The following is a 72089-nucleotide window of genomic DNA, read 5'->3' on the forward strand; positions in this document are numbered from 1 at the left end:
ATATATATATATATATATATATATATATATGTTATCACCCTTTGCAATGCTGCTATTCCGTTTTTTTTTTCTTTTTTTGTTGGAAGTGATAAAAAATTAAAAGGAAATATTCATTAAGCATTTTGAAGTTAATCATGCTGCGTTTTTTTTTTTTTTTTTTTTTTTTTTTTATATATATATATATTCATTACTCTTACCATGTCAGAGATATGAGTTATTTGGGGTTTTTTTTGTGCAGAAGTGACTGTATTAAAAAGGGAACACTGTTGGATTTTTTTTTTCTTTTTTTTTAAATTAACATCACAAAAACTGGTTCATCCTTTCATTATTTCATCTGTGCGCTGTATTTTGTTCTTAAGCAAGAATGAAAAAAAAAAGCGGTAAGAATGTAAAATTGCGGCTGTCAGGGTAGAGGCAGGGCTTGATTTGTGGTGAAAAGTAAAACAAAGGAGTTCAGTAATGGCCAAGCTCGGGGCGGCTGATTATCCGCTGTCTTGTCAAGATAATACCATAGATCAGAGATATTTCTTTATTCAAATGATATGTCTGCATCTGCTCTCAATTGGAGGCCATCAACTCGTGTTGAGGCGGCAGACGACATTGAACGCCCCTCCCCTGGGTCACACAAGCTGCCTCCAGTACCCCGCCAGTGCGGAGGGGAGCTAAAGTAAAGTTGATATCGCAATAATGCCCTGTCTGTGTCCTCCATGTCACTCCTAACTACCGCCTCGCCCCAATCTGACAGAGTGCCCAAACCGGAGAGCGCGGCAGTGCCACTGAAGCTATCCAACCCAATCAGCGTCACACATTTTATCTCCTCTCTCTCTCCGTACTCTTTTCTCTCTTTTCCTTTTTGTTTTTTTCTTTTTCTTCCTCCAAATAAAAAAAAAGCTCCACTGTTTAAGCACATGGCATCAGATGAAACACTGACATTCAAAAAAAAAAAAAAAAAAAAACGAAACATATGGCAAGGTGTACTGATCACTGATGTGCGTGTGAGTGTGTGCGTGTGCGCACGTGTGTGTGTGTGTATGTGTGTGCGTGTTGCCTGCTGACGCATATCACATTTCCTTTTTTTTTACCCATATGTTAATGCTGCCTTTATGTACAGAACTGATTTAAATGATTTTTTTTTTTTTTTTTTATTAATTCAATATCGCAGAATAACACTTGATTCATTAAAAAAAAACGCTCTGTTATAGATTATTCCACACAGCTGCCGTACACGATTAAACCTAAACACATCAAGAATTTCAGTGTATATATATATATATATATATATATATATATATATATATATATATATATATATATATATATATATATATATATATATACATATATATGTATATATGTATATATATATATATATATATATACATATATACATACATATATACACTAGGGGACACACTTTCCCAGATAGAGAAAGAGAGAGAGAGAGATTAAAACTACAGTCTTGGAACACACAGCATTTATTTAATATAGACTTTGCATAAAAAAAAAAAGGCAAATAAAGTCTATAGTCCTATCCAGACAGGATTAGTTTCTCAGGGGGAGGTCTGTGAAAAATATTTACCACTTCTACTCTAGTGATTTTTTTAGCTTTCTTGGTCACATGACGTTGGGTTCAGTAGCTCCTCCATTTCCACTTTGCTAGCTAACAAATACAGGGGTTTGGACGTTGAAACAGAAACACCTGTCATTTTAGTGCGGGAGGTTTCATGGCTAAAATGACTCAGGCTGGAGGTCAATCTTCATTAATTGCACATTGCACCAGTAAGAGCAGAGTGTGAAGGTTCAATTAGCAGGGTAAGAGCACAGTTTTGCTCAAAATATTGCAATGCACACAACATTATGGGTGACATACCAGAGTGCAAAAGAGGACAAATTGTTGGTGCACGTCTTGCCGGCGCATCTGTGACCAAGACAGCAAGTTTTTGTGATGTATCAAGAGCCACGGTATCCAGGGTAATGTCAGCATACCAACAAGAAGGACGAACCACATCCAACAGGATTAACTGTGGACGCTGTAAGAGGAAGCTGTCTGAAAGGGATGTTCGGGTGCTAACCCAGATTGTATCCAAAAAAAACATAAAACCACTGCTGCCCAAATCACAGCAGAATTCAATGTGCACCTCAACTCTCCTGTTTCCACCAGAACTGTCCGTCAGGAGAATAAATTATTGTGGTCTAAAACCAGATGTTTTAGTTTCATTGTCCAACCCCTGTCATAATTTTATAAAACGTGAGGTGATGATACTCAGAGATGTGTTTCCAGACGGGAATAAAATTACCGGAGGACCTCCGAGTTTAGTGAAAAACAGTAGATAATTCAGCCTGTAATTTTCTCAGAGGACGTCTGAGTAAAAACACGTAAATCGTCATCTGAGACGGGAATAAAATCACAGACGACCCCCCATAAATCCAAATGTTAATGAGCGCATTTTTCTACTTTAAGTTGCACCTGTATCTGACAGTGATTGTCAATTGCATTTTATTTTAATGATGGTGCGCCATCCAGTCTTTCTTTTAATTGAATTGATTATGAGGTGGGGTAGTGCTGATAATCCAACATCCTGAAATCACTCATAATCTTGTGATGCTGAAAGTAATCAGATTCTGTTGATTAGTGATGTCCGTCGATTCAAAAACATAAACAGATCAATCGTAACAAAATATTCTGTGATTAACTGCAATTAATCACACGTGTTTTTCATAAGACACAAGTTTTTATAGTGGATATTTTAATGTAAATAAAAGAATGAATGTAAGAAATGTAAAGAGCAATTATATTTATATTAGTGGTGTTCATTAAAATACATTGTTGCATGGGTATACAGCATGGAGCAGCTGCACCTTATCAGCAGTTTAGCTCAGTTGAAAAGAAGTATATTTGATAGCTGGCTCGGATTGAGGCCAGATCACATTCTGGAGATTTCAGCAGAAGTTGGCATCAAACCTGCTGGTGTAATTAATTTGCTTTAAAAAAATAATAACAAGTTACTGGAATAGTTTTCTCAACGTCTTGAAGAAGGAGTTTCTGGAGGTGCTGAACAAAAGTTGCTGCTTTTTGTTCACGCTGTGAACAAGCTCCAGCTCACCCCAAATCACCTCAAATCACCATCTCAGTTGATCAGGTTTAGATCAGGGGATTGTGGAGGACAAACTTTTTTTTTTTTTTTTTACTGTGTAATTCAATATGTATCTCTTAATGATTTAAATGAATTTAACATAATTAAATTACCATAATAAATTAAATGAAGAAATACAGAAAAACATTGTGAAAACAACGTGAAGGTGCGTCCAAACGTTTGACTGACACTGTATATATTTTTTTAACCCTTGTGTGGTGTTCATATTTTTGTTACTCGTTTACTTTGTTACTTGTATTTAATTCAGCAAAATTAAGCAATTTTACATTAAAATGCTTTTTTTTTTACACATGCTCGCTTCACCTAAATTGAAAGCAATATAAACAGCTTACATGGTTAATATTTGCCCTTTACCTTTCTTATGTTACATTTCTTTCAAAAAGTGCTCCTCTTTTTTTATTAGTTTTTTAATAAAATGTAAAAGAAAATGAATTAAACTCAAGATATGAGTAGAAAATGTGTTTAGTTTTAAATTTACAAATGAAGCAATGTTTATTAGCCCTTGGCCAAACATACTATATGTAATATAAATGTGGGGGGGGGGGGGGTGTACAGTGTGTGTTTATCGAAAATGTATTTTGATATATGTTTTTCACAAAAAATGAGCCAATGCCAATGAGTTTGAGTTAGAAAAAATATTTTTTTAGGATCATTTGATGAAAAATGAAAACGTGTCCCACAGTCCCGAACACCACACAAGGGTTAATAAAGAATTTCACCAAATTTCTACATCTCAAACCAAATAAGCGTGGAACAGAGAGCTTTCTGGAAGATCCTCTGCAACTTTGCGTTTTTCTAACGCTTGATTTTTCTCTTGAAACGACTGTCAGTTTAAAATAGAAACAAAACACTTTCGTCATATGTTAATGCCTGGCTTTTAAGGTATAATGTCTGGCTTTTAAGGCGAGAGACCTCAGTGTAAATATACGTTACAGGCCTGTATTATCAATAGGTTACATCAATCAGGATGGTCCATATGTCACACATTAGGCGACCCCTCCGCTTCTGTCCATTAGGAATTAATGCAGAGGAGAGAAAGACAAACTTGGATGAAAATGCCTGTAGTACCAGAGGTTTTTTTTATTTTTTCTTTCTTTTATTTTTTCATAACAGAAGCTTGCTCACAACACAGACACAGTCTAAAAAAAAAAAAAAAAAAAAAAAAACATTACAGTGTCTGTTAGAAGGAGTGGATCTGCGGAGATCTGTGCTGTGATGTAAAAAGTGCTCTTTATTCAGTGCCAGCTCCTGTCCCTTCAGGGATTTCCGACCATTTACTCAGACGAGTCCGGTAATGCCATGCAAATATAATTTAATTCAAAGTTAATTCTGCTGCATTACATTTTAATAAAGAAATGATAAATTATCATCTTCTGTGCAATTTAATATGCTGCCACTGTTTGGTGCCTTGCTATGAAATGCAGGAGGAATTGTGAAGATGTGAAGATATTGTGTAGCCTAGCTGCCTAGCTGATACCTTTTACTGTGGAGGATCAGTAGATGTGAACAGAAGAGAAGTGAACTGAATTTTGAACAGATTTTTAATTTTTTTTATTTTTTTTATCTCCCATGTAATAAAGTATGTGTGTTACAGTGTTAAGCACTGCGTGGGTTCCTCTGTAGGTAATACATCAATTTCTTTTCTTATCAGAAGTGTGAACGCCTATTGTTCACGTAGGGTAAAGCACATTGTTATTAAACTAAATTAAAATCTGTGGAACAGTGGATGATTTCTACTGCAGTGCTCTATGTATAAGCTACTGTATAAGCTATAAACTATTATATATAACATTATGGATATTATAATGAGGTGTAGAACTGTGTTTTTGTGTTTTAATGGCTTCTGCTTCTGTCTTTCCTCCTTTCTCCTTGTCTAATAATAATAATAATAATAATAATAATAATAATAATAATAATTTAAAAAGCATGCCCCGAACAACAGTCTGCCGTATGTATATGCAGCGAGCCCGTAGCGCACAGCCTAACTGTGTTACAAATGCAAATACGGGTTTGAGCTCACCCTTTTTTTATTTGCATGATCATATGCAAATGTACTAATTAGCACATTGTCTGGTTTGCCTTAATAGTCAGCATTTTTGACAGTGTTTAACGAGGGTGTTTATTCTGCTCAGGGTCTGAATACTGGCAGAAAGAGACGGCAGTGCCAATTTTCTCTCCGCCGCCAATATGCTGGGCACCACAGCTTCTTTCAAAATGCATTAAATTGCATATATTACATGTATTTAATACAGAAATATATATGAAAAGGGAAATCTGTATTACACAAATAAATATATATGTATATATATATTTGTCCCAAATAAAAGTTTGGTGGCAGTCTTTCTCCTTAATGGTTTGAATACATCAATCTTAATTGTTAAATATCCCGTTTTTTTTACGTGAAACATTCGGCGCACGAGCTTGACCCCATTTTAAGTTTTTAAACAATGGATCCTAAAGAGATATCAGCGATGACGGCACCTTAAGCAAGGACAAAGGATCAAAATGATAATGCTCCAAGGCTCATTTCTCAAGCATATGCACTGATTGGTTGATTATACAGTTTGTCCCCCTCAGAGATTCTACTTTAATAGCCTCGTAACGTTGTCGTACAGCACGATGGGTAAAACTCAACCAATTAGAATAGTAATAGGGCTAATTAACAAAAAATTATTTTGAAAAAAAAAAGGGAGATGACAAACTTCATAATTTGGGTGTTCATTAACATTTTTAGTCTAGTACAAAAAAAGCGTATCCGCTGTATATCTCAGAGGCATCACACACACTTTCTCCGCGTGGTCTTCCTGCGGGACTCGACAAGGCCACAGGATTCCAGACAGTATAGGAGAGCTTTTGATGTTTATTTAACATTAAGTTCAGATCAAATACTGTTAATTTTATTCATGTGTTTTTGTTTGTTTGTTTCTTTAAAGCTCTCTAAAGCATATTAAACCTGATCCATATACAACAAAATAATATATTTGGGAAATTTAAATTGATTTTAATATAGACTGCAATAGAACATACAGGGGTTGGACAATGAAACTGAAACACCTGGTTTTAGACCACAATAATTTATTGTCTCGACGGACAGTTCTGGTGAAAACAGGAGAGTCGAGGTGCACATTGAATTCTGCCGTGATTTGAGCAGCCGTGGTTTTATGCATTTGGATACAATGCGGGTTAGCACCCGAACATCCCTTTCAGACAGCTTCCTCTTGCATCCACAGTTAATCCTGTTGGATGTGGTTTGTCCTTATTGGTGGTATGCTGACATTACCACTCTCACGACAGCAAGACGTGCACCAACAATTTGTCCTCTTTTGAACTCTGATATGTTACCCATAATGTTGTGTGCATTGCAATATTTTGAGCAAAACCGTGCTCTTACCCTGCTAATTGAACCTTCATACTCTGCTCTCACTGGTGCAATGTGTAATTAATGAAGATTGGCCACCAGGCTGCTCCAATTTAGCCAAGAAACCTCCCACACTAAAATGACAGGTGTTTCAGTTTCACTGCCCAACCCCTGTAGAATATTAGTGTAACCAGCAATCCCAGGGGGCTTATATTATGGTGCAATCCTTTCTCTGGTCACTGTCTGGGACGATATGATTTTGGCTCTTGATCATGAATATTCGTACATGCAAACATATCGTGTCTGACACGTGTATGGACAGTTACAAATGTTTTAAAATAAAATTATATCTTTTACACTAATAACAGTCTTTGCAATGTCATATGTTACAATATGTATAATGCCCTGCTAAATGCAGTTCACGAGCCAAGGGATGAGGCCATGAATACTAATTCACAAGCTGACGTAGACATGGGAGCTTTTCTTGATCGACTCGTTTGTCTGAACATTTTCTTTTACTAGCTGCTGCAGACAATGGAGAATGAGGAACAGTTGCATGTGCAACATGTATATACAACTCAAAGAGACTTACTGTATTTTACTAAGAACAAGAACATTTGGATTTTACCGAAAGAACAACCTTTAGAATAGATGAATTATAAATCTGATGAATTAGCAGCAGGAATTGGTGCCTTAAGTTCAGTAATTACAGATAAGCTCTGGACCCACAGCCCTGATCAGAAAAGAAGATTAATGAATCAAAAAAAGAGTCTAAACCAACCAAGAGTCTGAACTAACTACACCTATAGCATTTTTCCAAGCTAACTACGCTTATGCTAAAACAGTGTGAGACCTCACGACTCTTAAAAGTATGTTTTCCACTTATATACTACTACATATATATGAGTATAGAAGACCTATTGGTACTTTTGGCAGTGTAGGAGGTGTGCCAAATCCTGCTGGAAAATGAAAACTGCATCTCCATAAAAGTTGTCAGCAAAAAGATTTTGTGGAAAAACAAACACTGCACTGACTTTGGACTTGATAAAACACAGTGGATCAACACCAGCAGATAACATGTCTCTCCAATCCATCACTGACCATCAGTAAATTTTGCATTTTATTTGGAAATCAAGGGAGCACAGTCTGAAGAAAGAGTGGAGAGACACACAGTGTAAGCTGCTTGAGGTCTAGTATGAAGTTTCCACCAATCAGTGATGTTTTGGAGAGACGTATTACAGACTGAGTGATCTATTTTAAGTGGTTTAAGTCTTTTATTGTTGATGATTGTGGCTTACAGCCAATGAAAACCCAAAAATCTGTGTCTCCGGCAGTGTGGGCAGTGTTTTGGAAGTCCTGCTGGAAAATGAAATCCATATCTCCATAAAAGTTGCCAGCAGAGGGAAGCATAAAGTGCTGTAAGACTTTCCGGGAAACTAAACACTTCACTGACTTTGGACTTGATAAAACAGTTTGGACTGTGTGCCTCTCGACTCTTCCTCCAGACTCTGATCCTTTGATGTGATGGTTTGATGTAAGCTAATATCATCAGCGATAAAATAAATACAGTAAATGCTTAAAATATATCACTCTGTGTTTAATACATCTATATAATATACGAGTTTCACATTTTGAACTGAATTACTGAAATAAAGAACAACAATAAAACTTTTTAATGATATTCTATTTTTTTTTAGGTGCACTAGGACAGTGTTATAACAAGCTTAAGACAAAGCCCTAATCATTATATACACTGGTGATAAAATGTAAGCTGCGTAAATGTAGAATACAGCAAAATGTAGCAGAGAAAAAGTCCTTTTCGGATGAGCAGGTTGCAGTAAAGACAGGAATATCTGTAGGTCCAGTTTCTTATTTTTCGGTGGCATTTAACATCAATTCATCAATAATTTGCAGCCATGGTTTTAGAGTGCCGTCCAGTCCCTCGGTGCAGTGGCTGCTCCGCTCATAGCCTCAGGTCACTTGAGCGATTTCACTTAAGGACTGCTGCACACAGCCCCAACACCATATGGCTGACAACACAGTGGGAATGCTTTCTCTCCACCTCTCTCACCCACTCACCCCCTTCATAGATTCACTGTCCTGCTCTCCTTCTCTCTCTCTCTCCTTCCTTCTCTCTCTCTCTCTCTCTCTCTCTCTCTCTCTCTCACACACACACACACAGACAAAATCCGTGGATGTGTGTGTGGTGGTAGTGCAGGCTGTTCTTTTTTTTTTTTTTTTTTTTTTTAAGCTGACATCCCATTGCTCTTAGCCAAGGCCTGTCACAGTTTGAGAGACGCCAGCGAAAACAAAACCGAACAAAAAGGACAGCAGGTAGCAAAACATCCCCCTGCAAGCGGAGCCGGAGCCACCGGGTCGCCGTGTCGGAGCCGCTGCCATATGGTAACCTGGGGCGAAGCAGCTTTTCTGTTTACCTGCTTTACTCAGGGTCATGTCAGCTTAATTTCTGCTTAACCACAACATGCTTCTGGTGCCAGCCTCTCCACATCATCCCTAACCCCCCCCCCCCCTCTCAACCCCCGCTACCCCCTTTCTCGCTGTGTCCATCCTATTGCAGGCTGGATCTTTCCTCGGCTGTGATCTGAACCGACCCTGATCCAAAGGTCATGCCAGTTAGATAATATTAAATCATAGCTGTAAGAGCAAAGCTAGGGAAGCTTGTTTCTCCTAAAACAAACAAAAACTATAAATATCAGTCAATATATACAATATATAAGCAAAAGTATCAGGATACCTGCTCATTCATTGTTTTTTGTTTTTTTTTTATAAGATCCTAAGCACCAAAAAAGCAGAGAACATATATACATATGGACAGTTCCACTGCTATTCAGTTCAGTTGTGATTCTTAAAAAAAACAAAACAAAAAAACGAGCACTGCATGTTAATCTACACAGATTTCTCTCCTGAAAACTGTTTGTTTAAGTGAGTAAAAAGCGCTTCCATTTATTTACAGTGAGCTTAGATGTCTAGATTTCCACTAAGGCTGGGTGCAGCAGCAATAGCATTAGCATTAGCGACTAACCGCTAGTAAATGCCATCCGACAGTGTGACACTAAGGAACCCTGAACACTGAGAGTTCCGGTAAGCCAGGACGATATTAGCTAACGGTTTGTCCCACGTAGCTTGTTTTAACATGATAAACATTCAGGCTACAGTTTGATATACTTGCCTCTGGTCGGCAAAAGAGCTAGCGCTTCGAGCAGTTAATGGCTAATGCTAATGCTGCTAAAGCAATGCTAGCCGGGGTTAGCAGCAGGCCACAGGCCGATAATACTCAACTCTGAACAGCATAAGAGCTAGCGCTTAGCACAGTTAGTGGCTAATGCTAATGCTGCTAAAGCAATGCTAGCCAGGGTTAGCAGCAGGCCACAGGCCGATAATACTCACTTCTGAGCAGCGAAAGAGCTAGCGCTTAGCACAGTTAGTGGCTAATGCTAATACTGTTCCAGCCTCTGTACTGGAAAAAAAAGTCCTCAATACAATCACCAGATTCATGTTTTAAGCATGAAGCAAGTACTTTTTTTTTAGCATGCTTAGTGAAATTACACATTCTCTTCAACCGTGAAACATTGTGGTGGCAGCTGTATATCGTCGGACTTCTTGTCCATAGTAGGGAATGACGTGGTTCTGCAGCTTGAGAGCAGGATAATGACCTCAAACAAAGTCCAGGCAAAACAGGAAGGGTTATTTTATTTTTATTTATAAATTTACTTACTTTTTCCTGTACACACATGAGACTGTGGATCGAGGACTGATAAATGCTGACACTTACCAAACTTCGGAAATGGAATGTCCCATGTCCCATCCATCTGGTCCCCACTATCATACCTTGCTCTAACAACTCTAATAATTTACTTTGCCTTGGCATGAATGAGTATTCTGGAGTATGTGATGTGTTTAACCTTACCCATAAGATAATACCTCACAACTTATACAGGTGTGGGCGTTCTTAGGCTATCAGTCTTAGTAAAACTTTATGAGAAATGTGTATAATGCTATCCTGCTAGATGTTATAGGCAGCAAAATGCTAAATGAATGCATTTGCAGACTACTACAAGCTTTATTGAGCAGTATGGCGCACCAATACCAGCAGATATCACAGCTGTAGAGCTAATATTTGATAGAATTAGGCATTTTAATGCAGACACGGATAACAGCAGTCCATTTGAGATGGTATCAAAGCAGATTTTTTGTTCCAAAATCAGAGCACAACAATCTATCTAGTCCTCAGCATCATATAGATCAGCATTTACAGGAAAGAATAAATAAATTAAAAAAAAATTCTTTCGTTTTTCTGAGTCTTCTGGGTGTAAAGCGCACCGGTTCATCCGCTCATCTCCCTCAGCCGCAGCAGAGTCCCCTCCCTTGTCCTGCTTCAGTGAGTCTTAATAAAGTTATCTCCATCTTGGAGTCCAGAGGGTAAGCAATCGTATTGGATGTTGTATTTCTAATTGTGCTGTCAGCTCATAAGCTTAATTATGTCCAATCTAGCTCCAAGGGGAAGATGGCCAGCCATGCTGGTGTATGAGTGTGTGTGTGTGTGCGCCCGTATATGAGAGAGAGCATGTGTGTGTGTTTGTGTGTGTGTGCGTCTGTTTAGACATATCTGCCAAGTGTCACATCAGGGGAGCATTTGGAGGCTGAAGAGTCCTCTTATTAGGTCACAAATGATCACAAGTGACCTTTCCTTCTTCCCCCGATGCCCATGGCTCAACATAATAACATCAATTCACATCAGTCACCAGTCCCATGGTGTGAAAAATCATATGCTATCTGACATGGCGTGCTCTCATCGGTGGCCAAACACGGCCCGTGGTGTCCTGCAGTCGGGGTGGCGGGAGATTTTTGAGCGGGGCCTTGCCGGGCTCTGGCTGCAATTAGAGCTTTTTGGCTGCAGTTCTGATGAACTGATGTCCATTCCAAATGTTGCTGCATTTGGAGTTAGCTTTGAAAAAGCTTGGAGAGCAGATAGCACGCTTGATGAGTTTTACAGTCACACACACACACATGCAGACCCACACAGAGCAGTAACAGGTGTTTACATGTGCTCGCTGGCACCGAGCCACGCCACCCGCCATCTTGGCAGCCGCTGCCACTGAACCTCCCGTCCCATAATCGCTGGCTCTCAGCACCTCTAATTGATTTACTCAGCTCTACAAAGTGCCGGGATGCTAGTCAGCCTCCTTCGTCTGATATCTAATGAGCCTGATTTCTTTTTACAGCCCTGTATTTATTCAACCATCCCGACGTATTATCTTTACGCATGTCCTGCTCCATCTTCTAAGCGTCCTCGCGCACCTACAGCGCTTCTACAGCACCACCACGTCGTCCTCTGTTTGATGGAGGTGGCCCTGTAGAGACGACACCAGCCCTGCCATGTGCGGAAGGGAGATATGGTCAGAGGCCAGTTGATGTTCAATCTTGCATGGTCTCTCTCTCTCTCTATGTGTGTGTGTATGTGTGTGAGTGCTAGAGCTGCTCCCAGTGAAAGGGTGGAGGACCATATCCCTTTAGCGTCAGAGACGACAGCCTGACACCCCACCCGCCCACCCTTTTTCCATTTCAGATGCAAAGCCAGCGAGCGGCGCATGCATATAGTCACAGCGGCAATCTCATCTATGTCCAATCTGTCATGCCACTGCTTTTCATTATTCTTATTTGGAGATAGGGAGTCATATTTTATAGACACTTGAGCTGCAGAGCGCGGCCGGCCGCTCTCTCTGGCCAGGCAGACATGTCACTCTCTCTCTCTCTCCGCATGAATCTAGGTCAAGGCGAGAGAAAGAGAGAGAGAGAGAGACAGAGAGAGAGAAGGAGGAAGATGGAAAAAAGCTTTGGGCATATCTGAGAGGCAAATGAACTGATGAAATTTTTCAAATTCTGTCCTGCTGAACCCTTTTGGTCAGTTTTCTCACCACTGCCCCATTTCATCTCCCACACCTCCCCTACCCTCTGTCTTTCTCACTCTCTTTTAAACCTTTTTAAACTCTTCTCCCTTCCCTCTCTTTCTCTCCTGTCTCTTTGCTCCCTCCCTTTCTGTGTTTTCTTTCTTTTTTGTCTCATTTCTTTCTCTTTTTGACTTTCTTTCTCCTTTTTTCTCCATTATTTTTCACGTTTCATCCCATTTTTAGCTTCTCTCACTCCATTCTTTGTACTCCTTTACTCTTTACATTTCTTTCTTTCTCTCCTTTTTCCTCCCTCTGACAGTCTCATTCTCTCTTTCTCATTTCTCTCTCACTTATTTCTCCCTCGAATCATCGCTTTACGCTCTCTCACTCCCATTTCTCTCCTCCGTCTCCCTCTCTGGTTCTTTCTATTCTTATCTTACTTTCTTTGACTCTCCTTCTATCTGCCTTTCTCTTTCCTTAACCATTTTCTCTCTCTTGCTCTTTCTTCTCTCTTCATTTCTTCTTTTATTTTTACCTTTCGTCTTCTTCTAATAACAGCTCTCTCCCCTTTTTTTCTTATGCTACCATTTCTTTGTCTTGCTCTCTGTGCTCATTTTTTCTTACTCTTTCTTATCTCACTCTCTTTATGTCTGTCTCTTTTATTTCTCTGTACCTCTTTCCTCTCCTTTCTTCTTCTTCTTTTCTCTACACGTGTCAATCTGTATATGTCTTTGTCTATCTTTCTCCTTCCCTCAACATTTCTCTCTCTCTTTCTCTTTTATATACATCTGTCTTTTGTTCTTTTCTTTTTTCATTTTCTCTCCTTCTCATAACATCTGTCTTCTCTTTTTTCTTTTACTTCTATTATTCTTCTCCCTCTCTTTACTCTACATGTCTGTCTTCTTTCTTTTTCTGTCTCTCTCTCTCTCTCTTGTCTCACTCATTTTATCTTTCTCTTTTGCTCTTCTTTTTTTCCTCTTATTTCTCGCTACCTCTTTCCTGTCTTCTTCTCCTTCTCTCTACACCTCTTAGTCTATATATGTCTGTCTCTCTCTCTCTCTCTCTCTGCCTTTATCCTTCTCTCAGCATTTCTCTCTCATGTACCCCTTTTATTTCTCTCTCTCCATTTTTTGTATACATCTCTCTGTCTTCTTTCATTTTTTCCTTTTTTCTCCTTTTAATAACATCTCTCTCCTCTTTTTTCCTTTCTCTCTCTTGTCTCATTCTCTTTATGTCTTTCTCTTCTGCTTTTCTCTTTTTTCTTTCCTCTCTTCTTCTCTCCACACCTCTCAATCTGTATCTGTCTCTCTCTCTCTTTCCCTTCTTCTCTGTACTCTTCTCTCTGTTTCTCATTCTCCATCTCCTTACCTCTATCTCTGCCTCTCCCCTTTCTCTCTCTCTCTCTCTCTCTCTCTCTAATAACATGGAGTGAGGCAGCAGCAGTGTACACTGATCTGCATGCAGAATTTGAATGTTTGCCATATAAGATGCTAAACATGCAGGAGTCCAAAGCCGTGTGTGTAGAACACAATGAAGGCTCGCGCCGGGCTCTGCTGTCACCTTTGTTGGCTGACTGCGTCCCCGGCTCCTCGGTGCTGCCGGAGCGATTCTGCCGCGGCTGCAGAGAGCGTGTGCACTTTACATATATACATACATCATCCACACATACGCTCCTCAGCTCTCTGTCAGCAACAGCAATGTGTGTGTGTGTGCGTGTGAGTGTGAGTGTGTGCAGCATCCAGATGTCACTGCAGTCTCTCATTCTGTGCCTGTCATTGAGGCAGCAGCGGGGGTAGGGTTAAGGTGACCTGCTTTAAATATAGACATGGTCATGACAACATGCCGCGCTCGACTTATAAAGCACATTTGCATAGCAGCCCCTTTTACCTTTTTTTTTTCTTTTCTTTTTTTTTTCTCGTCCTATTGCCCACCCCTCCACCTCCCCCCCTTTTCACTTCTTTGGCCGGGGAGACAGGACGGGCTCTCTCGCTCCCCTGGCTCTGTGCCGGCGCACCCCCACTGATTAGCTGGACACAAAAATGCAACATCTCCAATTTTACCGAACAAAAAGCTTTAAAAACGAATCGTCCCTAATCTGGGAAGAAAGGTTCTTGAGGTAATTTGTGGGCTAATGTTTAGCAAAATGGACAAGACAGTATGGATTCATCAAAATAAAATAAATAAATTAATTAAAAAAAACAGTACCATAATTGTACCAAAATATACAGTACCAAAATATACAGTACCATATTGCCTTGATTAAAAAGCTTATTTTGTTATTGCTGCGCATATTTTGATGGCTCGGAATCCTTTTAGAGATGCGCTGACATAAATCCTTCATTCAGACCACAAGGACTGTGCTGCGATTCAAGTATTAAGTCATTGAAATATTAATTACAGATTTATTCATTTTATTTCATTTTATTCATTCACTTGCGAGGCGCCGCCATGCAGTTAAAGCAGTGAAAGCACTGATGATGATAAAAATAATAATAATAATAATAATAATACAGTGTCTTTAGATGAGGATGTGAGGATGTTGAAGTGATGTTGATGGAACCGTCTGAGTGAAATCCTGCTCATTAAGAGGCCGATTCGAAATGTTAGTGTTAGTGCGGCCCTCCCGCAAGAAAGACGCACCCTCTCCCTGTCCACCAGCACAACACATCCTATTCATTTCAATGGAGAGAGCCGCTGCATGCCGCGGTGCATGCTGGGTTGCGTTGAACGCAGCTTCGCCATCCGGCAAAAAAGTTCAGCAGAGCTCAAATTCCAGCCAATCAGGGAACATCAGGCTGTGACTTCACACACATACAAGCTTTACACACACACACACACACACACACACACACACACACACACACACACAGAACAGGTGCCTTTGAATCGCAGAAAAGAAGCTTAAAAAACGGCAAATAAGGATTTTTATAACTATAGAACCCAGTGAGTTTGATTAAAACTTATGATTGACTACTGACATCTGTTGCTTCCTTTGAATAAAAACTATATTTTTTCAAGATTGTGACTGTTTACAGTATATCACAGTATTTTATTTTATTTTATTTTATTATTTTTATTATTTTTTTGTGATTCTACTGTTGGGAGTACATATAATATAAAACACTACTATTGGGCTTACCTTGTCCCACAAAATTGCACAATATATGAAGAAATCTGATTTTATTAGCAGAAAAAAACAGAAGAAGAACGTAAACAATAGACTTAATAGACCTTAAAATCTAAATATTTTATGTAGTTCCATAAACACTATAAATGGTCCTAAAGTGCTCAATGTTTAAGTATTTAAAAGAAATATGTCTTAAAATCCCTATTTCAACAGTAGTTGAGGGTGGGACTAGACAAAGTCAAAGTTTGAAACTGGGGGTTCAAACTTAGAGGAAGAACCAATGAGAATCTGCACTTCATCATGGGTTGGGACATCAGATTACCAAACTGTGAGTCAGGACTAATCAGAATCTCTATTTTAGCTGCAGGTGGGACAACAGGCAGAACCAATGAGGGGATAGTGAGTCAAACTTAGAGGTAAAATCATTTAGAATCCTTATTTTATTGTGGGGTGGGACAGCAGAATATCAAATTAAATGGCAGAACCAATGAGAATCTCTTTCATCTGGATGTGGGACAACAAATTGTCAAACGGTGATGCGGGACCAATCAAAATCTCTTCAAATTTTTTGCTGTGGGCGGAGCTTCGATTGATCGCTTCTCTTACATCCTACGTCATGCGAGTGGCGAGAGTTCCTGGAGTGTCACAGAAGCGTACATCGACCACCAGCCATGTTTGTGCACATCACAAGCCCAGCAGCTGTCAGCTTCCCTTCATTTATCTCTCAGGACGTTTGACACATTACAGTAATTAAGCCGAATAATAATCCTGAAAAGATCGTGTGCATTAGTGCTAGTGCAGTGCACTCTCTGGGGCAACGGCATTGCAGGACTAGTCTGTAGCATTTAGCACTGTTTCAGAGAGAGAAAAAGAAAAAAAAAGAGATGGGGAAGAGAGATTCACACACACACACACACACACACACTCACCAGATATGGGATACTGGATACTGACAGGCTGCTTTCTCCGGGTGACTTTGGGCGCCATGTTTGCAGTGAGTGACGTGCCAGCGCCCCCCACTCCAGCACTGCTTGCTCTTCCTGCTAGAAGGACCGTTGTTCTGGACTAGCATTAGCACTCCCCTAATGAGGCCAGATCACATTGCTAGCTGATTAGGACCACAGCGAGAAGCTGCAGCATCACTCTCAGCAGGCTTGACTCAGATTAGGAGATGGTGATTGGGTTTTAATGCCTCATTTTGGTCCACTAGGCATTTTATTTTGTTGTGGGGGTAAGCAAGAAAGTGCTGAGTTGCATTCACCTTCTGCTGCTGCCATTTCTGGCTGGTCTTTTTTTCTTTTTTCTCTCTTTTTTTTTTTTTTTAATAATCTACGTCTCCCGCAAGAGCCTTCTATTATTATTATTACCTTCAGCGAAAAGAGTAGACCAGGAACCAGAATGTTTTGACTACTTGAATATTGAAATATGCAGGAGGCATAGATTTATGAGATATGCATCCTCTTGACTCCGATTCCATTAACTCGTTAACAAAGGACACAAAGTAGCGAGCGCTCCACCTCGTTAGCCAAGCGCGGAGAATTAATACGGGCCCTGGGTCAGTGTCCACTTAAACTATTTCTGCATGCGTTACCGTGACACAAAGTGAATCAGCGCACTGATGGCCATAAACCGGGGCCCTTTTTTCATATTTATATGAAAGAAATAATTCCTGTTCAGTGGCTCTGTTCAGTGACACTGCTAATGGGACTAGTAGTGAAACTGAGGCTGCAAATATTGTTGCAATATACGATGTGTGGGGGCAGAAGTATTGGGACGCCTGCACATGATGAAAATTTAAGGGCATTGAAAAAATGGAGTAACTGTATCTACTGTTAGAGAAGGCTTTTTACCAGGTTTTGAATTTGCGTTGCTGTGAGGATTTGATTCAGAGACATTTAGATATGAAACAGTTGGTGAAGTTAGTTAATTTAAGGATGTTGGATGGATGATCACCATCATCCCACCTTATCCCAAACTCCCAAACCACCATTATTCATATCATACCCAACGCTCAATGCTGTTGGCTTTATACCCCTCTAGCCCACTTTATTACCCTTGATGTAGTGCTGGGCGGTATGACCAAAAATGTACAGTATATCACTGTATTTTCAAGACTGTGACGGTTCACAGCATATCACAGTATTTTTTCAATTATTATTTGTATTATTTTTGCATTTTATATAGATTTGTGACTCTACCATCAGGAGTACATACATACATAAAACACTTTAGGCTTTAAATTAAGGCTTTAAATACTATTGGGCTTACTTTGTTCCAAAAACATTGCGTAATATATGAAGAAATCTGATTTTATTAACAGAAAAAAACTGTGGAAGAACCAATGAGAATCTCCACTTCATCATGGGGGTGGGACAACAGATTTATCAAACTGTGAGTCAGGACTAATCAGAATCTTTATTTTAGCTGCAAGTGGGAAAACAGGCAGAGCCAATGAGGATCTCTGTTTTAGCTGGGGGAGGGACAATACAGTGTCAAACCTAGAGGTAGAATCAATCGCAATCTTTGTTTGGAGTGTGGTGGGACAACTGAAAGTCAAGTTAAAAGGCAGAACCAATGAGGATCTGTGTTTTAGATGAGGTGGGACAACAGAATGTCAAACTGTGAGCCAGGACTAATCAGATTCTTTGTTTCAGCTGGGGGTGGGACAGCAGAACGTCAAATTAAAAGGCAAAGCCAATGAGAATCTCTACTCTGGGTAGAGGACAACAAATTGGACAACAAATTTCATGATGCCAATGGATTTAGCCAATTCTGTTAGCAGTACATCTGTACAGAGGCTAAACAAGCTAAGAGTGTGTGTTTATGAGTGTGTGTGTGTGTGTGTGTGTGTGTGTGTGTGTGTGTGTGTGTGTGTTTTGGGAGCAGCTTAAGTAGCTAAATGCATACAATAGTATAGCAAAGGTGTCCACAAACATTTGCACACCTAATATCATTTATTTCATGTTTATTAAGTTGCAGTTGATTAAATGTAAAGCTGCATGTCTTTTTAAAGCATCATCTCTGTCTTCCCCTCATCCCGCGTTCCTCACAGGACAATTCCATGCCTACGGCCCTAGACTGGCACTGCCACCGTGCGCCCCTGCAACCCTCCTCCGTTCGTGTTGCTTTCATCCCTCTCTCCTCCTTCCTCCGCATCCCTCGCTCCCTCCTTCCTTCCTCTCCATTCCCTGGCCTGTCATCAATCTTGCTAAAATGACAGCCGACAGATGTTAGCCTTTGCAAAGATCAGATCCGTGGCTGGAGGGCTGCTCACTGTGGAGTATGCTAGTCGCCGTGAGACGCAGGGCCACAGCAGTGGTGCATGGGCGCGCACACACACACACACCCACACACATCTTCCCTCTTGGTTGAGTCTTCCCTATGCCCCTTCCTCCTGTACACACACACACACACACACACATACACATTTAACACAAGCTAGCCCCCTCCATGCCCCCTCCCTCCAGTGGTGACACACTGTACTGTGCTGATGGCCAAATGTGTTGTGACAGCAGTCCAACCAAGGTTCGGGGCGGGGGGGTGGCGGATGTCAGGGTGAGAGGACAGTCAGAATGGAAGGGGGGGGGGGGGTCTGGTTGACAGTCTGCCCAATCAGAATCCATCCTCAAAACTTCTCACTACAAAGGCTGCTGATTTAGTCTGATTCCATCACTGCTATTCTAAACTGACATGCCACCAAAAGTCATGGGACTGCAGTATGTATGTAAATTGATCATAAAGTAATAACTAAAAGGACAGGGTTTTGGGAAAACGTGCAGTTGTATAAATTGTGAGGTGCTATCTTGTTTAAGTGACAAGGCGATCTGAATTATCAGTGTGAGATCAACTGAGATCTGGTAGTGGATGCCAGGTGGATGGTACCTCCCATTTGCATACAAGTTTTGCAGTCATTTAACATTACTCGATGCACAGTAGGGCTGCTCGATATTTGCGCATGCGCAATACTCACATTGCAGGACGTGCAATGTCACTTGAGGCAATTAAATGAAACACGTCATGTCGCAATGTTTTAATGCTTGACACAAGAAGTACAGTAGATACACAGCGCTTTCTCTGTGTCTGTGTGAGTGAAAGGCTGCTGCTGCCTGAGAAGCGCAAAGAGGGGAGGTGTTAGGAGTAAACATGAGGTAACCGCATGTCCTCCATCCACATGGCTGGGCACGTGCTTGTAAACGCACATGTCCAAATTTGTGCACCTCAGTCCAGCACAGCTTTGCACAGATATTTTAAGTTACAGCTGAATTCACACTTTTAATCCCAGAAAATGCTTTTATTTACCTTTTAAAAGCCATTTAAATGCCTGGTTAAAGGGTCGATTACTGTTGTTTTTCTGTTTTTCTCGGGTTTTGAGTGTTCGTCGCTAACTGGGCTCTTGATTGGTCCGGACGCAAGACAGCACGCGGGAGGGGGCGGGGCTGGTGATGTCATGGGCCCTGCATTGTTTAATATTGTGATATATATTGTCGAAAAAACAACATATGAAAATTTGTAAATTTTTTCCAATATCTTGCAGCCCTAATCCACAGTGTCATGAGTGAATTGGGAAAATTCGTTGTAGAAGGCACTACCACCCATAGCGTACAGTGCAGCGGGTGGTAATAATTGTGAATAATTGTGGTTTCTGTCTAGAATTGCCCATTTGAACAGACAGAAAACTTTTGCAGAAATCACATCCACATTTAATGCAGGAAGCAATATAAGTAATGATACTAGTCTTATGTCTGGTTTTCATTATGTCAGTATATTCTAGCATATCATCAGAGTCATGCAAAAATCTTGTATCTACAACATGGCCGCTTTACAGGATGAGTATATATGTATAAAAAAAGGTCTTAACTTTAATTGGAAGTCAATGTTACAATTATTTTATTCAAAGTCATTTTGGAGCATTTCTATTTGTCCATTCATTAGGATGAATTCTGGCACAATTTTCAGAATCTAAATGACTACTTCCTGCTTATTTGCATTTTGTTAAATAGTGAAAACGAGCCAAAATGGACACACAATGCGTTTTTGCATAACAGCAGTTACATGTGTTTTTTCCAGACATATTTAGACATTTTCAATAGAGAAAAGACTGGACTTTGTAGTCAAATCAAAAGGGATAACTTTCCCCAGACCAATAAATAGGATTTGAGTTTAAAAAGAGCTTTTTTCTCATTTTATTTTTTTTTTAGATATACAGAAAGGACAGCTAGATCTTAAGGTTAGGGTTATGTTTCAGGTTGGGCATAGCAAATTCATTATTATTGGTCAGAGAATTTTGTCCTTGCCATTTCATAGCATGGTTCAAATGGTTTTAATTGACGTGAAAGCCGTGTACAGTTTTCTTTTTCAAGGGTTCTCTAGGAAAGGTCCTGTAAAGAGCTTTGGCAGTTCAAAGAACTCTTTTAATAACTGGTTAAGTCTATGATAAATCAGTCAAACGTACATAGAGTGCATAGAGTGGTTTATCACTACTTTAAAGTTAAAAATAACGAGATATGTCCATTGATGTCCAAGTGTCCAGTCCTTGACTTGTTTTGTTGGTCGTCTCTGAAGCTGAAAAGAAAAGATTTCTTACAGCACAAGGTCTATACAATACAGTACATGCAAGTGTGTTTGAGTGTGTATGTGTGTAGATGTGTAGCAGTGAATTTACTATATATGTGCGTCCATATATTGTACTGGGCTGTATTTGTGTGGCAGCTTTAGGCTACTCTGTATGTTTATATGCATAGGGCTCTTCGTCACAATCCCAATTTAAACTATAATGAGTCACGAAGCAAGAGGGGAGAAGTGATGGTCGTGTCCCTCCCGGCCACTGTCCCTTAGCTCAACCTGCACCAGTCACACACAACCACATAGAATACACACACACACACACACACACACACACACCTGCTGACCACAAAGCATCAAAAGATACAAAACCCCATGTCTACAGAATAGAAACTCTACAACTGTTCTCAGTTCCGTAATCCTCTTCTCTCACAGTCAATGCAATCCTTTAACCAGGTACTCAAGACTCTCATTTAATTTAATACCATTATCTGTAAATCTACAGCTTGACTTGGCCATGGTCTTGAGACTGTTATTGCATCAAAACTCGATACTGTTATTTACTGTTATAAACGTGTTTATTAACGTCATTTCATAATTTTGCATAACTTTGACTCCGTCAGGAGACCACTGAACAACAGTGGTCTGTATGGCAGGGCTGCAATAAGAAAGTCAGTTTGGAGAAAGGAAAATATTGCATTCCATTGCATAAAAAAAATAATAATAATACAAAAAAAAAACGTATACCATCTGTGAAACATGGTGGTGGTAGTGCCACGGATACTTTGGACATGTTTTGCTGTATACATGCTGGAGCTTAGATTCTCTGCAGGAATCCAAACCCGACCCGAGGCCAGACGCTAACTTGGCTGGGTCGGGTAGGGCTGAATAAAATAATCTGTGACGTAGGGATCTGTTTTTAATGCTAATTTTATTTGATACAATGTTATGGAGTGATAATCACAATGTAGTAAAGTAATAAATCAAACTGTGTTTTAAAAAAGTTGCACAAGTGTTTTTAATGCTATTTTTATTTTATATAAAGCTATGGCATGATAATCACAATAAAGCAAAGTAATAATTCAAACTGTGTTTTAAAAAAAAGTTGCACGAGTTCTTTTAATGCTATTTTTATTTTGTATAAAGCTATGGCATGATAATCACAATAAAGCAAAGTAATAATTCAAACTGTGTTTTAAAAAAAAGTTGCACGAGTTCTTTTAATGCTATTTTTATTTTGTATAAAGCTATGGCATGATAATCACAATATAGCAAAGTAATAATTCAAACTGTGTTTAAAAAAAAGCTGCACAAGTATAATAAATCAAACTATGTTTTAGAAAAAGTTGCACAAGTGTAACAAATCAAACTGTGTTTAAAAAAAAAGTTGCACAAGCGTTTTTAATGCTATTTTTATTTTTGTATAAAGCTATGGTGTGATAATCACAGTATAGCAAAGTAAAAAAAAAATAATTGTGTTTTAAAAAAGTTGCACAAGTTTTGGCACATAGACTATAAGCTCATATATATATATATATATATATATATATATATATATATATATATATATATATATATATATATATATATATTCTATTCTTAAACCATGTTAAATTACATTAGATAAGTCATTCACACATTATTCTTGTGGCGTAATTTACCGATATTTAGAGCTGTGGATCATTGTTCACATTGTTCATGTTTTAATCTTTCGGAGATCTGTTCTTAATAATTTTTATTTTTTTTAAATAATAAGTCTATGCTTCTTCGGTGTTGCAATGTTAATTAACATAATTCTTAAAGGATTTTGTTCATTTAAACATTCCGAAAATGTTTTTTTAAAAGCTCAGTTTTAAAGCTTTATGGGTCAGGGTGGATAATTTGGGCTCGATTTAAGCTCTAATATAGGCCTGGTTGTCATTATTAATGGAACAATGAATTCTGAATTATAACAACAGATTCTAAAGAAAACTGTCAGGACATTTGTGTGTGATCTGAAGAGAATGTGGGCCATGCAGCAGGACAATGACCCTAAGCACACAAGTTAAAGTTTTCAAGTTTGCAGTGGCCAAGTGCAAGTCCTGACCTTGTGAGATGTTAGATGTTGTGAAAGGACCAAATCTAAGCAGTTGATTGGAGGAATCCACCAATATTACAAGTTGAGTTGAAGCTGGTTTGTTCCGGAAACATTTAAATGCAGTTATTCATGCACAAAGGGGGCACATCTTATACTGAAGACAAAGGTTTATGTATATGCAACTCACAGATGTGTTATTTTGGATCATTTTTTATTTTAAATGTTTTTTTTATTTTAACTACTATTAAAATAAAACTTTTTTTATCTATTTCTACTTTTTTTATCTACTATTTGCTAGGTATTAGATACAATTCATTCAGAAATATAAAAAAATAAATAAAATAAAAAATCTAATGGGTTCACAAACTTTCAAGCACCACACAGACACACACACACGTACGCATACACACAAGAAAGTTGCCCGCTTATGAGGTGACAGATTGTATACATCTACACACATTTGGAGGAATAAACCTCATCACTTAAGAGAGTGAGAGAACCCTGTGTATTAACCAGCCCTGCTTCTTAACACACACACACACATACACACACACACACACACACACACACACACTAACACGCTCACACATACACTTTGTGGTTTTGTTAGTGAGTCTCGACAAAAACAGAAAGGAGAAGTGGTGGAAATGTGGAAAGCCACAGCCCTTCACTGCTTCTGAATGCAGACAGAACAAGGTTTCAGCAAAGTGGAATTCAATGTTGGGCTGCAGAAGTGTGTGTGTGTGTGTGTGTGTGTGTATCAGTTGTGTATCACTTTCCTTTACCCTAATCTACTGTAGAGTTACGTGTGAGTGATTGAGGGGTTAGATGAGGTGGCCGGGGTGAAAAGGGAAGGGCTGTTTTCCCAGCAGATGTCACTAACAGGCAGGGGTGGTGTGTCTCAAGTCCAGACCAGTAGGAGGGTCACACACACACACACACAGGTTTGTTTTTATGCAGTATAAGGACATTTGACCCATATTTGACACATATGACCTATTCTCACTCTCTCGTCTCTGCACAATGGCAACTTTTTAAGCCAGTAAAACATTTCAAGTGAAATTAAAGATTATATTTTCACCTATTTTTTATTTATTTATTTTTTTTTTAACAAAATAAAATAAAAGAAGGGGACCAAAACAAAAAGCAAAACTCCAGCACGGTCAAAGTGTATACCTGGTCATTTCATGCATCTTGAGTATCAGGATAATATCTGAAGCAAAGCCATATAAAAAGACATGTTTAAACACAATCAAGACACATTTAATACATTTGATACAAATCTGATAACTCAATCCATTTAGAAGCTGGTCTGAGATGCATTTGAGCCACAGTAAGAGATATTTTGAGATATTCATATTTAGCTTGTTTGTTGATGTTGAGATGTTAATATAAAACATTTGATGACTTTGGCAGTAAAGTTTTTCTTGTATGACTCCTATATGAAGGTCATATTTGTGCAGGTGTTGCTGCACAGTAGAACAGTGCACCAACCCTCCAGAGTCCCTTTTTTCCCCACTCTATACCTCTTTTTCTAACTCTGTGACTCTTTCTGTCTCTTTCGTATGTGTGTTTGTGTGTGTATATGTGTATATGGTTGTGTGTGTGTGTGTGTGCTCATGCTACATTTACCATTAAGTGAGAGCAGTACAGTTCCTTTATGTGCAGTTTAAAAAGTCTAAAACTTTAAAACCTTTTATAGAAATGTAAAAAAACAGCCAGTACATTGTGAAAGAGTTTTGATAAGAAACTAATGCTTAATAGACTTGTTAGCCTAAAGCTTTTTACTTTCATAACTACAAAACAGCAATAAAGCATATAACAACAGTTTCATAGGTCCTAGAATGAAACCCTGTGGGACTCCACAAGACATGCTAAATTGAACTGTTTGCAAACTAATCTGCATAGGGATTAATAACTAAATAATAAACATAGAGATCAAGTGATTAATGTCTGGTGTAATCCGGCCCTGAACTATTTTTGATCAGTTCTTCTTATTCATACTTAGTGGTGTCCTTCCACTAAAATAGGATAGCAGTTTGTTCCTGTGTTATTTGTGCAAATATCACAACAGTGTTTTATGCTTTGCCCAGTAATTCAGAGCTAAGGAACAAATGGTTAGAATTTGTCTATGGAACACCACCAGCGGTAGGTGTATTTTTACAACAGTTCGGTTTACACTAGTTAAAAGTAAAAATCTACCCCAGGTTGGATTTTTACTTTCTGGACCTGGACTACCCACCTCTGTGTGTTTACATAGGTTTAAATAGGATCTCCGGTGGATTTTGCGTTTTACAGAGACTCTAAGAGACTAAGTCAGTGGCTGAACTGCACTTAGCAGGGCATTACACATGCTGTAAAGTTATGTATGACAATCCAAAGACTGTTATTAGTGTAAAATGTCTTTATTTATTTTCATTCATACTAGAGACCACAACTAGACATTTTAAAATTAATGAAAGAACAATGAAATGAGACCTTAAACTATCTAATTTGAAACCCTTTGTTCCCAAACCATAACCAGCTACTGCACACAGTTTTTAAAATGTTCTTAAAATTAAAATATAGCTTTTGTTAAATAGAAAAAAAATGTGATTCACAGTATCAGGACCATTTTATTCATTCATCTTTAAGTTGAAGGAGACCCGTGCTCATCTCTGGCTGATACATTCTTTTTTTTTTTTTTTCATCCAAAAGTACAAAAACAAACATACAGGACACTTATTGCTCACAGTGGGTAAACACTGGTGACTTCGGAGAGCAGCAGTAATACAACCATCCAATTCCACGCTTCCATCTCTGATACACTTCATGTTGACCCAGCACATCTAAATATCCAGTGTGCAGTATGTCCACACCAAAACAAACACTGTGCTGTGCGCGCGCATGTGTATATATATATATATACATATATATATATATATATATATATATATGTATATATATATATTTTTTTTTTTCTCAACTCCACCCACAGATCACAGATCATCACTCTTCACGAAAACCTGCCTTACTGCACACACTCTTTCACCACACACACACACACACACACACAGTCACCTGCAACACTGTATACACACAGTCACAAGCCTGATCATGAGATGCCTAAAGAAAATAAGCGCTCCTTCCTGATCCTCTAAACTTCTCCATAGACACGTCTCACCTTCACATATTTCTGTACCTGCTCACTTTGCAGGTTTGCTGGTGCTCCTCCAGCTCTCATTGTCTTCCTCACCTTTTTAAATAAACTGTAGATGAGCTAATGGCCCCATATTGCCCATATTGCACGCTCCTGACTGTTTTTTTTTTTTTGCTGGTGAATATTGACCCACATGTGAAAGTCCTGGTGATGCGGGAGCGGGGAAGGAAGGTTAGGCCAAGTGCAGGAGAGGAAAGGAGAAACACATGGGACTAAATATTGATTGAGCTCTGACATTGATTAAGCTCCCCTTGATTCACAATGCCAGGCCACTACATGCATGCATATAGATCCTCATGCGTCCGTCCCACAAGAGAGCCTGTCTTTTTTGTCTCTCTCTCTCTCTCTCTCTCTCTCTCTCTCTCTCTCTCTCTTTCTCTTTCTTTCTATCTTTCTCTCTTTTTCTATTTTGCTCTCTGTCTCTATTTCTCTTTTTATTTTTTTCTCTTGTTCTTGACTTCTATTTCTGTTGGTGTCTCCCTCTTTCTCTCCCACTATGTCTGTATTTATCTGTCTGTCTGTCTGTCTGTCTGTCTGTCTCTCTCATTGTCTCTCTCATTATCCCTCTTGTCCTTCTCTGCCTCTTTTTCTATTTTCAGGACAAGAGTGAATAAAGATCTCAGTAATTACAATAAAACAATTTTTTGGCTAATTTACACAGTATATATTTTGAAAATAGGGTAAATTAAGGGGGGGGGGGGGTTGGACATGAAGTTAAGCAGTAAAAAGTTTATATTTCATATGTTTTTACAGGGCCCTAGCTATGACACCACAACATAAAAAAATGAAAATTTTAGTAGTACAGAAATACATCATTGGCTTGGCTAAAAAAAAAACTGTGACAATCATCTTTATTTCTCAATAATAAATATTTAACATTTAACCCTCCTGTTATATTACAGGTCAAATTGACTCGTTTTAAAGTTTGAAGATCTAGGAAAAATAGTTAAAAGTATTTTTTCAGCATGAAACTTCTTCTGCTTGCCTTAATTAGTGTAATCAACATGTAATAAGAAAATGGTTCATCTCACATATTTGCAACAACCCCCTGCAAAAACTAAACTAAAACAAAATTGCAATGTTATGTTTTAATGTTATGTAAAACTTTGAACATGAAAAACGAGTGAATTATCTAAATTGAACCATTACCTGTTAGAGTTAAGGAATATTATTGCACTAAATATTGAATTATATTGATAATAATTAGCAATGGGGTTGGTGATAAAATATTCACACTGATTGTTAAGATAATTAAATATGCAAGGGGTCAATATGACCCTGGAACACCACTGCTGGTTCTGACAAATGAACATAATAGGAGGGTTAATATATAAAATGTTTACATATGATTTACATCATGTCATATGCTTTACATGGAACATATATATATATATTTTGCTGGCTTTGTCATATATGGCCTTGTCACTCAATACAGCTCAATTTAGAACAGCTCTAACTGTGTTAAATACCCCTTTACTCTTCACTTATCAACCCTACCCTTATCAAAGTCTCTTTCTCTGTTCTGCCCCCCTCCTCTCTCTCTTCTCTCTCTACCTCTTTGTCTCTTTCTTTCTCTTTCTGTCTCTTTTTGTCTCTCTCTGTCTCTTTCTTTCATTCCTTCCTCCTGTCCCTTTATCATTCTCTTGATCTCTCTGTCTCTTCTCAGTGACCCGACGACGGGTGTCTGTGTGTGTGTGTGTGTGTGTGTCTGTGTGTGTGTGTGTTTGTGGTGGGTTAATGGGTGTCCGTGCGGGGGGTGGTTCAGGGGGAGGAGGGGGGGAAGTGGTTTGGGAGGGGTGAAAGGGAAGAGCAAGTTCAAGGTTAGCGGCTGGAACACAGACACATAAACAAGGCCGCTGGTATGTGAGCAATAAAGACATAAAGGTTAGGATGGGGGCGCGCTGTACAATAAACAGCCCCCATTACCTGCTTTGTTTATACAGATAAAGAATCCACTGTAAAATCTCCCCGTGGCGGATGTAATGCTTAACCTCGCAGAGGACAGCTGACGGGAACACTGGGGGCCTGAGAGGTGAGCGAGGCCAACCTTTTACAGCACTCTCTCTAACAGACAAAAAGCCCAAGACCAACTGCAGACAAAACAAAAAGGTGCAGCTAATGACATTTACCATCTGCGGGATGAGCACACGCGCTCGCTCACGCACACAATTTACATGATTTCTCTTTTAGTAAATGGAGAGAAAAGGAGAAGAAGTGAAATACTAAAGGCTATGTTGGGGGTGGGTGAAGTGTTCCTGTCAGGCAGGAGTTTCTGTGTTTCTTTCAGTGAGAAAGTGTATGACTTTACATGCAACTAGTGTTTCACACACACACACGTCCTCTTTTGTCTCTCCATGTGCCTTGCTTTGTCTCTCTCTCTCTCTCTCTCTCACATTCGTGAACAATTAAAATAAACTGCTAAAAAGACAGTTTAGTGTGAAATACAGGTCTAGAAAAAATAAAGAGACCACTTCTGAATCAGTTTCTCTGATTTTGCTATTTATAGGTACATGTTTGAGTAAAATGAACAAGAGAATATGAGAAATGGCTGAAATAAAAAAATACTGAGCTTTCAGGCCTTAAATAAAGAAAAGATAACAAGTTCATATTCATAAAGTTTTAAGAGTTCAGAAATCAATATTTGGTGGAATAACCCTGGTTTTTAATCACACTTTTCATGCATCTTGGCATGTTCTCCTCCACCAGTCTTACACACTGCTTTTGGATAACTTTATGCCTTTACTGCTGGTGCAAAAAATTCAAGCAGTTCAGCTTGCTTTGATGGCTTGTGATCCTCCATCTTTCTCTTGATTATATTCCAGAGGTTTACAATTTGGTGAAATCAAAGAAACATATATTTTTTAACTGGTCTCATTTTTACTAGAGCTGTGTAAAGCTTTATTTGTTTTTTTGTATTTGTTTTTTTGGCCCAGGCTTATGTAAGGGCAAGAAATGTCAGACCTTTCCTTTTGTGTCTCTCTTTCTCATTCTTTCTCTCTCTCTCTCTCTCTCTCTCTCTCTCTCTCTCTCTCTCTCTCTCTCTCTCTCTCTCTGTGTTAAAGATGAAAGACCCCCTGCTGACACCTCTTTAATTCCTCGTGGTCCAGCCCTGAGAGAGAGAGAGAGAGAGAGAGAGAGAGAGAGAGTGAAAAAGAGAGAGAGAAAAAGAGAGAGACAGTGAAAGAGTGAGATTCTCCTTAATTTCCTTAATTCTCACAGTGTTCTCATGCTCTCGTGTGGACAGTCAGTTTTAGAGATCCTGCATTAAAACATCTACATTCAGCGCTGAATTCCGCGCTGTGCCTGGGCTATAACGTAGCCGAATGGGCCTCTTTTCCGCGGCGCGCTGGTTCCCGGAAAGTCACAGCCGCCTCTATATCACATGCAAATTAAACGATCGGTTTTGAAAATGACTCCATCTTCCATGATTGCGGTTTTCTGAGCGGCCTATGCGACTGATAATGATAGCCGCGGCCCGAAGCTGCAGCGACGCTTAAGAGTTCACTTATGCGAATATTAATAGTGATTACTTTTGCAAACCTGTGTTATTACCATCACCGTAGCTGTGATGTAAATGCAGAGTATGAATTCGGAGTTGCGGGGTCAGGTCTGTTTTTCTTCTCCGGTGTGAGTTAATAAGTGTCCAGTGTGTACACTAATAAGGTGTCAGGGTTCATTATGGCTCTCTGCTCCCTCACGCTCTCGCTCCCAGCTGCCCTTTCTTCACATATGGAGCACCCCAACCCCCCCACCCTCCACCCCTCCAAACACACACCCCAAACCAACCCACCTCCCCAGCCCCCATCAAGATGGTTGCCATGCCAGCCAGGGAGATTTGCATGTGTGTTATCTATTTAAATAAATTCTCATGGTTTATAACCACTATAATGCGTCTTGGCCAGGCCCAGCTCATTGCTAATTTATAGCCAGTCTAGTGTGTCTGCGGCTGATGACACCATCTGAAGCATGGAGTCTAGACGACATTGAACCCACTGTCCGTGGGGTAATTGTTTTATGCAAATGAAAAAATCCAAGGGTGACATGTTCATTGCGCATCCGTGTAATTTGATTGAGGTGCGCTGTGACTTCTGTCGGCCGATTCCGCCCTCCTTTTTTTGATTATTGCTATTGTTGATTATTGGCTGCGGCGCGCGGGACTGAAGAGTGTTTTCCTGCAGGGTGGTGTCAGGTCTGAGAGGTGTCACGCGCTTTCTATACATGCGCGCGCTGCCTCCTCATACCGTATTCATAGCGTGGACGCATTTATTCAGCGTCGCGTGTTTTGGTTCACGTTGCCAGATATCCTCCGGTGTCTCGACATGCACATTTTACGTATTGAACTGAACCGTATTGTAATAGCCGCGCTGCTTTCTGCACGAGGGGACGGCGGGCAGGCCGCGCTCTGTAAACCTCGTAGCCTGGATGCCCTCGGGGCAGAACCGAAGCGGGGTGTCATGTGACGCGGTGGCGGAGGCAGAGAGGTGCGCAGAGCGAGGACAATAACAGCGGCCCGGTGCATTGTGGGAGTGCTGTATGCAGAGTGTTGGGTGACAAAAAGAGAGCATGAGCTCTATTGTTCTCCGGCGCCTCCAGTCAACACGAATGTTGTCGGCGGGTCAGCCGCTCGCTCCGTCCGCCCCTCTGACCCGATCCCCAGCGCTGAAAACTGTACGCCAACAAAACACTTTTCATTCAAGTGTTTTTTCCTTTCTGTTTTCATCAAGGATGTTTCAATTCCATTCAGGACTTGAATGGCTGTTAAGGCATATTTAAAAATGCTTAGTACATAATGTATAGAGCCCTAAGCTTTATAACTGTATATATTGCATATGATATATAATGTTTGGACTCTTGCCCAAGGTCGTGGTACAGTACAGTGTGGTGTTCCAGTCTTGGGTAGAGAATTGAACCCTACAATTTTTTAACCACTGCATAATAGTTTTTTTAATGGCAGTTGCTGAACAATACGTCTCAATATGAGGGTCCATGTATTTAGTGTCCAATTCACACCTGATTCTTGTACAGTTGTTGGTTGGATATTTTATTGGACCAAAGGATCTGGAAGATTCATAGTTCATATGAGGCACTAGCAGTGTTAGACCTCCAAGACCTCACTTTGTGGATCAGCAGCAAAAAACTTTGTGATGATTACATCATGGTGCATTTCACTCACTGGTTCAGGGATGCCAGATTTACAGGTTTGCTGGATTAATTTGTAGGTACTTGCTAAATTTTCTAAACTTTAAAAGTGAATATTGATTCTGGGGTTGAATAGCTAACAACCTAAGGACAGAGGCACTTTATGCCCCATCTCAGCCCAGAAGTATTAGACAGAGCATTCATTCCAGAAAACACACTTCAACTGCTTTATAGAATTATACCTCATGCCTGGCATTATGCAGGGTCCCAGTAGGGTTATGTTTACCATATTTTTCAGACTATAAGGTGCATTTAAAATCCTTAAATTTTATAGTCCAGTCAGGTGTTAAGGAGCAGTAAAGCCACTCCAGCTAAACTACAGCGTTATTAGTTTTTTTCAGTGAAGTTTCTCCAGCACTAAGGCTGGGTGCACCAAAATTAGCATTAGCCGCTAACTGCAGTGCTAGCTCTTTCACTGTTCATAGGTAAGTATATTGGATTGTAGTCTGCCTGTTTGCCATGTTGAAACAAGCTATGTGGGAAGAACTGCTAGCTGATAGTGCCCTGGTTTACAGGAACCAGGAACAATCAGGGTTCCACAGTGAAGCGATTTCGGGTGGCATTTACCTTCCGCTAGTGCTGCGGTCAGTGGCTAATGCTAATGCTGCTGCACCCAGCCTTAGTGCTGGAAAAACTTCACTGAAAACTCACCCTTAGACAACATATTGGAAATCTAAGCTTACTGAGAATAAACGAAAACGCTTTACTCACACAAATAAATTGTTTTCAGGAGAGAAATCTGTGTGGATTAACATACAACACCTTCCTCTAGCTTCCCTATTTGAAGGAAAACATGATGACACCCTTGCTCACTTCAAATTAGGCACCCTTACTAGTGTTTCTAAAAAAAATGTTTTAGAGTCCTATTCTATTGGCAATACTTCTCAGCATAAACTAAACCAGCACAATTTAGAGTAGCTAAATGCATTCACACAAACATATAGTATAAATGAGTACAGTGACAGATCAGTATTTACCTATAATATAGTATTTTGCATTTTGTGAGGGAAAGCATATACATATAAACGTATGTAGAAGATGCATATTCAAAGCAGTGTAAACTGCTTATTTAAGAAAAAAATTAGGTCATACTTAATTTTACCTCTAATCCTGAAAGCAGGCCAGTATATCAATATATGCATATGCTATTTGCAGTAAATTAGCTCATAAGTACCAGACCGGTGAAACCTGGCTAATGCTTTCCCTACCTAAGCCGAGAGTAGAGCAGGGGCTGATGGGAGGGGTGACCCCGTTTCTGCTGGGATAGGTTGAGGAACGACAGGCCCGCTCGGAGCCTCGCCCTGACCTTTCCTGCTGCCCTGCTCTGCATATGCAGCACACTAATAATGGTCCCTTTAATTATCAGGGCCACCATCAGGCCACAGCAGGCCAGGCCGTCATAAATCTTAGCAAAGAGCACACAGCTCTAGTGGCGAGGAGTGATACCAGACGCTCCTCTCTCTCTCTCTCTCCCTCTCTCTTTTTTTCTCCCATTTCCCTCTCTGATGATGACCCCATGCCTGATCTTATGATCAAAAACCCTGATGGCTACTTTGAGGAAAATACTTACATTATACATTCTCTCTCTCTCTCCCTCTTTCTCGCTCTATCTCTCTCTCTCTCTCTCTCTCACTCAAAGACACAAAATATAGAAGTTCTATAACTGACATAAAAATCACAGCTCAAATACTAAACCCATACTTAAGCAATAATGCACTCGAGGTTCTGTGGCCTTTGTCCTTCTGCCTACAACCGCATCACAGCAGTGCAAATATTACATGTTATAGCACAAACCTCGAGTGTATTATTACGATTATACCAGAGTTCCATTACTGCTGTTTACTGAAAGATTTTGAGTTAAACAGGATGAGAAATTGCTATCGGTTTGGTTATAAACACTCCACGTGTTAAAATAGTTCCATAGCTGCTCTGTTTGTAGCTGCGCTGTAAGCTCTGCATTATCGGTCATTTCAGTAAAAATTGTGGAAATCTAAACGTACTGTAAATAAACATAAGAGCTTTACGTTTTTCGAGAGAGAAATCTATCTAGATTAAAGTCCAGCGCTCTTTTGACTGAAAGAAAATGTTTTTTTTAAGAATTTTTAAGATTTTTTAAAGAATTTTTCAAGACCTGCGGAATTACAGTCCAGTCCACCTTATATTCAGCTTAAAATACCCTATATTAACTAGAATATGTATACTTTTAAGCTTTTATTTTAATAACACCAAATCAACCTTAACCTGATATTGGTGGCTGATGGGTATAATCAAAATATCAAATATCAAAGTATCAAATAATGGGTATTTGAATCACCGGGCTTATTTATTTGTGGGGCTGCGTTTTTCCTTGTGCCGCCTATTGGAGAAATGGCATTTCTGCACTGTGCCTATGGTATCTAGTTGCTCTCTGTGGTGTATAATGACATCGCATTTGGTTTGTGTTTGGCTTGAAAGCGCTGCATCGTTGCTAGGATACCTCTATGTGGTGGAGCAATACATGGAGAGCTTCGGTTACAGTGCATTATCGGCTAATAATGTCACTTATAAAATGCCTCTCAGCCAATCATATTGCTGCTTGAGGTCTAGTGTGAAGTTTTCACAATCAGTGATGGTGATGGTTTGGAGATCCATGTGATCTGCAGGTGTTCTATCAAGTCCAAAATCAGTGCAGTGCAGTTTTTTCCTGGAAAGTCTTACAGCACTTCATGCTTCCCTCTGCTGACAAATTTTATGGAGATGCAGATTACATTTTCCAGCAGGACTTGGCACACTGCCCACACTACCAAAAGTACCAATTGGTCTTATATAATATTTACATTTTCGGAAACACTGATTTCTGGGTTTTCATTGGTTTTAAGCCATAATCATCAACAATAAAATAAATAAACACTTAAAATAGATCACTCTGTGTGCAATACATCTATATTATTATTATTATTATTATTATTATTATTATTATTATTATTATTATTATTATTATTATTATTATTTGCTATATTGATTGAAGGTGGTGTAAACCCATTCTGTTTTTTCCAGAAATATGACGACACACAGGTGCACAGGTGCACACACACACACACACCAAACACACACACACACACACACACACACACACACACCAAACACACACACACAGCCCAGAGACAAGTTTAAAAGTGATACTAAACATGGTACACTACTGTTGACCCTCACTCTGGTGTCTCTGAAGTAGCATTTTACCTCTGTGGCCTCTCAACAATTGCTTCCAGCACAAACATATTGTGCTCACACACACACACTCCCAGACACACACACACGCACACAAGCACACACACACACAGCACTTCCGACAGCGTTATCTGGCAAAAAATCAGAGGGGAGAGAAATGTTGCGGTCCAAGTTTTAAATTTAATTTCATGCTGGATTTGCGGTGCTCATCTGAATTGCATGTGAGCTGATTGTAATGGGGTTCACTCCGCGGCCCCTGGAGAGACACAGCGCAGCTCTGCCACCCATGACAGCATCTCTGCAGCTTCTGCAGCACCTGGGGGGAGGGGCCGCGCTTCTCACAAGGTCACGGTCAGGCCTGCCCTGTCCTGCTGACCCACAGAGCACACCCCACTCAGCCCGAAGTTCAGAGCCACTGGAGCTGTCAGTCCAGCGAGGAGAGGGCAGGGGGACACGCCCCCCCCACCCCTCACCCACACAACAAAACACATACCCTCACACCCTCATACCCACACACACTCACACACACACAGTCTGATCAAACTTTCAGCACCACCCTGTTTACTTGATACGACTGAAATTAGACCTCAGTTTTTGAGAACATATATATGATATACATATATTTATATATATGTGCAAATGTTTTAGGCACCTGTGGGAATTTCAGTAAAGAAAAAGCTTCTTATCTGTGTTTGTAAGTGTTTATTAGCTCAGTAAAACATTAACATTAACAGCAATTTTTACAGCACAATTTTTCTTAAAACATCTCCTAATCTCTCCTCATTTAATAGAGTTATTTCTAGTTCTCATCATATCAACAACTAGTTTGGTAAATTGGTAAATTTGGTAAATCAGGTGAGCTGCTGACGGAACTGAACATATAGTTACATATGCTGGCTGAGGAGCATCCAGGAGAAATATCTGGCTCACAGGATATAACATACTTAGTTAAAAATGAGAATTCTTCATGTTTTACTGTATATAAATGTTTATTTGCATCTGTTCAAATTCTATGTGGTGCTTTTTTCAGGTAAAACACAGGTAAAAAGATAAATGGATCAGTGTAATTTGCTTTGGTGCCTAAAACTTTTGCACAGTACTGTATATATTGTATTTTTCGGACTATAAAGTGCACCAGATTATAAGGCACACTATCGATCAACGTTTATTTTCTGGTCTATTTTAGCACATAAGGCTCAACAGATTCACAGTATAAGGCGATTAGCATTAAGAGACATGTTTCTTTTCTAATTCAGCAGGTCTCGATGCTGGGGGGAGGGGACATCTAAGAAAACAAAACTGTAATTCTTTAAAAAAAAAGTTTTCTTTCAAAGTTAAACAAGCTCTTCATGTTAATCATAATCTACACAGATGTATCTCCTGAAAACTGTTTATTTGGGTGAGTAAAGAGCTGGGTGAGTGCTAGCCACAGTTAGCAAGCGCTTAGCCAGTCACGGTTACCGCAGTAAATGGCACCCAATAGCAGTAGACTCAGGAGCCCTGAGTGTTCACGTAACCCAGGGCACTATAAGCTAGCAGTTTCTTCTATGTAGCTTGTTTTAACAGGGTTAAAATTTAGAAAACAGTCTAATATACTCACCTCTATACGGTGAAAGAGCTAGCACTGTGGTTAGCGGCTAATGCTAATACTGCTCCAGCCTCAGCACTGGAGAAACTTCACTGAAACTCCTTTATAACACTGTACTTCATAATTTATGCAGAAGGTGCACTGAATAATAAGGCGCAGTGTCAATTTTTGGGGAAATTACCGGATTTAAGTGTACCTTATACTGCGAAAAATACAGTACATGTATTATAACCATTTTTATATACCATTTTATAATAGAACCACATGAGAAGGAGATTAATTTACCAAAAAAAATGGTTCACTACAATATATTAAGAGGAGTAACATTGCATTTAAAACACAGAAAAAATAAAATAAAGAACTTATGTAAGCCATGTCCAGAAGTAGCGTCGCCTTTCTGGGCTTAAGGGAAATCGGGGTAGGAACATCAAACAGTAGAAATGTTCAAAACGTAAAATATCTTGGGCTCTTACTGTCTGCAATACAATAAAAGTATAAAAATAAATATAAGAAGCACTTTTCTGATTTGGAATTTGTGTTGTCCCTTTGTTGTTGTAATTTAAAAACTGTGATTTTTATTTCTCATGTCTGTTGTTACATTTATCATGAAATGATAATTTTTTAAACAGTACCAAAAAGGAGATAATAGCACTTCTAAGTGGTGTAAAAAAAATATTGGCTTTTCTTATGACAGTGACAATGTGCAACTAAAACTGTCAGGAACACTGAATGCAAGTGTGTATTGTGTTATAAGTCTGCTGAACAAATTGATAAATATTCATGATTTCACGAGCTCCTGCAGACATTGCCGCAAAATCCCGGCAAGAACGTAAAAGAGCTCGAGAACAAAGAGCGTGAAGGAGAGATAGACACTTTAACAGACAGAGACAGAAAGACAATAAACAGAGATGGCTTTGGCCAGAGAGAGAGAGAGAGAGAGAAAGAGAGAGAGAAGCAGGAGAGTGCAAAGGGGACGGAGGGGAGTGGGGGTCCGGCCGGCCGGGCGGTGGGGCGGCGGGCCGGCTGCTGAGTGACAGGGATGAATAGCAGGACTGAGGGGCGGAGCCTGGCCTGGCCTGCTGCTGACCCTGCTCTGGCCAGTGTGGGGATTCAACAGCGCAGAGTAAACACACTGCTGGCCTTGTCAAAGCCGAGGCCCCGGGGCTGGCTTATATCACACACACATTAAACCCAGAGGAGAAACCCAGACCCACAAGCAGAAACATCAGGGGAATGCCACTGAACTCTAATAGACTACTTTTAAAAGGCATGTGATTCTGGTTGTGAGTCTGCAAAAAATACTCCTATGAAGATATGAAACATACTGCTACTCGGTTATTGTTGGTGTATTCTTTAGTTAAATTAGCTGTAGTCAATATAAATGTGTTAATAAATGTTTACCATTGCTTTCTTAATTTTCTAATACTTGGCAAAAGTCATGGGATATAAGTATCCAAATTAAAGTAATATTAAAGTGATACTTCTGAGGAACTCTGGCCAGTGTGCTCAAAGCAAAGCAGTGTAAATTTTTGAGTTAGATCAATTTCGATCAAGGCTTAATTTTGTGTGCTAGAGGGATGGACTCTTCCATTTCTGATGGTCGTGACTGGTCGTGTCTGGCTAGAATTGTCTGTGTGTGACTCAAGTGGCAAAAACCACATCCACATTTAGTTCAGTAGACCTCACACTCACGTCCTGCAGGTCAGTGCAGCATTCTTAAGCTTTCATGGAATGTTATGGCAAAAGTTAAGACTTTAATACATACAGCTCTGGAAAAAAATAAGAGACCACTTCAGTTTCTGAATCAGTTTTTCTGTATTTATAGGTGCACTTTTGAGTATAATGAAGATTGTTGTAGATTATTGTCATTTAGAGCATTTATTTGCAGAAAATAAGAAATTAATGAAGTTACAATAAAGATGCAGAACTTTCAGACTTCAAATAATGCAAAAAAACAAGTTCATATTATTAAAAAAAAGTTTTAGGATTTCTGAAATCAATATTTGGTGGAATAACCCTGATTTTTAATCACAGTTTTCATGCAGCATCTTGGCATGTTCTCCTCCACCAGTCTCACACACTGCTTTTGGATAACTTTATGCCACTCCTGGTGCAAAAAATCATGCAGTTTAGCTTGTTTTGTCCATCTTCCTCTTGATTATATTCCAGAGGTTTTCAATTTGGTAAAATCAAAGAAATTCATCGTTTTTAAGTGGTCTCTTATTTTTATCCAGAGCTGTATATTTAGGAGATAGAGATGGCTTGTGTATCTAGATGAGATATTACTTGATTGGTAAATTTTGAACCCTATGAGGGGATACATTTGGTCAGTGAAATGACAGAACTACTGCCACTCACTTTTTTTTCTTTTTTCTCACCTACAGTATAGAGACTGTTGGGCCATGCTCAAAATCCCTGAGATCGCAGTTTACAGTTCTTTCTAGTGGTAGATGTGAAGATTACCTAAAGCTCCTGATCAGAATCTGCATGATTTTATGAATTGCACTAAATTGGCTGAATAGATCAATATTTGAAGGAATACTCAAACAGTGTATATGACCCATTCTAAAATTGTGGGTAAGAGTGTGAAAAAAATGGAAAATTAGACATAAATATTCAATGTTCAATTCAGGTTAAATGTATATATCAGTACTACTAAATAAATATGTATTATTTCTTTAAACTATTGTTCTCATTAATATTTTTAGCTTTTTATTTTCATTAATTTAGACACAAAAATAATGTCATTAGTATTATTACTCAAAACTGATATACAAAACAATAAATATTGTTTTGGGAAAAATAACAAGAGGTTTATTCTGTAGTTTTGAAAAATGTACCTTAAATTCTAGGATGAAATTCTGTGATTTGCACAAATAAAATACTTGTAACCATTTGCAAAAGATGATGCATTAATATTTATGGGAACTTGTGATGTTTTAGGTGTTTTGTGATGTTTTAGGTGTTTGTTTATATATTTTTTAACATAGCTATTTGTGCAGACAGTCTATTTGCTCTCTGTGTGAACTCTTTGTTTTGTGCCTTTGTGTGCAGACTTTCTGTTCAGGCATCCTCCAGCCTGTTTTTGGTTTGCTTTTGCTGCTCAGATGGCTTTTATTTCTTTATTTCTATATTTTTACACAGTGCAGGCCAAACTGCCTGGAGCTGCTGTCTCACAGCACTGACGGACAGTTTTAGCAGTTTAGCAGTGATCTTCAGCACCGCTGCAGTTCAGCCGTGTGTTGTGCTGAGGGGATCTGGGAGGCAGCGCTGTGGTGGAACTACGACCCACACACACACACACACACACACACACACACACACAAATCTAACCTAGACCCTCTCAGTCGTTTCCAGCTCCACTGACCAATCAGAGATGTCATAGACCATCAAGCTGTCAACAGCCCAACGTAATCTGATAGGAGGAGCCACACTAACTAAAACTCCCAGCCAACACTGCAAAAAATCCATTGGCAAAAACTAGACAACATATATGCAAATTAAGACAAATACGTATATTAAGCAAAAAAATCTGCCAATGGGGTAAGCAAAATTTTCTTAGTAAGATTTCTTACAAAAAGCAATGGCAAAGTATCAAAATGAGTGAAGTAACACCTAAATCAAGCAAAGAAGTCACTGTTTTGGACACAAGAATCAGAATAACTTGATTGCTGATAGATTGTGCTTATTTTGACTTCAAATTATTTAAAATAAGGTACAAATTCTAAGTAAGAATGATTAAGATAATACTCCCTAAAATAAGCAAAATAATCTAACGCTTACACAATGCTTAGTAAGACAAAAAAGTCTTATCAGAGAAGAAAATAAGATTTATTGCCTGACAATTTCACTTGCTAAGATGTAGTTTTTTGCAGTGAAAGTCTCGCCTCTTCTCTCTTCTCTTTTTTTAAAATGAGATTTTATGAATTAAAAGATATCAATCAAAATCCCAGTAACAGATCTGCTGAATAATTAATTTTACACAAAATAACGAGAGGAAATGTTGGACATCTGTCACTGCTGTCCACCAAAAGAAGTAACATTGGAACATACATAAAATATACATTTTAATTACTTCAATTACATATATAATATAGAATATATTGTAGAATATAATATAGAAAAGTGTTAATAGAGTACAAACACAAGAAATCAAAATAAGACATAATTATTTCATGTACAATTCAGGTTGCATGTATTAATTGTTATTATTATTATTATTATTATTATTATTATTATTATTATTATTATTATTATTATTATTATTATTATTATTATTATTATTATTATTATCAGAGATGTCATAGACCATCAAGCTGTCAACAGCCCAAAGTAATCTGATAGGAGGAGCCACACAAGAATACTAACTAAAACTCTCTGCCAAAGTCTCGCCTCTACTCTCTTCTCTTTTTTGTTCTCCCTCCTTTGCCTGTTCATGTCTTCTCCAGCCTTTTTTTTCACACTTCTCACTGTCTAGACATCTCTACAGTAAAGCAAGACAGAGAAGTGGCCAATTACAGAGGTTACAAGCGGCGGCGCAATTAAGGAAATGTACAGATCAGCAGAGTTCAGGGTTTAAAAAAGGCAGTCAAAAACGGAAAGCCCTATAAAAGCATGAGTCATAATTTTTCAACAGTAAAGTTGGCGCAAATGGCCATGTCAGTGATAAGGCGGCTTTTTATGTGTGGATTGGGCCGCGGCCTGTGTGAAATAATTTACTTGTGCTGGCGGTAAACAGCATTACATTAAGGTGATTGTTTAACCCTTTCTCGCTGCATTTATGACTTACTGACAGTGGCAGGTGTGAGGAAGGCCAAAAAAAAAAAAAAAACACACCTCTCATAATGCGAGCCCTTTCAAAGGTGGCACCACAAACAGACTCCTCTCTCTGCTCCCGTTCACCCGGAAAGCCACACGTGTCATTTAGATACAGAACCGTAAGTGGAGCTGAACTCTGTGGCTCTGTGAGAGAGGAAGCTGAGCACTGCTGTTAACTGTCCTTAACCTTTCAGACCCAAGATGCTCATTAACCCTTTAGACTACAGGCTTATTATTTATTTATTACCCTGGTAAAAAAAAAAAGAAATATATGATTAATTGTACTTAAAACATATTGAGAAATGTCTGTATGCTGTAAATATACTAACAGATTTATGTACGTATTTAAAATATATTGGTTGCAACCATTTTCTTACCAAGTAATCCCAAACACATCCATCCAAACAGATTTAGTTGGTGTCACTAAATCATTTTGAACTTTAACTTGTCTTTTAACTTGTTATTTATTTTAATTATTTTGTCTTTTTATTCATCCAGTTTTATGTTTTACATTCAAGCCCTTTTATTTTATTTAATTTATTCATTTCTTTCTTTTATTAGTTTTATTACTGCTTTTACTTTTGGCCTTTTACCTTTTTATTTTGTTTATTTCATTCTTTATTTTTTATAATTTGTATTTATTTATTTTATTTATTATTTTAGTTCCATTATTTGCTTTTTTTCAGTAATTTTAGTCCATTATTTTTTTAATTGTGTTTATATTTTCTTATTCTACATATTTATCACTTTGTTTTATTGCTCTACATTTTAGCCTGTCTGCATATCTTTTTTTTTTTTTTTTCTCTCAATTAAATCTTACAATTTTCGTTTGTTTTTATCATTTAAACTTAATTTTCAATTAGTTTAAATTTAATTTTGTGTATACACTGCTGCATTGAAAATGAGGGTTACCCTCAATGTATTTACCGAGTGGAAATAAAGGTTGGTTGATTGATTGATTGATTGATTGATTGATTGATTGATAAGGTCTGGATTCTGAGGTGGCCATCATCATCATCAGTGTCTTTCGCTAAGTGGATTAGTTTATACCTAACCACCTTAAATGGATAAATAATGTTGTTTTAAATAGTGTTTAAATCTTGTGTAGTGTTTAATACTGTTTTATAACCGTGCACAGATTTCAGATTTCAGATTTTCGTGTCTTTCTTCACGGATGAGCATGCCTAGGTTGTGGGAAAGGGATGGGTGGGTTAAAGCTTCAGTCATTTGGGTTTTAATTAGGTCAAAAGGAAAGAAAAAAGAAGAGAGAGAGAAAAAAAAAGACGGGTTCATTTTGAAATGATTATTTTTGCACATTAGGGTCGCTATTAGGGTCTTCGGGGCCTCAAACAATGAGACGGTACAGGCAATCTTAACGAAAAATATGTGAGTTGAAGCCTGGGGGCAGCTCAGGGGGCCGCGAGGTTGGGATCTTAATTTCAGGCCGTCCTTTAAATGGTTTTGCAGCCGTGGAGGAGGCTGCCTCGGCGCTCGGCTGACTCGGCTCCCGTAGCGACGGCGGTGGAACGGAGACTTCCAGTGGAAGTGCTTTCAGCTCCTCTCTGGAAGAGCTCTGTTAGATCCATTGACCTCTGCTGGACAAGGACTCTCTGTCTACACGTCCGCCCCCCCGCCTCGACCCGCTCTCGGAGAGGGAGGGGGCCGGGAGGGGGACAGTGAGGTGTCCAGGGAGAGGCAGGAGGACAGGATGATGTATCTGGGAGAGTGGAGCAGCTGTCCTGTTGGGTTGGAGAGCAGCGGAGCTGGCCTCATAAAGAGAAAAGACTGGCCCCTGACACCAGTGCCTCGCTCAGATAGAGAGCAGAGACCAAACACTCTCTCTCACACACACACTCACACACACACATGCACAGAGCCCCTGGCTCCGGCCCTGTCCTAGCTTGATTAAGTTACAGTAGAGGAAAGAAGGGGGCGGTAGGGATGTGTGTTTATATTGTATGAGTGTGTTCCTGCGCTTGCCAGCAGACACTCTCCTCTTCTCGCTCGCCACGTCGTTGCACACTGTTTAATCTATCACCCTGCTCCGGCTCCAAGGTCAAAGGTCACGGAGCTCCATGGGTGGCGTGGCGGATGAGGACTGGCAGTGAGCCTTACTGTATCCAGGAAAGGCCATGCTGCTGTGCGTACTCTCGCTTTAGGCATGCGGAACGTTTACGCTTACAGTGGCGGCCAACACTAATATAAAACGAGTTACATCCAATCTGAATTCAGGACACACAACGACACATACACTATAAACAATGCACCAGCAATTATCACCTGTTCACACTCAACGCAACTAAGGGTTTTTTCACACCAGCGCAATTTGATCCAGTTTAAACAGACTCTGGTTTGTTTTTACCCTTAAAGCGGTTTCAATTAAACAGGTATGAAAACAATACTCGCACTCAGGCTCGGACCAAACCAACCGCACAAAGACCCGCGAGAGGATTTAGTCTCAGTCCTGGTCTTGGCTCCAAACTAACTCTGGAGCTTATGGTTACCTCAGAAATGAGATGTTGGAACTGAGAATGGCGTCATGTCCTAGTTTTAAACAAACAAAAAATGTACTGGTGTTTTATTGCAAATCCAATCAAAATACAGTATGTCGCAGTTTCGAATCCCTGCTCATGCAGCTTTGCCATCAAGCTGCCGGCACTCAGAGGGATCAAAATTGGCCCTGCTCCCTCCGGGTGGATAGATGGGGCTCTCTCTCCACATCACTAAAGGGTGATGTCCGCAGCACGGGGCACCTGTGAGCTGATGTATCAGAACCGAGTCGCTGCACTTTCCTCCCAGCACACTGTGATGCTACTTGGCAATGCTGCATCAGCAGCAGCTCAAAAAGAAGTGGTGGCTGAATTCACATGTATTGAAGGAAGCATGTGTTAGTCTTCACCCTCCTGGTGTGTTGGGGCATCACTAGTGATAGGGAGTCCTAATGAGTGGGTTGGGTAATTGGCTGTGCAAAATTGGGAAATAACAAAAAAAATAAAATAAAATACAGTATGTCCCAGGTTAACATCACTGTTAGCATTGTCTCAGGTTAGCATTGCTAGCAATAGCATTACAGCAAATGCGTTACAGATAGTTTGTCTCTGTTTGGCTCATTCTTCAACACTGTGGAACTGCAGGACAGCACTGAAATTTTCTCTTACATTTTTGTGAGCTACTACCAAACGGCAGACTCCAAATATAGTGCACTATATGGTGAATAGGGCATAGTTTCATACATAGCCTATTCAGGTGTGTGTGTCAGAGTGTGTGTGTGTGTGAGTGAGTGAGTGAGTGAGTGAGTGAGAGATGCACCAGCTCTCTCACTCTCTCTCTCTTGCCTGCTGACGCTGTCTGAGTGCAGGACAGTGGTGGTGAGTGGAGCTCCCAGAAGGCGACTCATTAGAAGCAGAGCTGTCTGGCAGGCTGGACTGTAAACTTTGGAGAGGTCACCCCCCCGTCCTGCTCCCCTGTACTGTAAACAAGCAGAAAGGTTAGCGCTGTTTTCACCTGACACTGTTTTATCTCATTAGGAACAAAGGACACCGAGCTAAGCGTGCTGACAACAACAGTCATAAAGAAGAGCATTCTGTGAGAAGTGTCTCATCGACCCTTGTGTTTCTCTCTGTGAGTCTCAATGCGGGCGTGTGTCTGAAACAGGGCTGCTATAAATACACAAAAAGTTATTTCTAGATACAAACAGGCTTTATTGCAAACAGATAACTAACTTGAATGCAAGTAATGTGTGTATTAATATCCTAAGGACAAAAAGTAATGAAATATGCAGATGTGCATTGCTAAGTCTGGTGCTAACCTGATAACCAGGATGTAAATATGTAAATGTATAACTAACTCAAATGCTAACTTGTATAGCTAACACAAGTACAACTCAAGTAGTGCTAATGTGTACAGCTAGCCTCAAAGCAAATGCTAATGAATCCAGTTCAAGATAAGCTCTTAATACCTTTGAGTAGGTGTCCCAATACTTGTCCATGCACATGTTTATGAATGAAATGATAATATTATATATATTTAGCTATTCTTAATGCTAACATAAATGCTAACATTTTTATTTTATTTATTTATTATCATTATTTTTTCAAAACGTGTACATCCATTTACACATACACCCTCAACAACGACAACAATAATAATAATAATAATAATAATAATAATAATAATAATAATAATAATATTAATAATAATAATAATAATAATAATAATAATAATAATAATAATAACCACAATAATAATAATAATAATAATAATAAGAAGAAGAAGAATTATTATTATTATTATTATTATTATTATTATTATTATTATTATTATTATTATTATTTAAGTACTTGATAACTGCATTTTTTTTAAGCTGACCAATACAGATTCATACAGGTAATATATAATCAATTTATAACTGCTAATAACCTTATTTTTAAACATTTTTTAACATTTAAACGTTTTAGCAACACATTCTGAAATACTTATAAAGGCTCTTCCATAACTAAACCCCTTTGACAGATATACATCTTTCTTTATATTTGTTCTTGCTCTTGCTTTTCTAAACATATTTTCAAACATGTTTTCTTCAGTCCATATTTGCATGTATAAGATGTAAAATCTCTGAAAAAATCTCTCAAAATATTCATAGATTTTATACTAATAAGAATGCCAACAGGCTAATGCTAATCCAGATGCAAACAGGTGTAACCCAAATGCTAAGTCATACATAACACGATTTGTAAAACCCTAAAAAACGGCTTAAATGTTTAGCTAATATCAATGCTAATATGTGTAGCTTTTTTAAATACTAACTCGGATGCTAACACACATTGCTAACTTGCATGAATGCAACTGTAATTTGTAGTTTATACGTAAGGTCAGTTTCATCATGCTTTCTGGCATTTTCAGTGGCATAAACACACACATACACACACACACACACACACACACAGTACTGTACGCTTTAATCCACAGATGCTGTTATGTTAGCAGGAGCGTCTCCTTTAAAGTGTGTGTTGCTGCTAAGTTTCTCCAGCTAGAGATTCATTAGTTCTTGGCCTCTTGCTGCCTGTCTCCCTGTTTGCTGACTGCTTGTGGAAAAAGCCATTTAGCCCGTTGAATGTCAAGGTTAGTGTGCGCTGTCCTTGTCATCAGTCTCGGCGGCAGAAGGTCAGGGATAAGCTTTCCTCAAATGGGCAGCGTCAAACAAAAGGGAGGCTGACTTAACTGGCCCAGAGAAAGAGGACCTTCTCTCTCAGTCGATAAACAATCCACTGGGCAAAGGCTCTCGGCAGTGTTAACCCTTACACTGCTGCACCTACGGCGAGTGCTCTGCGCATGTGTGTAAGAGAGGACGACTCATAGAGAAAGTGTGAGAGAGGAAGAGAGTATTATATTAAAAAAAAGAACTTTAAAGAACTTTAAACACTTAAAAAATTTAATCATGGACAGTAGTTCTCAATGTGAAAATATCTTTGTATCCCATTTTCTCCCCGATTCCCCGGAACCCACTCATTAAGTAGTGCCCCCAACAACAGAAGGATGAAGACTAGCACATGCCTCCTCCAATATATGTGAGGTCAGACTCTACCTCTTTTTGAACTGCCGAGTAGCATCACAGCGCGCTTGGAGGAAAGCACAGCGACCTGGTTTCGATACATCAGCTCACAGACGCCTTGTGCTGATCGACATCACCCTAGGAGTGATGAGGGGAGAGAGCACCATCTACCCACCCAGAGAGAGCAAGGCCAATTGTGCTCTCTCAGGGCTCCGGCAGCTAATGGCAAGCTACATGAGCGCGATTCAAACCAGCATTCGGGATTCGAAGTATGACCTCCCGATCATAATGGCAGTGCTTTAGTAGACCACTGGACCACTCAGAGCCCGGAAAAGATATTTTTCAAACTACACAAACCTCTACATAACAAAAACACAGCTAAATTTGACCAGTCCAACTCCAAATCATAATCTTAACCTAAACTAATTAAATTACTATCTGAATATACTGTATACTTTATATCTTGACTGTGCCAAATGAGTTTATTTATGTGTTTGTTTATTCAAACTCAACAACAAAATATTTATTCAGTCAATATCATAGACTATACATAACTTACCAGTTCCCCTTTTACAAAAGATGATGGCATAATCCTGTACTAGTGTATGCATGGCAACAGGCAGAATCAGGAGCAGAGTAAGCTGTAACTTACTCTTACAGCCTTGAACATTGAGGCAAGTCAAGCACAGTATAGGGCAGGGGTTGGCAATAGGCAGCCTGAGGGCCAGATGTGGCCCACAAGCATAAAACATCTGGCCCGTGAGGTTGTTGAACAATAATGAATGATAATTAAAAAAATAAAAAAATCACGCACTCAGTGTAACTTTAGTTTCCACCAGTTTTCTTGTTTTTTTGCCTGTTCTTGGGCTCCCTATCTCCTTATAAGTTTTTGTTTTGTTTTTTTTTTTTCCCCCAGCTGTGTCCCAATTCACTAGCCTTTTTGGATTTACCTGTTTTGAGACCAATTACACTACATTTTCAAAAAAAATATTTTTAATGACTTGGAAAATTTCTGGCCCACGGCCAAACTTAATTGCAGACCCCTGGTATAGGGGGACCGTAGAATAAACACAGATAGGGGAAGGTAGCTTGTGTGTGAATGTTTGAATGCAAATTAAATTTGATTGTCAACAAGAAATTGCAAAGAAGTATCAGAAAACCATAATTTGGTTCATATCATGCCCTCTTGTTTCACTTATGTTTTATTGTAAGCATTTATTGTGATCATTGATCACTAATAAGAAGAATCTAAAATCATAAGCTTAACGCTACAAAAAAAGTAAATATTAGAAAAACGGTGAATATATTTCCTTCTCTCAGTTCGATCAGGTAGACAGGCGCAAGTCTGCAGCACCTGTAATCCAAACAGACATTGAAATGTCATCTCCCACACGGTGCAGGCCAGATCTGACGGCACGCCTGCTTTTGAATCCCATTCAGCCAAAGGCAGGCGTTCGGCTCATAACAGGCAAAATGGCTGCAAAACGCAGGACAGATATGAAGTGCCGCTCTGGCCTGTCACACGGGGCACGTCACACATACCAGGACCAGCCGCAGAGCCCTTCCTCATCCTCCCATCACCACCAGCACCACCCCCACCCCCTCCTTGCCCATTCCCCTCCATCCACCGCCCCGGGGCCTCTACGCCCTCGGACCCTTGCGTCTCCGCATGAGCAGTGTCATTTAAAGTAATGAACGCTGAAGGGGAAAAAACTACCGGGGCACTTCAAACACTACCATAACCCAACCCCCCCTTTGTGTGTGTGTGGAACTGGGCCCTGTCTCTGCAGCTCGTTTAATGTGGTGGGTAATTAAGGTGGGAAGCAGCTCACAAACATGCAGGCCCGCTCTCCAGTCCCCAACAAACACTTCACTAGTTTACTTGTTTATTTATGACTGGCTGAGGATGTGGGGGGATGGGAATAAATGGAGACTTCGACAGACTGACCATATGTCAAAAAAACTGTTGTGAAAAGTGTTTTCTCATGTTTCAGGTTGAGAAAAATTTATTTTTATACCGATTTATTGCATTATTATTACTATTTCTATTATGTAAGTTGTAGTAGTTGTAGAAGTATTCACATTATTTATACTTATTAATTACTTATTAATTGCTGTTACTTCAATCAATCAATCAACTTTCATTTCATCTCCAGCATTTACAAAATTAAAGGGACTGAAAAATAAGTTTAAATCATAAAAACAAGCAAGCAATATAAGATTTAATTAAGAAGAAATAAAAAAATCTGAATAAAAGGATATTCAGACAGGCTAAAACATAAAGCAATACAACAAAGAGATAAATAATTAGAATAATGAAACATAAACGCAATTAAAGAAAAATAACAGGACTAAAATAACATCACAATTATAAAAAAGTAAATGATGTTACTAAAATAAATAAATAAATAAATAATAATATTTTTTTAAGTTAAAAAAGCATAAAAAAGAAAAAAAAGAAAATAATTGAAATAAAAACGGTAAAAGGCCAAAAGTAAAACCAGTAGTAAAAGAAATAAAATAATTAAATGAATAAAAGAAATAAAATGAAAGGGCACAAAAGGTAAAACATAAAATTAGACAAAACATAAAAAAGATGAAACAATTAAAACAAATAAAAAGGTAAAAGAAAAAAAAAGTTTCAGGCTGTCTGAAGGTGGTTAGATAATAAAAGTTTTAAATGATTTAGTGACACCAGCGAGCTGATCATGAGTTTGTGTTTTAGTTTTTACTACTAGAAACAGTAATACCAGAAGTACTAATACTACTTCTAGTATTAGTAGTGCTTGCAGCAGCAGTAGTAGCAGTATTAATTGCAGTGGTACCAATAACATAACTAATAGAGGTGCTAATAGTTTTTGTGGTAGTATTAGTATTAATAGGAGTAGCAGTAGTAGTAGAACCTGTAGTATTCTAGTAGTAACAACAGCAATGGTAACAGCAGTGGTTGCAGCAGCAATAGTAGTACTAGTAGTAGTAGTAGTACCAGTATCAATAAATTATCTATTAGTTGTTGTCATTGTTGCGTATAGTGGTAATAGTGGTTAAAATGGTAATACTTTATTTTAATTACTAGCAGTAGTAATAAGGCCTGTTGCGATAATTATGTTACCGACTTACCGTGCAATAAATACACATGATGTTAACAATTTTGACATCCTCAATATTTCCTTTATGTTTATTTGCATGTATTTAATCACTGTTTAATTAAGAAATACATTTAGAAATACATTTATAAGTTGAAATGGTATAGTAGTAACACTAACAGATATAATTAATAGTATTAATTAAGCAATAATACACGAGAGGGAGTGCTATAATGTGTAATATTGGCACTGCTGTGCTGCGGTCGTAGGCACGAGGCCACAGGTTACCTGTATCTGGTGGAGTAATACATGGAGAGCTTCGGTTGCAGTGCATTACCGGCTGATAACGGCACTTATAGAACATCTCTCAGCCAATCACATTGTAGGGTCGGAACTAACTGTGGTATAATAAGTAGTAGTACTTGCAGTAATAGTAGTAGTAGTAGTGAACATATTAGTAGTAGTATTATTAGTATCAGTAGTAGTAGTAGTAGAAACTGTAGCATTGTAGCATTTAGGGTTGCAGCAGCAGCAGCTGAAAGAGTAGTAACCAGTAACATTACATTACTGTAGTAGTAGTAGTAGTAGTAGTAGTACTAATAGTTGCAGCAGTAGTGGAAGTAGAATAAAAGTAGTGATATTTTTAGCAATAGTTGAAGCAAAAACAGCAGCAGCAGTAGTAGTAGTAGTAGTGGAAGCATCAGTAGAATTATCACAAACACTGTTAGTTTAATTAGTATAATTAGTAGTAAATAGAGTAGATAGTACACAATAATAATAGTAGTACCAGTAACTTTATTAGTATTAGTTGTAGTAGTAGTATTAGTATCAATAACAGTAGTTGTAATTAATCATAGTAACAGTAATCACAGTTAGTAATCACGGTTAGCATGCTTTACAAAATTAAAAAGTTTAATGGGGGAAAAAAAATCCATTTTCCAAAGAGGAAATGATTAGCAAATGGAATTAAACAGCTCAGCTCTCGTTCCATTATGCAGATATTAGCAAGTAGGCCTGGAGATTTTCCTGGTGGAACTGAAGATATGCAGTGCCGGTTGGCCGTGGTGCCCTTGGGGGTATCAGTCCACGCTCAGTCTCAATAATCCTCCCAATCTCACAGGCTTATTCTCCACATCTCTCTAATGACGACTCAGTGTCCACTGTGGCTGCAGTCATCTTAAACGGATGACTGCAATTCCAGCAGCGGTCACGTATCAGTGTATTCCCAGTGTCACCTTGTCATTTGGAGCCTGTTTGTGCAGTACTTCAGTAAAATCGAGAGACGTGTGCACGGTTCCCCACCAAAGATCTCTCATCGTCCCTCCGACACAAAGGTCTGAGCAAACACGACTCGCCCTCCTTCATTAGCCTTCCTCCTGCTCTCTGTCCAGAAAATCCCTCTCTACCCTCCCTATCTCTCTCTTTCGCTCTCTCGCTCTCTCTCCTTCCTCTCATCCTCTCATCTTCTCTCCCCCACCCCTCCCCTTAGCCCTTTGCAAGGTTAATGTTTGCGCAGATGAACTTAATTAAGTCTTTTTCAAATGACTTTGGCAGTTTGTGTGTTTTAGGTATTTAGAGGAGAGACGCGATTATTATGCTTGAGGATTGGGCCTAATGTGAAGCAGTGGGCCTCCTGCCTGAGGATTGATGACATTAGTAAGTGTATTCTCTGTCTCACTCTAAACACAGCTCTCACCAGAAACGTTCTTCATCATGTCAAATTTCACTCCACTCTAAAGCAGTCAGGGGTTCCTCGTCCCTCCGCACGGGACCTCGCTCGGTCTCAAGAAGAGCCCTTTCAAAGAAGAAGAAGAAGAAGAAGAGGGAGAGTCGCCACAGAGCGGTTATCCGGCAATAAACTAGTTTTCTAATCTCTAACCAAAAAGTAGGAACTGCTGTGTCATATTTTTTCATCAGCACTCTGGGACATCCATCATTCAGTGGTACAAAGACAGACAAAAGGTATATTAGAGTCTCAGGACTTTGACAGGCTGATTTCTCCGAGGTGCGAGAAGAATTCCGCACAGATCCTTTATTGCTAATGCACAGTCAGTGCGGCTCCTCGGCCCCAAAAAAAGGATCCCGTGAAAACGTTCGGAGAGCAGACGACCCGGGGTCTCATTTATATATTGTGAGACTATTGTGAGTTTGGTGCTGAAGTTCTCAATGACGAATGATTTAGAAAATCACATTTTTCACAAGCCTCGCTCTCACTCTAATGGTTTGTGTGTTGCATTGTGCGTCTGATGTTCATACATCAGGTTGGAGATGTGTTGGGATGTGGACATTTTTACATCAAATGCATTTTATAATCATTACTTAAATGTGAACTTTTGCATACAATCAATCAAGAACCTCGAACTTTTATATTTTATTATAAGTGCATTATTATAACAGACAGTGTATGTGCCAGTTACCTCTAGGGGGCTTGGTTCAATCTTCATTCCACTCGCTGTCTGTAAGGAGTTTTGATTTCCTCCTGGTAACAGGAGGCAACTGTTCAGGGGATTTTACTGAATTGTCCCCAGTCATGGGCTACCCATACAGGATAAAGGGATGGATGAATGAAATACAGTAGATTTTTTTGTTTAATTGTTACAATAATCAGATATAGACCTAGTTTGATTTTGATTGAAGTGGGTAACTCTTTGTTAAACAGTATTTATAACTTTAATACTGCTTACACTGATGTGCAGTGTAAATTATTACACTGTAGTGATGTATTGTCAATACAATAGACACACATGAACCAATTTAAGAAACACCCACAGATCTGCTGAAACAGACGCATATTTTAATTCCTGTAAAAAAGCATTGCCAATAGTATAGGACTCTCTGGAATTATGGTGATCCATCCAATACTTTTTTTTAAAATAAGTTGGAAAGGTGACGGTGTGGTGGTGCTCATCCGACATCTTGACCACACACTCTGACATCTGACACCTGACACCCTGTCACTCAATGCAATCAATCCTCACAGCAGTGTTCCATCTCTCATCGAGTAGAGAGTCTTCTCTGGACAGAAGAGACAGGTACTCCAATATGAATAAGCAGGTCTCCCCAGTACTTTTGTCTATTTAATGTAGCTTTGCTGTCTTCTCTCTCTATCTGATGATGATGAAAGCTCCTTCCTTTCCTTTCCTTTCCCTCCTTTCTAACATCCACTTTTCCACATTCAGCATTTGCAAGTTGGAAAGTTCCAGTCGCCCTCCGGTTTAGAGTGTCCTGTAAACACCATGATAAAGGTCCCACTTTTGCTAGAAAAAAAAAGAAAAAAAGTGAAAAAAGTGCATCGGTTGCAGTGGCATAAGCACAGTGAATACGAGGCATTCTGTGGCTGTTTGATAATCTCCTCGTGGGGCCTCTGACCATGCAGTGGCCTCTGTCTGACACCCTGCTCTCCCCTGCAAAACGAGCAGATAAATAAGGCTGGCCTTAATGATGACAAGGTTAGCCTGTAGATGGATCATGTGAAGGGCCTGAGCACTAGTCACAAGGCTGCTCTGAAAGCCACAGCCTGGCCCCGGGCAGGCCCCGGCCTCTTTTGCGCCGCTTTTGAAGAGGAGAACTTCGGTCTTTGGCCCTGCTGCAATTTTCTCTCTCTCTCTCTCTTTTTTTTTTTTTTTTTTCTTTCCTGTCATGCTTCGCAGTTGACCTCTGACCTGCGTGATAGAGCGCTTTAGGGTGGCAAGGAAGAGGTGCAGAGGGGGCGGCTTGTGTAAATCCCCCTCGCCGTCACCCGGTCCGGAGTGTTCCTGAGCTACATTCCAATAGCCTGGCTAGCCTTCTTCGCCCATCTGTGTTCCAGAGCCGGAGCTTGGATTATTTTTTGCGGTATCGATAACTGTGTTTGCGCGGATTCTTGCGGAAAGGTGAACGGGAGGGCCACTTGTTTAGGTTTTATTTTATTCACTTCTTCTTCTTTTTTTTTTCGTGTTCTCTGACTGTAAAAATCACAGGCGTCAGTATGTGAAGTGAGTGGAGAGGTTCACTCTGCTGTAATTGTGTGTTATGATGGCTTTGCGCTGATGGCTCTTGTTGTAATGAAACTCTGCTGGCGAGGGGAAGTGGCTGAGCCACTGGCCGTCTCTAATTGTTTGTTTGTGTTTATTGTTGCAGAAGTGAGAGAAGCCGCTGGGTGACACATGCCAGGAGAGGTTAAATGATCAGACACTGGAACTGTGCATTAATTAAGGCACCTAGGTGCACGTTGCGCCGCCACTCGCATCCATCTCTCCACCTACGCGGGGGCTCTTCGGTGGCACCGCCGTCGTTGTCACTGTCCCCTCACAATGGGCTTGATTTGTCTTTCTTTAGACAATTGCAACCTAAATAGCAACTCCTTTGTAACAGTACGTGGGCCGGGTCATATATCATGGCTGGTTATTCATATTCGAAATAAAGGAGCTGTCTGGCCCCCCCTTTTTTTCTCTCCTTTTGTTGCACATCTGCATGTCAGAGACAGAGACAAGACAGAAGGAGGAGAACCATTATGTGCAGGGAGGGAGGGATGTCTCTCTAAAGTGTCTAGAGAGAGAGAAAGAGAGAGATAGAGGGGGAGATGGGATGGGAGGGGATGTAGAGGAACGGTGGGAGCGGGTGGATAGGTGGATAGGTGGGATTTTTTTGGGGTTGGGTTTTTCGTCTGTCTGAGGGTGATATAGGTGGGGGGCAGGATCCCCTCAGATCAAAGCGGACAGCAGGACAGCAGACATGTCTGTCACATTGCCCCTCCCCCCCCCCCCCCCGTAATCAAACGCCGCTCTACTTTCTCGGGCTGTGACTCTCTTCCTTCTGCCTCTCTTCCTCTTCCACTGCTTCCTGCGTCGCCCTCCCGTCCTTACCACCGCTCGCTATAAATTCCAGCAGAAATGGCCACTTATTCCACCATAAATCTCAGCCCTTGTCACTTTCAAATTACAAAGATTTATTTGCAGATGAACGTCATGCCAAGTGTTGAACAAAAAATAAATAAATAGCGAGGGAGGGAGGTTTAGAGAATTTTTTCTTTTTTTTTTCTTTGACCCAATATGGCAGACGCGCGGTTGGTGGTTGCCGTGTGCTTGCTATCTGCATACAGTATATGCCTTTTGTGTAGGAGGAGAGAGAGAGAGAGAGAAACAGAGAGACACAGAGCAAGAGAAAGAGAGAGAGAAAGAGAGCAAGAGAGAGAGGGAGATCGAGAGGGAGTGCGTCAGCAACAATGGCCCTGACAGCTCTCACGGCCCAATCTCATCTGTTCCAGCCCGTGCGCTCCTCAGAAAGCATTTAACTTTCATTAAACTGTGTTTGATATCAGCTAAGAGAGAGAGAGAGAGAGAGAGAGAGAGAAATGCAGCCGGCTTGGTGGGTAGCGCTCATCTGCTCTCATTCGATTCCAACGCAGCCGCCGTCGCCGTCGCTTTCTTTTCTCTACCTAACTCTCTCTCTCTCTCTCTCCTCCCTCCCATATACCTTCCACCCTCCACTCCCCCCACCACTTCCCCACTAGCTACAGTATCTTGTTCCCTGGCTCTTCTCTCTCTTCTCTCTCTCTCTGTCTCTCGTTCTCTGTCTCTTTCCCTCGCCGAACACCCCCTCTCTGTCAGGCCCATGTTGGCTGCCTAAATGGGAGACCTTTGAAGCTGTAGTTAGTGCTCAGATTCCTTTATGCCTTTGTACCAGTTTCATAGTGTTGAAACAGTGATTCATGTACTGCTCATGCAGCCTCCATTAATTTCATGTAATGTAGCTTTTATCTCTCTGGCTGGGACAACTATCTCCAGCCCTGTCTTCCCTGCCCAGCATCTTGCTTGCAGACTATTACTTTTTTTCTCTCTCTCTCTCTCTCTCTCTCTCTCTCTCTCTCTCTCTCTCTCTCTCTCCCTTGCCTAAGCGAGCCCCCCCCCAACCCAATCCAACCCAACCCACCCAGCACGCTTGTTCCTTTTCTTTCTTTAGGGCCTGTTCATTCACAGCTCCCCTTCATGGGCTTTTTCTATTAGAGATAGCAGCAAACTTCAAACCCCGACTGAAAATAATGGAAAAGTGGTGGAGGTGCTGGCTATAGCCTGGGGGTGAGTCTTTTTTTTTTTTTTTTGTATTATTTCTTTATTTTTGTCCTTTAACGCTGCTTCTTTGGAGCAGTCAGATAGAGCCTGTCAGATTGGCAGAGGCTGGATCATAGTCGGCGAGAGCGAGCCGGAGTAAGAGTCACAGAGCAGCTCTAAAGAGAGGAGAGGAGAGGAGAGGAGAGGAGGGGATTCTTCCCTGGTTTCATACGCTCTACGCTTGACTCGCAGCAACTTTGCTCTGATAGAGCATTTTGGTTTGCCGTGTCAAAGCTTTTTTTAGCGTGACCATTAAAGAAAATGCTCTCTCTCTCTTTTTCTCACCCTCTCTCTCTCTCGCTCAGCTGTCAGAAGTCCGCTCCTGGTTACGTTCGTTGCTCTGTCACTCTCCTCTAAGATAACACCCCTGCACCAAGGCACGGAAATGTCAGGGTTCAAGTTTACAATTTAAAGTTTGAATGCAGAACTACGGGTCACCATGGGCCACAGTAAAGGTCAGCGCCATGACAACAGCTGCTGGATACTGTCAGTTCAAGCATTCTATCTTTATCTCTCCTCTCCTGCACTGTTATTTGATTGGGTTTGAGTACACTAGCATACGCTAACCTACACTAACAACAGGAACACCACGGGAGTAATAACCTCCACATTCCCTTTTCCTCCATACAGCAAATTCTGCCTTTGGTATAAACTCCCTGTGAGTTTACAGGCCAGGATTTTTGTCGGTTGTCTGCCTGACATTACACCACTAAATCTTGAGGATTTCTGTACAAGCATTACATAAAAAGCTTTCATGTTTGATAGGGAACATTCCTAAAAAAAAAAGCACAATTGGGTACCACTTTAAAATAAGACTACCTTTATAAAGGGTTTATAAATGGTTTACAATTAGTTTTATTAATGGTTACTAATTAGGTTGTAAATGCCTTAAAAATAATTAACAATCAGTTATAACACATACGTAGAAAGGGCAACAATGCCCTGTTGTTTGCCAAATAGTGAACCCACAGCCATATATATTGTTAAACTTTAGAGCTTGTCAGATACTCAACTTACTTTGTCTACTCCATCTAACTCAACTTGTTTCTCCATCTCCATATTCTCCATCAGTCAATATCAGTTTAACCATTTAACTCCCAAGTTTAATCATTCCACCACTAACTCTTTTAGTCATTTATAAACAACAGGTCATTGTTCCCCTTTCTTCGTATGTGTTATAACTGATTATTGATGATTTTCAAGGCATTTACAACCTAATTAGTAACCATTTACAAACTAATTGTAAATCGCTTTTAGACCCTTTATAGAGGTAGTTTTATTTTAAAGTGGTACCTATAATTGTAATGGCAATAGAAAGTGTATATATATATATATATATATATATATATATATATATATATATATATATATAATAAATCTGCTAATGTCTAAATATAATGAATAAAATCATAAAATTGGCTCTTCTGAACTTTATTTTAAAATAAATACAATTCAAACATGTCCTCCAGCCCCTTAGTTTTGTTTAAACTAAGTTTTTTTTTTTTTACGGAATGACACTTTGACACAATGAAAAGTAGTCTGTTTGTGTCTTATATAACAGTGTACATTTATTCTTCCCTCAAACTAACTCAATATACAGCCATTAATGTCTAAACCACCAGCAACAAAAGTGTACAGAGTACTTCCCTAAGAGACCACATCCCTAAATGTCCAAATTGAGCACTGCTTGTCATTTTCCCTCCAAAATGTCATGTGACTCCTTAGTTATACTAGGTCTCAGGTGTGCATAGGGAGCAGGTGTGTTCAGTTTTGTAGTGCAGCTCTCACACTCTCTCTGAAAGTTCCAACAGGGCACCTCATGGCAAAGAACTCTCTGAGGATCTTAAAAGACGAATTGTTGCGCTACATGAAGACGGCCGAGGCTACAAGGAGATTTGCAACACCCTGGCAAAGGCAACCTGTGAAGCTCTGGTAAACTCCATGCAAAGGGGAGTTAAGGCAGTTCTGGAAAATAATGGTGGCCACACAAAATATTAACACTTCAGGAACTTTCACTAAGGGGTGTTCTCATTTTTGTTGCAGGTGGTTTGGACATTAATGGCTGTGTATTGAGATATTTTGAGAAAAATATATATTTACACTGTTATATAAGCTGCACACAGACTACTTTTCATTGTGTCAAAGTGTCATTTTGTCAGTGTTGTCCCATAAAAACATACTTAAACATCTGCACAAATGTGAGGGGTGTACTCATTTATGTGATACACTGTAACTGAATACTCAAAGGAAGGTAGCCCTGGTTGGAAAGACTACACACTGATGGTGAGTTCGTGGTGGGGAGACACTCCCATTATGCAAATAAATGTGACTTTTTTGTGCAATCTACTAAATACTGAGACATTACCTTATTTTGTGTGAATGTATTTTAGTTTATTCACTCAAAATACAGGGTGAACTCTACCCAAGTAAAGTAAATTAACACCAGGAGAGCTGAATCACGCTCCTCTGTAGAACTACACCATCCAAAGCCTCACAGCTTCATAACTCCTAACTGTAAATGAAATCTTGCCGCGCTCCAGACCCGTTTATTTCATTTGCAGAAAAAAGAGAAAGTTGAATAAGTGGGTATTTCTGATCAGCTGTAGGCTTTCCAAGCTGGGCTGTAATTACAGAGTAGGCAATGTAGCGTATCAGTCTCGCCATGTGTTCCCAATGTGCTCTTCTCACTAGGACACCTGTGTCTCAGCAGGGAAAGAGCCATAGAATTATAATAAGTAGAATGGCCCCTCATTTAAATCAGGGCTCTCGAGCTCATTCTCTGCCATTTACAAAAGTTAGCATTTGCAAACTGGTGTAACCAGGTGAATATTATCAGTGTCGACCTGCCAATTCTCAGTTTGGGTGCAGAAATGATGTTGGCTCGCTAGGTAGTGTTTAAAAAAATGAGTCAAGTTTTACTCGTGAAGAAGTTTAACTTCTTTTCAAAAGGAAATGCAGTTTTCCTTTACTAAAATTAGCTTTACAGTCAGAGATGAAGAGTCAAAATGGTGATTGGAAGGTAGAAATTGTGTTGACTCCCATACTGGCTTTTATACTGAAATCCAACACTGACCTGCTTATTGTAGGGCAGCATTAATTAGTGTTGAACTTTGTGCAAGATCTCCTAGTAAATGCAGATGGATGGAACAGGCCATTTCGCTTTTCAATATTTCTGTGTCACATGCAGTGTTGGGAGTAACGGCGTTAAAACTAACGGCGTTACTAACGCCGTTACTTTTTTCAGTAACGAGTAATCTAACTAATTACTATGGCTGTAACTATAACGCCGTTACCATTTCCGACACCCCGTTACTGCACGTTACTTTAGCAGCTCTATGAACTTTTTTTTTTTACTTCGCTTTGCCCTGGTTAACCCCTCCTCTGTCCGGTGAACTTGAGCTTCTGGCCGCTGTGCCTGTGGTTTTGCGTGGTGAAGTGAGGCACAATTGTGACGATTTGCGTGCTCTAATCAATTCAGTGATTGCCGTGGACAGCCCAAGTTCCGAATTAAGGACGTTAAGCTCTTTTAGCTGCTCCGGTTTTTGTGGTGCTGCTGCTTTCTCTTTTAGAGCTTAGATTCTCTGCCCGAACCCGACCTGACCCGAGGACCGACCCGAAATCAGGCTCCTATTTTTATTTTATATAAACCTCTGGTGTGATAATCACAATGTTGCTAAGTAACCAATTATTATTGTTCACTAAAGCGAACGAAATAGCGAAAATTGAAAGTGAAAAACATTTGTGTTAACTGAATCTAATAAAAACGGTAATTAAAAGGAAAAACATAACTATCTCGAACTGTATTTTGTGTTTATAAAACTAACTAAAACTAACTGAAATTACTGATAGAATACCCTAATTTTCGTGTTTAATTTATTTATAAGCGCTGTTGTACAACAGAGTTGTGGTGTTAGTTCTTGTGTAAAGCGCTCGCGCTAGCCGCAAAATACGACAGAAAACACTGAGAAACTGCAGAACTATGTATGGGATTACAATATGAGCGCCAGGCAGATGAAAGAGAAACAGGAGATACAGTGTGAGAACATTTACCTGTGAGTAGCTCATACCAGAACACGCAAATCTCTCTCTCTCTCTCTCTCACGTTTCTTAGATTGATCTCTCTGAAAAACTAATAAAAACTAGCAAGCCCACCCTAAAATCTTACTGAACAGAAAAAATAAAAACAAAATCAAATTAAACTATAATAATAATGAAAAATGTAATCACGTAGCTCTGGGCGCACATGAACGCCTCAGCGTTTGACTTGCAGCACTGTGTGTAGCTGTTCTTAAAAATCATTTAAATTAAATAATAGTTCTATGCTTTTATGTTACAGTATTAATTAACATAATTCTGATCATATTTTGCTCATTCAATCAGCCCGAAAACAGACAGTTTATGGGGCGGATCGGGTCGGGCTCATAATGACAGTTCATGGTTCGGGTTGGGTCGGGCTTGGGCAGAATGTGCACGGGCTAGGGCTGGGTCGGGTCGGATTTTTTGGGCACGATCTAACCTCTATTCTCTTTTGGTGAAGCTGTTATATTAATACCATTTTAACATGGTATTAGATTGTTGTTTTTGTCCATTATTTTGTTTTTTTATATATATATACATATTTCCTTTGAGTGTGGCTTGGTTTGTTTAATTTCATCCCCAGGCGCTTTTGTCCGTTTTTTCCGTTTTTTTCAGTATTACAAGTTTTAGTAATTTTCTTTGGTTGTGTGGAGAATTTCGTTTTATTTTTTTGAAATTCGTTAGATTATATTTTTGTCAACATTTTGGGTTTATTTTCGTTTGTTATTTTTCTAATAATAATAGTAAATGCATAATTGATTTCCTTTTTTTTTTGAGGGCGATTAATAAAAAGTAACGCTATAGTTACTTTTACTGGTAACTAATTACTTTTATAGTGGAGTAAATCCGTTAGTAACTCAGTTACTTTTTTGGTGAAGTAACGAGTAACTATAACTAATTACTTTTTCAAAGTAACGTGCCCAACACTGGTCACATGTGTACCGGAAATGTATTATAGAGGAATTACCATCTACAGTGGACAGTGCAGTGAGAGGTATTGATTGTGACCAGCAGCATCAGTCCAGAAGTGACCCTGGCATAAATTACATCCACTTCCAATGCAGTGTTCTTTAGCTTCCATAGAACAAGGGTCATGGAAAGTCACGGAACACAATGCTAGTCCCATATCCCATGTCATCTGGCATGTCTGTGTATATGTCAATTAATATGAAAAAAATATATATCATAAATGCAAGAACATGCTAAAGTGTGAAAGATGTTATTCTAAAAAGGTAATAAGCTTGGTCGATGCTTTGAACAAGGAACACCTGTAGACACTGAGTATGGATGAGGAAGAGGGTAAAGATAAGGAACACAAAGACAAAATGATGTGTTTCTTTGATTTTACTAAATTGAAGAGGAAGATGGGTGATCACAAGCCATCAACACAAGCTGAACTGCTTGAATTGAATTTTTGCACCAGGAGTGGCATAAGGAGTTATCCAAAAGCAGTGTGCAAGACTGGTGGAGGAGAACATGCCAAGATGCCAAGGTCTGAAAGCTCTGCATCTTTTTTTGTGTTATTTCAGCCCTTTTTCTCTTTTTTTTTTTGCATATAAATGATCTAAGTGACAATATTTTATTTGGAATTTGGGAGAAATGTCTGTAGTTTATAGAATAAAACAACTATGTTCATTTTACTCAAACATATACCTATAAATAGCAAAATTAAGAGAAACTGATTCAGAAACTGAACTTTCTCTAGAACTTAATGAAAAAGATTTAGATTATAGAAAATATAGAGATAAAGAGGTTTTGCATAATTTACTTGAAAGTAGCCATAGATCGTTTTGCACCAAGGACTTTATAGTCGTACAGCAGATGCCGTTAACCTTTAGCATTCTATGGTAGGAAGCTTTGATGTGTCAGCTCAGATTCCTCAAGCACATTGACAAGTGACCATCTTTCACTCGAAGTCTGTGGCCTGAGCTTCCCCTCTCCCCCCTGCCTCCCCCCGTCCTCACAAAATGGTGTTTAATGGCCGAACGGCATCACTCGGTGTGTGGTGATCATTTGTGTGCCGCAGCTCTGCAGCAGTTAAGACAAGGCGGCATTAAAAAGCAAGCATATTGGCAGCGCTCCGTGCCAAGGAGCAGCCCTCTCCCCATCTCCCCCCTCTGCCCAGGCTCTAGCACAGGCACACTGGTGCTGCTCTCTCCCTGCAGGGGGCCCCGGAGCCGGGCTTGTCCTGACACCGCTAACATATGTAAGGACACCTGAGCGGCGGCCTCCAGCCTCATCGCCACCAAGGGTTAATTTCCCTCCCAGCCGCGTGGCAGCCAGGCCCAGCCAAGTTTTCTGTCGCCTACAGTGCACCACAAGCTGTGTTTGGGAGCCGGCAAACAACATTAATCCTGCCCCTATGACGGATCACATATGTAAAATGTCCGCTGCCCTACACGCTCACTCAGCCAAGTAGGTAGAGGGAGGAATATGAATGGCGAAGGGAAGCTGCAGAGAACCAACAGGAAAAGGAAGGAGCCAGAGAGCCAGATCTACTAAGCCGTTTTCCTTCTATTTCAAGCACAAATATTTAAAAAGAGACATTTTATGTACAAAACTGGTGTATGAGCACTGTAAACCCAAATTTAGCCTGTTTTACGTAAAAAAGTGGATATTTGAGATATTATTACTCAACTATTTTGAGTTAAGTGAAAATTTCTGGCCAAATATGCATTTAAACAGAGATATTTTAGTTGCATCAACTATATAATAATAACTGAGTTCAGTCTTAGTGTTGCCGTAGACAGCTTCTTTTCTATTGGCTTCTGGCACAATCTATTTGCATACTGGGTGTATCCCCCATTTTCTGACACTCACCATTAGTGTGTTGTTTCTTATCATATGTGTATTATATGACTTATGGTCCTGATTTATGAAGCCTAGAATACTAGCATGTAGGTTTAAAGGGGCACTAACCCCCCTGATTGTTGCTGACTCCACCCTCTGTTTGAGAGAGGCACAAGGTGATGTATGGGTTTAGGGGCAGGGCAGGAGGGAGAGCTGATTGGCTGAGCTGAAGCAGGAGAGTGCCTCTGGATGTCAGCAGGGGGGCAGTTTTATTGATTGACTGATCTGCATATTGTGATGTGTCTGCGTACCAAAGTAACGAGCAACATCATCTTCATCTATAGCACAGTATGCCCCTGAGAGGGCGCTGCAGAGGTGGAAAAGACACGATAAAAGTGTTTTTTTTAAAGGTTAATAAATGTTTATTAAAGTTTTAAACAGGACTGGTATGGTTCTTTACTTTAAAGGAACACATTTCAGCCATTAATTGAAAAAAGAAACAGATTATATTGAATTGTAGTATTTATTTCTTCTGATATTCAATCCAGTGATATTTGTGTACTTCTTTCTAGTGGGTATACACTGTACTTAGGTTATACCTGATAAAATAATATTTGTCAATTGCACAATTACATAAGCAAGACTGACACACATGACTGACACATGTAAGCAAAGCAAGCGTTAATCAATACACAAATTTTATTAATACAACCAAAAATTAGTAGATAATAATTAGACTTTATAAAGTATAGGCATGTGATCCGATTCCATTCTGTTGTATAGAAATGTAGCCAAAATTTTCCACAATATTCTCAAATTCACAACCAGAGTATTTGCAGTACAGACTGTAGACTAATGATTTAAAACCTGCACCTTGATTTAATGTTTCACAGCACAATGTGAGCCTTAAAAGGACCTTTCAGATATTTGAAGGGTTCTTAAGCCTCGTTTTGTACAGCTTAGTTCCTCCCTGGCATGTCATAATATTAATTCTAAGGTTTGTGTTGGTTTTGGAAGCATATATGGAAAACGTTTCTAGAATATGAGGACAGGGGTGATCTTCCTCTGTAGAATCACTGGACGTTCCAGCCATTGTGGTCATCCTGTTGTGTGGTGGAATGCGGGTCACAAAAGCAGCTAGTTCCCCATATGTGAGTGACTGGAGAAACAGATAGAAGAGGTGATGTGGGGTTACTAGTGGACAAGAAAGGCACCAGTCAGGAAACTAAAAAACAAATAAATAAATAAAATAAACTCTTATAGAATTAACTAATTTAATTCAGTAAAAGTATTTTGTACTTCTGTACAAACCTAGTCACTTCTTTTACGGCATTGCACCTAATGTTGAGTCAATGTAGCGTGCAACTCTCTATCTCTATCTTCTGACCATAGTTTCTTCACCAATTCACTTCAACACTTCAATGTACTTGTTTTTTTTTTCATCTACAATCGATCAATCAACCTTTATTTAAACTCATTGACTCATTATTTAAAGTACATTGAGTGTGGCCCTCATTTACAATGCAGCCGAGCAATTACAAAGGGAAGGGATTGACAGAAACAACAACAACCAAAAAGTAGATAGAATAAAATAAGTAATAAAAAAAAACATAAAAAACAGCATTTTAATAAGGTATAAGATTTTTTTTAAAGGATAATAATTAAAAAATATTAAGATATAAAACAAATAATGTAAAAATACTAATTTAAGAGTAGGAATCATAAAATCATAGGTAAAAAAAAAAGGTAATAGATCTAATAAAAATTAAACTACAGATGAATAAATAAAAACTAAACACATAAAAGAGTAAAATATAAATAAGCAATACCTGTAAATAATAAAAGAAAATAAAAGAAAACAACTAAAAAGAAATGTGAAAAAATAACTAAAACAAACCAACATTAAAAACTAAAAAGTTAACTAAAAAAAAAAAAAGAAAAGAAAATAAAGAAAGAAAAATAAAGAAACTTAAAACATACCAAAGATCATAAAAAACCCTAAAATGAGCTAAAACAGTGGCAGGCTGTCTGAAGGTGGTTAGAGACTAGGAGTTTAAAATGATTTAGTGATCTTGAGCTTGTTTTGACTGGTCTATGTAACATTTAAGCCACTCACAATCAAAGTGTTTATGATTATTTATCACATAAAATGAATGTCATTACCTATTATTTTAGTATAATTTGAAAATTCATTCATTTTTACTTCAGGCACCTTTATAGCCAGATTTTGCCCTTCGTCTGCTCTCGCACCAACATCTGGCCCTGATCATCTTAAAGAGAAGCTAAAGAGGCAAAGAGAAGGAGTGTTAAAGCTTTTTAAGACAAAAAAAAGGCAAAGGAAAGAGAAAGAGAGGCTGCAGAGTCTACTTCATCACTCCTCTGTAAGTCTCAATCTTTCTCTTGTCTTTAACATTTGGAGCTGGGAGGTTTGCCACACCAGCAAAGGTCAGGCTGATGATTTATTGAACATTTATTGAGGCTTTATCTGCGACTCCTGCCACGGGCCTGAGCCGGGCTTTTTGGGGGGTCGCCAGCCAGACAAGGGCCAAGTAGGTTCAAGAAAAGAACACAGCACTAATGCGGAGTTCCACTAAGAACGGACGGACGGCACTGAGAAAAGGAGTACATTCTTTACTTAACAAACAATCTGCACGAATAATCACTCATGTCTCCTTATCCACTTCAGAGTTTCCATCTAGCGCGAGAGCACAGCTACGGGTCTGTGGCCTCCATTTCTTTCCCCACACAAGTGAGGAAAAAAAGCAAAAAAAAAAAAAAAGCTGATATTAAGGTTTCTTTTTTTTAATTCAGTATATTTAAACTAACTCTTGCCATCAGCCTGTGCATGTCTGTGTGCTCTGCTCGTACTAAATCATTAGTTAGAGGAGATGTCCTTGTGCTGCTAAATATCGCGGAATATGAGAGAATGTCCTCATTATATCCGTCTTGTGAACCTTGAATAAGTTGAGGCAAGTTGATTTCTGACATATTTTAAATGATTTTCTATTTGTCAAGTTTTTATTCAGCGGGATGCTCTTGAATCAGGGCTTATTCATGACTTGTTTTCCCCTCCCTCATCTGTGTATTGATGTACCGTTGACATCACAAGGTCTTGACTGTGACAGCGCATCATTGTGGTGGAATTTGGTGGAATTTTGCTGTTTTAAGAATGTAATTAATTTATTTTATTTACAGATTAGGCATTTTAATATGAGCAGGATTCATTAGTGTAAAACCTTCTCAGTGTTAAAGCTGCTTGAGTTGAGAATTTTGATTTCGGATAAAGTGCCATGCATTCCTCTTTCACTCAATCAATACCAGCTATAGCCCGAGGCATGTTAGATATCATAATATACAGTTTCGTCCTTAATGCATATTTAGTGTTTAGTGCTTTTTTTGTTCTTGTTGTTGCTTATTTAATTCAGAATGATCTACAACAACAGCAACGTCTTGGCTTTTTCCGAGCGAAAGCTGAGGTCACACTAAATTGCACGAAGCGGTCGAAGGCTGAAATTGATCACAGTGAAACTTTTTTTTGTGTCCTTTTCCTCCCGTCAGAAGGTGCGCAGGCACCTCCCAGAAGAGCTGGGCGAAAAAAAAAAAGTCTAACTAACAAAAACAGCATTATTTCAGAAACAACCATGGGTGACAAGGGGTTTTCATTGCAGATTAAAAATCAATGATCTCTTCAACTCGCACCGGCAAGGGTTAGCACTGTGCGAAAAGAAATGGCCTTCACAACAACCATTTGATTAACCTGGATGATTTCATGTGCTGATAGCACCCACGGTGAGCAAATCATTATTAGATCTCATTTTCTGCACAGAGAGAAACCAGTGAAGCCTAGCTCCGCACCGTGCCCCTGTGCGCATTAAATTTCTGCCTTTGACTTAAATAGGAATAAAGATGAGAACCAAAAACGCTGTGAAAAGCGCACGGCGCGCCCCTCAATGCGACGAACGAGGGGGGGCTGCTTGTCTATATATCCACTGCCATAGGAGGCCAGTGTTTGCAGAGCCATTACACACACACACACACACTCTTCGCAGTGTGTGTTTGTGTGTGTGTGTGTGTGTGTGTGTGTGTGTGTGTGTGTGTGAAATGTAGAGATGGGATGACAATATAAAGCTCTTGAAGAAGAGAGCTGTGAGTAATGGATCCAGTGTGTGCAATACATATACGCTCATCACTCCTCATCCTCTGCAGCCAAGGTCACACTAGACCTGTACATCTCCTCTCCCTCTCTTTCTTCCTTTACCTCCCTCTCTCTCTCTCTCTCTCTCTCTCTCTCTTTCTCTGTCTCAACACACACTCCCCTCGACGATGATGACATTGCTCCTTCACCTTTCAGCAGGATCAGTGAGTGAGTGCGTCTCACAGCTCCAGCTAGAAGCTCTTGATTTGGAGAGCAGAGCTGATGCGCCCGCACTGTCACACTGTCATTCAAGCCCAGCTCCAGCAATAGTAATCCTCTCTGCCATATTTAACTGCTTTCACCACATAAAAGCCTTCGACCCTTGTCTGCTGACATATAGCTCGAAAAAAGGCTGCCTCCAGATTGCTTTCCTAAGGTGGAAATCGAGCACAACAGGTACGCAACTTATCTGAAGTGGAACCTGCGAAAGGAAAGAAAGAAAGAAAGAAAGAAAGAAAGAAAGTATCACTGAAGAATCAAGTTCCACCACAACCTCCATGCTGTAAAAGAACCAGGAACGAGAAAAGGACAATACAGATCTCTTTCTCTGTGCAAGCGCACATCATCTGCACATCAGAAGAAGTATATTAACCGATGCTGCATTTTTATCTTTTCTGCTAGTGTGGGCCATGTTTTTTTTTTTTTTTTACATCATCAAACTGGACTTCTACAAAACACACAGAAAAAAAACTGAACATGCTGAACAAAAATGGGGAAAAAAATATATTTTGCCTCTAACTTGATGTTAGCTGGCTTTTTCTGACAAGCTAAAACTACTTTTAATTTGTAATCTATTGTACTTACACTGCCTGGCCAAAAACGTTGCCACCAAAAAAAAAGTCACACAATCTAATATTTGGTTGGACCGCCTTTAGCTTTGATTGTGGCATGCATTCACTGTGGCATTGATTCGATAAGCTTCTGCAGTGTCACACAATTTATTCCAATCTGGTGTTCAATCCAGATCTTGCATTGATGATGGTAGAGTCTGACCACTGCACAAAGTCTTCTCCAACACATCACAAAGATTCTCAATGAGGTTAAGGTCTGGACTCTGTGGTGAACATGATGATCTCATGCTCCCTGAACCACCCTTTACTATTCCAGCCCCATGAATCCTGGGATTATCATCGGAAAAAATTAATTGATGGAATTACCTGGTCTGTATTCAGTATATTCAGGTAGTCAGCTGACCTCATTCTTTCAGCACATACTGTTGCTGAACCTAGACCTGACCAACTGCAGCATTAACCCCACATCATTTGCTTAGTTAAATTCAGGTGGCGACTTTTTGTAGAAATAAGAAATGAGGCCAAATGTGTTTCCATCATGTTGTCAAATTTGCAGAAAGAATCATTAAAGAACAGACTCGCCTATTAATTTGGTAGACCTGCACCTTTCTTGCCAACTGCATGTCTCAGACCACCTTCATTGAGCTCAGCCTCATACGGTGCAGCCTAAATGACCAGAAGCAAAGCGCATTTTTCCACTGAATTTCCAGTCTGTCCAGGAATTGTATGTTGGAATGCTACATTTGATTTCATTTTCAATTCAATTTCCATTTTATTATAAAACAGTTTACATTTATTTAAAAATACAGTACCAGTCCTCAGTTCTGTTCGCTCTGTTTGCCTTGTTTGCTGCTGAAATCACCTGTATCTACTACAATCCAGTTTAACCCCTGAGCTGCTGTGAGAGAGTCAGTATGCACAGGTGACAATAAAAAAAAAAAAGGAAAATAATGTTTCAGGGCGTTTTCACACCAGCACTATTTGTTCTGGTTAATATGGATCCTGGTTCATTTGTACCCTTAGTTTGAGGTTTGACTGTGCAGGTGTGAAAGAAAACAGTAATTACACTGTAGATCAAAACAACTGGACCAAACGAACTCTGGAAAGGTTTTGCTTGTGGTGAGAATGTGATCCGGTCTCGATCTGACCCAGCTATCAAATATACTCCTTTTTTATTTGAGGTAAACTGCCGATATGGTGCAGTTTAATCTGGTATTCTAGCCAGATAACACTGATTTCTACAGCTCTGCTTCGTGCTGTTTACACGTGTAGTCTGTGCTGCGTTCTGTGCTCGTGTGGTTTATTGGTGCACATTTTGGTGCGTTTAGGTTTGTGACTGTGTGAAACCAAATCAAACCAATGGAGAAAACGTAGACGTAGAAAAAGTAAACAAATTTATCAACTGATTCTTACATAATAAATCGACTACAAGTGAAAAAACAAAATGCAACCAGCCAGCAGGGGCGCTAGACCTGTGGTGGCTTCCCTGTTTGAGAGGTGTTGCAGTGTCTGTGCTTTTCTACAGTTCTACACTTGGGTTGTATATAAGTATAGCCTAGGATAGCTAACGTAAAGCCAGGCTAAATGGAAAATACCATTTTTTTCCATTTTCTTTTTGTTTTACATTGTTACAGGTTATGTTTCTGGGCGAATTAATTGTAAATCATTATCTTATCACATATAAAAGACAACATTTCTGCTTCTCTATAATACTTCCTGTCTCCTCTAACTCTTAATCACACCACCACGCACCCAGTGTACCCTACAGAAGGAAGATTAATGCTAATTCTTGATTTTAAACGTATGTTGACGACCCCAGCTGAACAGTTCACGGTACAAAAGCCATCTGACCACTGGCCTGGTGTTAAAGAGGAGCACAATGAGCACAGTAATAGATTCTCTGCAGTCAGGGTAAGATTTGTACTGCAGGCCGCAGTGATTACAGCCTGTGGTTATATATGGAAAAGAAGAACCACTCTTGGCTTTGGTGAGAAGTTACAGTCGCATTTTGCGGGCATGGAGCTCGGCTCTGTCAGGGCACCACCAACAGGGCAGTCATTTCCCAAGTCCAAACTAGAGTGGTAATCAGCAGACAATAAACTAGCCTGTGGAAGAAAAGATGTCACACTTTCATTATAAATATTAATCAAATCCAAGCCTTTCAGACATGGCATTTCGCCTTGGGAAAAGATGTACTGCTTTCCTGTCATTAGTTTGAATGGAGTAGCCAGCTAGAGGTCAGGATGGCCTTTTTCCACACTGCTGTTGGGCTTGATTTAGCCTTTTTCTGACAAAGTACTTTTTACCAATATTCGTTATAATAAAAAATAAAAAAAAATCGAAATTGGCAGTAATACTACCAAAAATATACAAAAGAAACAAAGCATTTATTATAATATAGTACTTAAATTAGAACACAATAACAAAAAAGAAATGGTGTACTGTGCTATAATCAGATGCTACTGCAGAATCTTCTTCTTTTGTTCCTTAATGTTCCTCATTTTTTATTTATTTTCTTATTTTATCAGGCTCATCTCCTGGCAGGCACTGAGGAGTGGAGTCCCATTTTATTTCTGAATCACTCTGAATGGCACACTACAAAGGTTGGATGTGCTGCTGCCCTTTCCATCTTAAATGGTACGTTGGCATTTAACTTTACTCATGTCAGCAGAACTTCACTTACAAGTTATGGTTTAATGTATGTGTATTTGTTCACAACGGCAGCCGCTTTCCAGATTAGCTGCTTTCTTCAGCAGTGGATAGCGACATATGCAACTATGTAAAAAAAAAAAAACGCACAAAAATAAAACAGAGAAAAAAATGATTCATATTAATATGAAAGCTTTGTAGGAATAAGTGATGCAAGGAAATGAGGTCTCACAGATTATTAAGAAATCAAAAAAAAAAAAGAAAATCACACACTTCATTACAGACCTTAGTCCTTTCAGAATTGGAATTATTTTAGACTTTAAGTAATGATATCCCTAATTGCAAAGATAATATGTTTAACCTTAAGAACCTTTCGAAATTGTGATTAAAAAACAGCGTGTTTCAATTTTATATATTAGGAGATATGAGGGTTTTTTTTTTCAGACAGTTTTTCTGTTGCAGGTAGAGATTTTGTAATTTTGTGAAAAGTCTGGGCACTAGTGATCAGTTATCTGGGAAGGATTAAGCCTAGTCATAGACTATTTTCTTCTTTCAATAGGAAAATCTCTATTTAAAAGGCTGTGTAGTCCAGGATTAGGTATAATGGACCCTAAATGTTTATTGATACTATGATTCTGATTTTAAATAAGGAATACATTTAGTAAAGCAACAAATGTGTTGTAATAATATTAATAATAATAATAATAATAATAATAATAATAATAATAATAATAATAATAATAATAATAATAATAATAATAATAGTATTATCTAGTTTTGGGGCAAAACTAATAGATATAACACATAGTTAATAAATTTAACAAGCTTGGCACCAGCCTTCACCCATAATTCACTATTTTAATGGAGCATAGTGATGACATATTAGCAGTTATATTTACAGATGTAAACACAGCTACTGTTGAGTTCAGAAGACAGATTACGTTTTAATGATTTTATGGAAATATGGATTAAATCTCATAACTAACTCACACTCTTTTACTTCTCCCTTTTCCCTCCCCTTGCTCTTTTTCTTTTCCTCTCTTTCTCTCTCTCTCTCTCTCTCTCTCTCCCTCTCCCTCTCTCTCTTTCACTCACACACCACACACACACACACACACATGCACATCATTGCTGCTTCTATGAAGCATAAGTTCACTATGTTTCCTGTCCTACCTGCTTAACCACTGCTTTGTTGATCTGTTAAAGTGGTTTAAAGCGTTTAAAACTAGAAGTATTTTCACTGTTTAAGCTACAAACTGTACTGTGTCTGTAATATATATTCATATATTATAATGCTTAAAATAAAATAAAAAAATAATTAAAATAAATAAATTATAATTTATCAAAGACACCACTAGCAACAATACATTAGTTAATATACTATATTATTATACTTTTATTTTCTAATCACTACCCTACTTTTAATGAGTTTTTATTTTTATTTTTTTATTTTTCATTTCTTTTTATTTTTCTTATCTTTATTTTAATTTAGCTTTTTAAATTAAATTTTATTCAGTTGTTTATTACTATTTAGTTACTTTTTGTTCTTATGATTTTATTTTACTTTTACTGTTATCTTTTTATTTATGTTATATTTTATTCATTAATTATTTACTTTTTATGCGTCAATTTGTTTTTATGGTCTTTTTTAGGTTTGTTTTT

This window comes from Astyanax mexicanus, chromosome 7, assembly GCF_023375975.1.
Source record: "Astyanax mexicanus isolate ESR-SI-001 chromosome 7, AstMex3_surface, whole genome shotgun sequence".
NCBI lineage: Eukaryota > Metazoa > Chordata > Actinopteri > Characiformes > Acestrorhamphidae > Astyanax > Astyanax mexicanus.